The sequence below is a fragment of the Rosa rugosa genome, chromosome 4, assembly GCF_958449725.1.
Source record: "Rosa rugosa chromosome 4, drRosRugo1.1, whole genome shotgun sequence".
In the NCBI taxonomy this organism is placed as follows: Eukaryota; Viridiplantae; Streptophyta; class Magnoliopsida; order Rosales; family Rosaceae; genus Rosa; species Rosa rugosa.
In genome coordinates, this window is record NC_084823.1 from 38,008,950 (window position 1) to 38,081,038 (window position 72,089).

The following is a 72,089-nucleotide window of genomic DNA, read 5'->3' on the forward strand; positions in this document are numbered from 1 at the left end:
AATGTGTCTAAAAATCTGATCGAGGCTAACACAGTTATGCACCATTACTACTTCATAAGAACACTACTGGATGCACTAATTACCTCTGGGATTTGAAGAAACTCGGTGCTTAACCCGTGTTGATCAAGAACTCGAGGAATTAAATGGTGCATAGCTATCTTCAGTTTTTCTTCAGGTGTATACCCAGGCAACTCAATAACTTCCATCCTGTCCAAGAGTGGAGGTGGAATAGGCTGCATCCTATTTGCAGTTGCCACAAAAATCACCTTTGAAAGGTCAAATGGAACATTCAAATAGCTATAGGCCTTGAATTAAGGAATCACTTGAAAACAGTCACATTCAAGAGATAGTGACCGATACTGGTTCTAGCAATAGGATGTTTATAAGTTATAATGCATGCTATTAGTTGTACTACATGCATTTGAATAACAGACCTTATTTTAAACCTAGCTCATGAATGTTCAAAACTTCAAATGGAACAGCTCTACGTGAAGAACCCCACTCTCCAACCCATGCAGGCAGAAGGGAATGACATAGACAGGACTGATTGGAAAGGTCTGTTGGAGATTTTTCATATACTTATCCTAATTCAAATTCAGAATTCAAGTGATACTAAGCCAGACCATCATGTCACAAGTGATATTGATGATCTATAATTATCTCGTTTTTTTTTTTTATGTAGAAGATGATTTTCTCCAAGAGTTGACTTAAGCTTAAAGCACAAGACGCTTATAGGTCAAACTGGAGATTCACAAAATGAGATGGCATTTCAGATTGCTTCAAACTTAGCCTATAGTAAGAATATAATAGCCAGAGAAAAGGATACTGATCATTGAAAGTTTTGTTTTGCTCAGGGTCAAGAACCTCCAATAGAGCCGAAGCCGGATCACCACGCACATCAGAACCGGTCTTGTCAATTTCATCTAGCAGCATGACAGGGTTGCAAACAGATACTCTCTAAAATAAATAAAAATTATTAAGAAAATGTTAGCTACTAATTAATTCCATTACTCTCTGTCTGGTATACAAAATAATTCCGATAAATGTTAGCTGCTATATGCATCCAACATCTTCATGATGGGGAAAAGAATAAAAATACCTTCAATCCATCAATGAGTCTCCCTGGCATGCTTCCAATGTATGTCCTCCTATGCCCTCGAATATCAGCCTCATCCTTGACACCACCAAGGGATATGCGTATAAACTTTCTGCCCAGGGCAGCAGCAATAGATGATGCCAAAGATGTTTTCCCAACACCTGGTGGGCCAACGAAGCACAACACAGGGCCTCTGGCATCTGGTTTGAGCTGCAATGAAAAGTAACTAACATATAAACATCAAACTGGTTTGAGCTGCAATGAAAAGTAACTAACATATAAACATCAAATTTTGAGATACAAGACATTAAAATTTAGAGATACACAAATAGGCACCTTACGAACGGCCAAATATTCAATAATCCGCTGCTTGACCTTGACTAAACCATAGTGATCACTGTCAAGACGTTCTTTTGCAACCCTTAAATCTAACTCAAATTCTTCAGTAGCCTTCTCCCAGGGAAGATCAGCAAGTAGCTCCAGGTAAACACGTGAACTATTATATCCAGGTTGCTGGGGTTGCATCTTTTTAAGCCTCCTGAAACATGAAGAGAATAAAGTAAATAGATGATATTGACTATAGAAATTCAAGTACAATTTGTCTACTTGAACAAAACAATGAAGGCAAGTGGGATAAGAATTGAACTTTACCAAAATTAGCAATTTGACAAATATAATTTACAACTTGCTCATCATGAAGTATTGTTATTGAATTTCTCATCACAAGGGGACAACTAGACCAGGGTCCTGTTAATGAAGCTTTCGCAACTTAACTATCCTTTTCAGTGGAAGTCAAAATCAAGGGGGAAAAAAACACAGAGGAAGAATGGTCTATTTCAGTTTCAGTATCATTTTGATATTCACATTTATCATAATTTGTAGTCAATAACGGCCATAAGCCACTGTCAACTATTCATCAGTCACCAGCAGGACTGGAAAATGAATGTTATTGGGCGGTAAATGTATTCGCAGCACATTGTCTCAATCATGCAACAAGCTTAAAAGAAATCTATAGAGGAGAACATGATTGTATCTCTCTGGTCCCAAAACAAAAACAAAAACAAACAAAAAACAAAAAAAAAAAAAAACAAAATTTTATTACTAGTGACATCTGAATCAGAAAACCAAGATTTTTTTTCTCCTGTGTGGACATGCACAATTCACATGGCATCAGATTTAGAAGTGTAATAATATGTACCAATTGATATCTTCTTTTCTCCGAAGTACGTTGAGAACAAACATTTAGAGAAATCTTAGCACACCAACATTGGCAACTTGTAAACATAAGCTACATAACAAATTTATGCAAACAACAGTGTCATCGTTCTTTTCTCCAATGTCAGACACTTATTTTTTTGGGAACCATAACCATATATTAAAGAAAGCCCAAGCTGATTAAAAATGAGACCACAAAAAGCTTTCTTAGTACTAATAACCATAGCATGACAATCTATGTTGAAAATATATGGTGACCAGAATCACTTTAGGTTCCGCAAGTCAGTAACCCCTAAACCTTGTATTCTAAGAAAATCGCACCTTAACTCCCTCTGTGCATGCTTCCAGATATTTGAAGGCATTCCTGCACTTTGCATCTTTCTTTCTAGGGCGGCTACATCATCTTCATCATCATCATTGTCACCGAGCTCTTCCTTTATAGCTCTCATCTTGAATTTGTTCAATATAGAAGGAAAAGAAGTAGAATAATGATCAGGACTTGTAGCACATAATTGATACAACAGTCCTTTTGGAAGCCCCATCCCTAATTTGTTAGGAATCCAGCTTTGAACTTAAAAAGTGAAAACTTATGAAAGCTAACCTGCTGGCGTAAAAGGAATTCTTTTTGTGATTTTGATAATTGACCCTCAACTTTCTGTGTAATCTTCTCTGCTACATGTATAGACTGTCACAATAAAACCAACATGAATCCTTAGATAATAAAAGAAGTCTAATATTAATGTGCTAAAATCAGGGCCAATGAACCACTTACCTGCAAATGCCTGTCGACTAACTCGGTAGCTTTTGAAAGTCTTACTTTTAGATCAACTGAATCTAACATAGACAGTTGCTCCTCAAAACTTATCTCAAAGCTAGCAACAAATATATCTGCCAACTTATGAACCGGGACAGTCTCTAAAAGAACTTTTGTTCTTCCCCCAGTTTTTTGCTTCTGCGAGCACAAATAAAAATTAAAGTTACTGATTTGAAAATATGAAACTTTCTGTCTGTGGTTTGTAATTCATCGTCAAAGCCACTTTTTGCTAGACCTAAAATCTTGGAGAGACCAAAATGAAAATAAAAGTAAATGTGGAAAGAACAGAACTAAGTACAGAAAAATGCTTATATGATTTTCTTCTCTATTTTGTCTCAGTACAGGTAAGATAATAATACCATAAAGTATTACCTGCTCAAGAACAGAAATAAGCTCAGTAGCAGTTGCTTTGAACTGTCGAGACAATGTGATGAATTCAGGGTCTTGCTCCACATGCTCCATTTCTAAAGATAACAAATACGAAAGATAATCAAGATAATGCAGGATATTCAAACAAGTCAAACAATAAGTCAAAACAAGATAATGCAGGATGTTCAAACCATATGTAGTAAAATCAAGCAACAAACACTAATATCTTGTACCAACAGAGCAAGCAAGAAGCTAACAAGTTACCAGACTTTGTCATTTCAAGAGGAGATATCCGTGCAGTATAATATGTTCCTCTTGTGCTAAGTTCCTGGACGCTGAATCTACATAAACCTTCAAGGACAACTACATATGTAACCCTCCCACTTGGCTTCTCAACTCCTCTTGAGAGATGCAGAGCACGCGCAGCAACTCCCCTAAGAGATTATCCAACAATTTCGTCACAATTAGTCCACAACCACAAATTGAAAAAATTTCCTAACAGAAGACGTGAATATAGATTGATCAAATCAAGAGAATGTAGGTGAGAGGATGAACCACTTTGATGGCCCATTTTAAGTGTTAAAGGCAGTTAAACTGATTGACATAAAGTATAAACACCTTTAGGCTAAATACCACTCAGTACACTACAAAACAGAGTTTTGACTCTCAAGTATACCTGGTATGCCAATGAATATCCTGCTGATTCTTGCCATCCACTCTTTGAGAATCAGATGTGCCAACTTGAACTTTTGAGCTCCGCTCACCAGAATCGCTTCCGATGCCTAAAATTAGAAAGTCCAACACGGAAAAATTTCCTCTCAGGACTGCTATCACATATAGTCAAAAGAGAAAGAAAAAAAACAGCAGCATCTTTGAAAATACTCTATAATAGCAGCATATCACAAGAGAAAACGAAAGGAAATGACCTTGAGACAACATAGGACCCACGGTTGCTGCCTCAGCGGCGTCTCGAACGGGAAGAATGCCGATCAATCCCTTCTCTTCCCTCTGCCATAACTCCTGCTCCACCAGCTTCACACTGCATCAAATAAAAAAATCATCCCATACCTTCATCAATTCCGGCACAAATTCACAATTCCACACTACCTAACCATTAATAACCTAAAAATAAAAAAATAAAAAAAATACATGATCAAACAATGTATTCAGCAGAAGAAGGAAGAAAACTTGAAAATCCACAGCAACAAACTATTTCAACATTTGATCACAGAAATCTAAGCGGAAAACTAAGGACACAATTTCGAGAAAGAATAATATTGATCCATTTGGCCCAAACCAACCCAATTTCCAAAAAGTTGCACGGTCGGAGCTGAGTTCAGACTCCACTGTGCACAAATCTCTCCCACCAAACCAAAAAAAAAAAATTGTTTGGAGAAAGCAAAGCAATCGAGAAGAGTTGTGTGATGAAAGGCGCCGACCTGCTGGGTGAAGTGCACCGAATTCGGATGATAGCTCCCGGCAAGAGAACCTTGTTCTTGAAGGGGAGGATTCCGATGCGACTGGGAAGCTCGACCGATTCCGCCATGCTTGGAAGTGAAGAGTGATTTTAGAGAGAGAGAGAGAGAGAGAGAGAGGGAGGGAGATGGAGGAAGGGAAGGTGGTAAATGCTATGTGTGTGGGTTTGGTTTTATTTGGAGCTGGGAGCAGAGGAGTTGCGTTTCCCGTCAAATTTTCAAAACGGCGACGAGTTGTTTTTATTTATTTTTTTTCTTTTTTCTTTTTTCTTTTTTCTTGTGTCTGCCAAAATACTCTATTTTTTTTTTTTTTTGAGGAAGAATACTCTATTTTGTTGTGATCGGCGATTTAGAAGTGAGAATATCTGGTGGCGAACTGGCGATAGATTCTGTCGTTTTCTATTGGTGATAGAGGAGAAACGTGTTAGTCTGTGCGCGTCTTGCTTTTTACTTCTATTGAAATATGATCTGTGCTTAAACCAACTTTTTCATCATTTACCTTTTTTATTAATCACTTTATAACAAAAACAAAATAATTTCAATCATGAAAAACTGACACTTGATTATGATGGTCGTCCACTCGTCCTCATCTTCTCTCTCAACCCTTGTTTGAAAGATTTCTAACATAATGTTAAAATCCAACATTGTATTGATATTGTTCCAACTTAACTATCCGTTTAAGTGTTGAGTTTTAATCACAAAAATGCATCTGTACAATTAGGTTTGAACCACCCACTTATAAGTTGGGATATTTCCTCTCCAACACATAGCGGGCATGTTTGGCAATTTGGCATCTGACAAGGTTGTGAGGCAGCACCTTGAGGCAAGTGGTGAGGTCTCCTTCAACACTATGTTGGTATTTTAAGCATGTCATGCTCAGTTCTCTCTCGACAAGCAATTGTGAACTATAACTCAATCTAAGTTTTTGTGCATCAAGCTTTCAGGTTGTGACACAGGTTTATGCATTAATGGGCGTTTTCTCTTTCTGCTTTATTTGTTTTTAAGTGGTGGTATCATTGCTTTTGCTATTTTTTTTTTTTTTTTTTTTAAGAGGTTTGGAACCCAGCCTAGTTAGGAGGCTAAGCCTCACACCCGGTTCCATTTATTATATTAATATTAGAAATTTGCATGGGAGGACCTTTGCTTTGGCTATTGGTTTGTTGATCGAATGTGTTTTTATTAGTTTCGAAGGTAAAGCTCCATATGGGAACCAAACGGCAGCCCGGGTCAGCTTCAAGAATGATATGCCTTGCTAATCTCAGTGGGGGCGTGGGGCACTTCAACCATCAGTTCTCCTCAAAAAAAAAAAAAAAACCCCTCAGCTCTCTTTGTTGTTGGAGTAAATGACAGTGATGACTAATTGTTGGACGCAAGAAGCTCAGTTAGGGTTTTCCATGGCATATGGAGCTTGGTAGTTTCTAGGTCGAAATGAAGCGAGAGACCACATGATCTCACGAACAAAGACAAAAGTAGAAACCAAGAGGTACTAGCGTATCTAATCCGACATGCAAATCGATAAACCCGTAGAAATTGACTCTCATTGATAGATTGAATTACAAGGATACAGTGTATATAGTAGAAGGCAACTTGCATACGATAATTACACATAATTGCATGATACACAAGATCTCATCAAATCAATTCTCTACATATATAATTACAAGATGCACAAGATCTGATGAAATCAATTTATGACACGTTTACTTACTTGGAATGGAAAATAATCATGAATCGGAGACAAGTGGAATGGGAGAAGAAAGGAATCGGTATTGATTCCGGAGGAATGATTCCTAAACTCATCTCCCCCCTTCGTAATCGAATTCCTGAGTATTCAGGAATCGATTACTGATAAATAGGTGGGACCTACACCAATTCTCATTCCTTCATGTGTTAGTAAACACAAGAATTCTTTTACCTGGAATCATTCCGATTCACTAAACACAGGGGTATTTTTACTCCGTAATCATTCCATTACATTCCATTCCATTCCAAGTAAGTAAACGTGTCCTTAGAGAATTCTGACTTGACTTGGTGATTCCACAATGCAATAACCTAGAGATCCAACATGCAGAGACTCGAAAACTAGACCAAAAGTCTTTTCTAGGTCGGTGCATTTTTTTCAAAACTTGATGATAGCAATATCAGCACTGGAATCAAGCACAGAAAAACCATTTAAAGTCCACAAGGTGCTGGAGATTGATGTTGAAAACTTACTAGGCCAACCCGCCTTGATGGATTGTAAAAGAGGAGCGAGTAAGATGATAGTCGTTCTAGATGAGCATAGCTCAAATCCTACAAAAACAGCAAGATGGCTTACAAGTCTTGAAGCTAAATTTTACTTTAATAAAGATTCAATCAAATTTGATTAGGAAAATAAATGGAACGAGGAGCTTTTAAACACGAGACTGAGAATTCAATCAAAGATCAATAGTTGACTATTAATTAGGTTGTCTTCAGTTGTGTGACTTAATTGGTTTATTTCTCTTGTTTTGATTTGTTTATAGGAGAAGAAGATTTAAAGATCAAACCAACTTCATTTTTACATTCAACTTATTCCTGGAAAGGTGTCTTTGAACCATGCATCGACTACAATGATATTATTAACATTCGATAATGACAACTCAACTCTTTTGATGTAGCAGGGTATTTAAATACCTGCAAGAAAGGCTATATATAAGCTTTCTTAATCCACAAGTCATCTGTACTAGGGAGGAGGACTTTGGTTTTGGATATTTGGAATTCGAAGACGTGCGTGAAATTTCCTAGTGTTTCTAATATAAACAACACGCATAGAAATGGAAGACAAAAATAATTTTTTTCATGTGGTGATTGAGACACTATTTTAATGGAGATCGAAAAGTTTGATGACTTCATTGATTATCTCTGAAAATGTAATCTAATGAAGCCTTGTGTGAATCAACCAAAAGGGGCAATTGGAATCTCAAAAGGGGTTTGCAAACCTAAGAATTTTTACATTTTTGTTCCAAAAGTATTAATTTATAATTCTAGTTAAATTCAATTTACCTCTTTCAACTTTACGTTTAAAATCATTATGAAGAAAATAATGAATTAAATTAAAGTTGATTATAATTAATCAAACTGGAGAGTACAATAGTATATGTGATCAGATTAGAAGTGCGGGGATTCAGACGATTATGAGTGTAAACTTCAACGAGGTAAAATGAATTTACCTATTTAAAGTATAAACTCAAATATCATATTGCTCTACATGATAATAGATAATAGTACGTATATTAGAATAATAACAACATACATGATAAATAAGACTAATATATCTATACTATTATTAAGAGAAGAGGGTTTGTTAGCCAAAATAGACGTGAAAATACTCAAATACCCTCACACCATAAGTTATATTAAATTAATATTTAATAAATTAGGGATATAAATGTAATTAACAAAATAACAGAAAAGTTAAAAAAAAAAATTCTTCTGCGGATAACTACCCCTACCCACTATCTACATTACCCTTACTTCCCCTACCCACTATTTGCAGATATCTAACACTATTTACAGATATTAATTTTTTAGTGAAAAAAAATTCTTGCACATGCAAAACATGTAACTGCAGACTAGTATTATGAAATTGAAGATAACTCTATGGCCCCGTGAGGTTAGCATTGCAACAACCAACTCCTTCATATCTCTCCGCGTCAAGTCGATTTTTTGTCCCGAGTCTCTCTGAAACGTGATGATGGTTGCAAGTTGTGTTTCTTCTAGGCTCCTATGATAATATTGTCTTCTTGTGGGACTGGTTTTGTTAGTGTTCATCCGCCTCCCTTTATGTCGATGTACTCACTGGCTCACTGGCAGTGACGATATCTCCCTGTGGATGTAGGAGGTGGTAGGTTGCTTTGGCTGTCAGTGGTGGTGGTGGTTAGCGGCTGGTTTAAGCTTTGACTAGGGTTTCTCTTGTGGAGTTAGGTTATTCTGGGTCTTAGTGATCCGGATATTCACTTAGAGCAATAATATTTTGGTGTTATGAGTTGTTTCTCAACCTCCTGTGAACCTCGCACGCATGTGATTGTGTTGAGGTTCCTAACTTTGGATTACAGATTTATTGGTGTTGGCTTTTATGTTTTTAAGATTACTTAGAAAATGATTCTTGCACCCTTAAAGAATTAGTTTTTAGGTGAGAGGAATTATTCTTACATAAAGGGCGATACTATGATCAATTTATTTTTTATTTCTTTTTATACTTTTCTTTTTTTATAGTACTTGTAAACTTTTAAAAGGTGTGATTGCTAATGCCATAGGCCTAACCCAAGGAGTGATACAGGTCGTTGATGATAGATATTCTTTTTTCTTCATCACAAAATTAAATTTTATGACAAATGGACTTTTTCAAAACTAAAAACAAAGAACACTATACAAAACCAAGAATTTGTCCACAGACCACAGCCACCTACCTGTCTCTAATATTTTAAAAAGAGGGTGTTTCTATTCCAATCCAGTAAATTTCTTAATATATCCAGCAATTAAAAGATTGTTCTGTATTTTTCAATTTTGCCCTTGTCATAATACACCCAGCATACACAAACCCACAAACCCACAAGTATAGCAGTTGCTATTGTTTACTGACGACGGCCTGCAACAAAATAAACCACCAAGATTGAGACGGTTCCTATAGCCTCAGAATTGAAAATGGCTTCCATCGATATCTTATCATTCATAGTCTGTTCAGGCTGAAAGAGTCTACTGTTTTATTTGTCATGAAGATGACCTGCAATCTAGTGGAGTCTTTTTGGGAAGCGGCATGACAAGAATAAGTAGAGAAAAACGATGTTCATGCACCAGATATCATAGTTGACCACACAGTCTATCTTCCACGTGCTCCCACCCATCATAATCCCCTTGTTAATTCATGTTCTGGAGGTAGTTGCATAATGGAAAGAATTGTATTGTGATTTACCCCAAGTTATGAGTCCCTAGCTTGGTCTTTGACCAAAGGATTCATTGTTCAGTTGTTTATTTGTGCATGTATTTCTAATTTTCTTGTCGTCTGAATAACTTTTATCCGTGGTAACATAATTTAGATATCATTTTTTATGGTGTCCATATGATCTGGGCAACCTCAAGAGCCTTAGAGATGCTCAGCTTGCTATTGTGTTTGCTAGGTTAAATTAAACAAAGGTTGCTGAGTTTATTTAAATAAAGATAAAACAGAAAAAATAGAATAATATTTAGAATGATAGATGTACATAAATATTTCTTAAATACATTTAGAAAGACTTTAAAAATAAATTGAAATACTTTATTTTTTGGGAGGATACCTACTGCCTAATAGTCGGCCATTGAGAGATCGGCCCCCACCTGATAATCGGATTTGACAGCGTCGTCGATTTCCGCCGGAAATTTTGGACGGTCGGATGTGCAGATAAGGTAAGGTGGTAGGTGGTACGCGGTCGCCAAGTGGTGGTGGGTGGTTCGTGGTTGCATGCGTCACGTCTGGTGGTAAGCTGTGACGTGAAGGCCAAGCTGTCCGCGTAGCCATCTGTGGGGCCCAATGTACGTGGCGTTTCAGAGTTCATACTGACTGGCTGACTGGATTTCGAAGATCTGTCCTTCAGGCCAAACAAAGTGGATAACAGTATCTACTCCCCCACGTGTCAACATCCAATCATAAGAGTGACTTTCTCACTTTCTTCTTTTTTGCCTTTTATTTCTTTGTTTTTTCCAAACCATGAGTTTTTTTTTTTTTTTGAAAAAATGCACGAACAGTGTGTCCGGAGACTCTGAGGACTGTCAAAATGATACCTGAACTTTCAAACGTATCAATGTGATACCTGGACTTATATTTTCTTGTCAACGTAGTACTTACATCAACTTTCCGTCACGACACCGTTAAATTTACCACGTGTGAGGCACGTGAGATACAAAATGAAGGTAAAAAGACTGATTTGCCCTATAACTGACATTTAAATCTGAGGACTGTCAAAATGATACCTGAACTTTCAAACGTATCAATGTGATACCTGGACTTATATTTTCTTGTCAACGTAGTACCTAAATCAACTTTCCGTCACGGCACCGTTAAATTTACCACGTGTGACTGTGTGAGGCACGTGAAGTACAAAATGAATGTAAAAAGACTGATTTGCCCTATAACTGAAATTTTAAATATTTTTTTGGTAAAAACATTTTAAATATTTTTTTTTTTTTGGTAAAAAGACTGATTTACCTTTAATTGTTTTCACCCCTCCACCTCTCGTCTTCTTCCTCTCCCCTCGATCAACCACTCTTTAAAAAGACTGGTTGTCCTCGCCAATTCCTCCCGCAACAACACCTCAGTACTCCTCTATTTCAGGCACACGGCGCTGACGCTGTTGACACCAACGAAAGGATCGGCGGCGCACTTCATCGCCGATTTCAGATCTTTGACAAGCAAGGCTTCGAGAAGACTATGTCCTTCATTTTGGAGGATGAAATTGAAATTGGGATTGAGATTGGGATTGGGATTGGGATTTGGATTTGGATTGGGTTCTCTGGAAACTTCGACGGTACTCAAAGTGGGACTTGAGTTCGAGGAAGGAGGAGGGCGGAGAGATCATCTATATCATTACAGCATTACTTGCTGGTGTTTTTGTTGTAGTTAATAACTTGATATTAATGGATTTTGAATTTGAGTTCGAGTTTTGGTGGAGGTGTGGGTGGTGACGAAAAATGAAATTCAGGGTTTCTGCAACGTCTTCTTGGTTCTTCTTCTTCATTGCCCATTTTACAACAGGTCTGCATTGATGTTGTTGAGGCGATTTCAAAGGAGGAATGGAATTTTGTGTTAATTCGATCAGATACATCTGTGATTGTTTTGGTTGTTTTGCAATCCAAGTCTTCGTGCTTTCTTTGTTGGACTTGGAGGTGTTGAAGAGGCCATCGACCTCGCTGCGGAAGCTGATAAGGCAGCGGGTCTTCTCCTAGATCCAATGCTCGGCCCGCTTCTTCGGTGTGATGACTTGGATTTTCATTATTTAATTTTGGTAATTAATAATGGATCAGTTGTACGAATAATTGTTATTGTACTTTATTCGTAGGTTGTATGTGAAGTGGAATGGTTTTCGTACGTATAATTATTCGAATTTCACAGTTTAGGGGGTCGTGTGAAGTTTGACTTTTTATACGTTGGGATTCTCGGGAAACTTCCTTCACAAAAGTTGTAGAGCGCATCGATACGAGTTCGTGGACATGCGGAATGCGAAAATCAGAGTTTGTATGAGAAAGTTATGGTCATTGGAAGAATTTTCCATTTTGGTATAAATAAGGAATTTCCGAAAATATTTTCATTAATCACATTTCCATTTTCGGAAACCCTTTTTCTCTCTCTTTTCTCTCTCGGTCGACTCCTTCAGAATCAAAGTTTTCCGCCTGACCTGACCCGACTTTTCCGGCGAGCTCCGGCGACGAAACTTCCCAGATCAGTTCGCCTCCTCCATCTGGTCGTCCCTCTGGCATCCTCTAGTGGCGATTCTCACCCACGGCGGCACTAGAAGGCGATGAAGATAGAGGTATTCGAATCCGACCGGAAAACGTAGCTCCGGCGACGGCACGGCTTCAAGTTTCCTTCTTTGGCTTCGTGGGAGCCTTCTGGATCAATCTATGGTGTTTGTTTGGATCGATTTACGTGGAAATAGGTTCAACTCGGATTGAGCAAAAATTCAAAGGTTGTGAGGTAGTTTTCGACCATTTATGCTTGTTTTCTGACTTCGAGCTAGTTATGAAAATTCATAAGCATGCTTAGATGAACAACTTTGATGTTGGGAGTTTTGTGAAATATTGAGTTTTGGCTGGCGGCGATGCGTCACCACCTGTGGTAGCGTTCTGGCGGTATTCCGGCCATGTGAGGGACTGTTTCTGGTATTATATGTCTTCTACTCGTCGATACTAGCGTTTCGATATATAATACGCAAATTTTGGAGTTCGTATGAAATTGTTATGATTTTTACAGTTTCATACCGGTTGATTTATTCGATCCGTGAGGATCTGAGCGTCCGATCGACTTGTGGTTTGACATATCGATCGTGGAAGTATTCCGGAGACTTTGGGAGGTCTCGGATGTGGTTCGCCTCGATTGGCGCCACTTTGGGGATTTTAGTTCAAAACAGGGGTTTCAGACTTAAATCGGTTATGAATTGTTACTAAGTTGAAACCGTATGTGATTAGGTACTTGACGAAGTATCCTTGGACGGTTGTTTTGTGGTTTGGCTGTTTTGTTCTGTATTGAAGACGCAGCGGGGGTTTCAAGGTGAGTAATCTCACAAGGTTCATTTACAAACGGAAATACCTTCATCGTTTTGAGAGTTATTTATTAGGACTAAATACTCGTTACTCCTCATACTTTTGCATGAAAAACAGTTTAGTCCAAAATTTTAAAATGAAACAGTTTAGTCCTTATTCTTTCTAATTCTCACACAACAGATCCTAAAATGACTATTATATCCCTCACTTTTTATTTTTTTATTTTTCTCTCTTTTTATTTTTTCTGCCTCTCTCTCTCTCTCTATATATATATATATACACACACACACACACACACACACACACACATATACACATGTGTGTGTGTGTGTGTGTGTGTGTGTATAGAGAGAGATATACACACACACACACACACACACACACACTATATATATATATATATATAGAGAGAGAGAGAGAGAGAGTGAGGGGTATAATAGTCATTTTAGGACATGTTGTGTGAGAATTAAAAATAATAAGGACTAAACTGTTTAATTTAAAAATTTTGGACTAAACTGTTTTTCATGCAAAAGTATGAGGAGTAACGAGTATTTAATCCTATTTATTAACTGCAAACTATAGTTGGTATTAGTAAGCATTCCTGAGCGGATGACTGCGTATGTATATATATATATATATATATTTACGTGAAATATATATGGGTTGGTGGATTTGTTGACTTATGAAAACAATATACATGAATGATGCTTTTATTGTTTTGTGATATGGCTTTTCGGAAAACAAATGATTGTGGAATTGTTGATTCGATTTGTGTATGAAAACAATAAGCATGATTATACTCATTTATTGTTTTGTGTTATGGTTTTTCGGAAAACAATGATTATGGAAATGTTGATTTCGATTGTTTTGAAAAGCGTTGAGATTGTATAACATTTTGAGTCCTGTGCGACTTCTTTAATGTTTTATTCCAAGGGACTGAAAAGTTAGAGGAATGAAGGTCTATGACCTTGGGCAGAATATCAGGTAATCACGTTTTTGGCCGGACGAGTGGTTACGAATTCAGTTAGAGCTCTAGTCTGTCTGCCACATTTGTGATTCATGGGTTAACGGGGCAAGGTTATATCTAACTCATGAGATTACGTGTTTTTAGGGAACAATGTGTGAGTTGCTTTCTTATTAACGGTTTTTAAGGGGACAAGGTGTAAGTTGTTTTCCTTATTAACGATTTGATAGAAATCAAGTGTGGGTTGCTTTCTATGGTACAATTTGATAGAAATCAAGGAGCAAGTTGCTTTCTATGGTAAGATTGATAGAATTCAAGGTGTGAGTTGTTTTCTATGTTATATTTGATAGAAATCAAAAAGTGAGTTGCTTTCTATGTTACGCTTTGATAGAAACCAAGGAGTGAGTTGTTTTCTATGTTGCGTGTTTTTAAGGAATCAAAGTGTGAGTTGTTTTCCTTATTTCTTGTGTGAGTTATGTTGATTGTTTTTAGTTACTCATACGGGCATGCAAAAGCTTACCGGCTTTGTTGTGTGGCAACCCGATGCACCATTCAAACGGTGTAGGGGTTAATCATGCAGGTCAGGATAACCGTGGCTGAAGTTGGGGTTGCCTACTTGCAGCTAAACGGTAGGAAGCCAATTTTGTGACTTTACCGTTATTTGGACTTCCGTTGTAGTAAGCTCTGAGGAGCATTTACGTTTTATCTTGATGTTGACAATTTAATTCTTAAGCTTATGTAATATATGACTCTGTGGAGCGGATCAATATTGACATAGTAGGTTCAGGGCATCAATATGTATGTAGTTTAAAGGGAAAAAGTTTCCAAGTATTTGATATTGATGACTGAACGATCTTTTTATTTGTGTTAAAAATCAGGGGCGTGACATTCGGGGTGCAGACCTCGTGGTCCTCGCCGCAACTGCTGGTGTTGCCACCAATTAAGGCAGACTTGGGAGTTGAATAGGGTTGAATGATTTTGCAGAAACAAGTTGGACTTGGTTTTGTGTTTTAGAAGTGAAACGAACAAGGGAGAAGTTTTGCTAAAAAAAATTATTTCTCATTCTTTTTTGTTCTTGGAGTTCCTAGATCTTTCATTTCTCTTTCAAAATGGGTTTGTCGAGTTTAAGAAGATGAACAAGAATGAGTTCAAGAACATGAACAATTGAGATTTTTTTTTTTTTTTTTTTTGCCTTTTTGCTGGGTTTGAGAATATGAACATGAAGAAATGTTAGGTTCATACTTATCAGATTGAGATTTTTTTTTTTTTTTGAGACTATATTGGATTGATCTTGGTTAATAGAAAACGCAAAAAAAATTAATCATCTTTTATTTTCAATATAATAAATTATTATGTTTTTATTTTCAATTTTAAATTTATTTATTTAGGATTTGATGGAATGGAAAAGTCTTTTTTGCCCTCATTTTCGGGCTCACATGCGTCAGACGTGAGTCGAACTGACGGAGCCGTAACGGAAAGTTGATGTAGGTACTACGTTGACAAGAAAATATAAGTCCAGGTATCACATTGATACGTTTGAAAGTTCAGGTATCATTTTGACAGTCCTCAGAGTTTCCAGACACTGTTCGTGCATTTTTTCCCTTTAGGATTTGATGGAGTAGAAAAGTTTTTTTTGCCCTCATTTTCGGCCTCACATGCGTCACACATGACTCGAACTGACGGAGCCGTAACAGAAAGTTGATGTAGGTACTACGTTGACAAGAAAATATAAGTCCAGGTATCACATTAATACGTTTGAAAGTTCAGGTATCATTTTGACAGTCCTTAGAGTCTCCAGACACTGTTCGTGCATTTTTCCCTTTTTTTTTTCTTTCTTTTTTGAAGAATAACATGTGTAGTAACAATATACCATGATTCACCATTTCACCTCAAAGGGGTTACGTCATGACTGAACCACTGTATAGAAACCAACAAGAACATAATACCACCATGATATAAGCTCCGACAATTAAAAAACCAGACAATACTGAAGCTAAAAACCGAACAATTCAAGTTATACCCTCAATTGTTTTTAAACTAAAAGAAAAGGACCTTAATTAGAAGAGGTAACCTCCAACTCTTCTATCGACTCCAACACCATTAGAGCATCCACCTTGGCATCCATCCCCACCGTAGAAGTTTTAAATTTCTTCTTAGGTTTCTTAGCATCCAAGTTCAACTTTCAGGAAACCTTGTCCCCTTCAGGCTTGTTCTTGCTATCCAAAGGACGTCAAACTCTAGCTTTCTTTACCGGAGAAACTTTCAAGGTACCTTCCTTTATTGGGAGAGACAATGTCAGCTCAAAATCCAGCTCCACCGGAACTGTTATTACAGTATCAATGCATTTGATCTGCTTACAATAGGACACCAGAGCCATGTAGGCAATCCTCTTTTCCCTAGTACATAGAGCCGCCACCTGGTTTCCTACCTCCACTTATGATGGTGGAGCAGCCACCACCACTGGTTTGCCCTAAATCGATCCAATTGTTCAGCCAGAGCACATGTCGAGTCACCCGGGATTGTGAACATTAGCGGCTTAGGTGTCCTTATAAACATATTCAGAGCCTGAGCCCTAGCCACCAACCTAAACAACTACGTCGTCTTGTGTAATCGAAACAATGACGTAAGTGGTCGATCCATAAATTCTCTACAAACTCTAAGTTTGGAGATCTCAACAAGCTCCAAGCTTGGAGTGAGCACGAACCCCTACAGTTCGGCATAATTAGGTCTCCCCTATGATGAAGAAAGGGGGGTAGGAGAATGGAGTTTGCAAGTCCCCGAGAAAAAGAAGAGAAATTGAATTAAAAACTCTAAAAAAAAAGGGAACTTTTAGAAAAAAAATACTTCGAAATAGGTTGTCGAAAAATTTGACCGGAAAAAGTCGTGGGAAAGTTGACCGGAAACGGTCAACCGGTGCTGACGTGGTGCTGGGGTATGCTGCTGACGTGGCAGTGGCAGTGGATCAGTTGGCCGAGTTGACTTTGGGCTTCTGGCCTTGTTCCTTTCTTCTTCTGGGCTGGGCCTTCCTTTCTTCTCTTCTTCTTTTCTGCCGGTTCAAAGTGCAGCTTGAACTTTTGGCCGGTTCGGAGATTAAATGGCCGGTTGAGGGAAAAGTTTTTCCTGTTCCCAAATTATGGGATTGAGACGTTGCTTCTGGAAAAATTTGGTAGTAATTGGAGGTCTGGAAGGTGGTGAACCGGTGGAATATTTTCTGCGGGTGGTTGGGAACTTCAATATATGCGGCGGTGATTGCTAGGATTTGAATGCTACGATTTTAGGGTTTCAGAGTTAGTGCTTCGTGCTGATAACGTGTTTAAGGAAAACTGAATTGAGAGAGAATTTAATCGTACTTTCATTGATAATAAGGGGCTCTTTATATAGAGGATTACAAGCATAGAGATAGAGTTGTACATTTTTTTTTTTTTGAAAGGAAGACGACAAACTATATTAAGTGAAAATTGAGAATTACATGGAGTGATGCATAAAACATCAAAAGAAAGCAATAAAACATAACGAGATGCACAAACGCATCTGTAGTGAAGAAAAAACAATAAAGCATAATTAGATGCAAAATCGCATCAAGAACAAAAGGGAACCAGGTAACCATGTGACTTGATGCCGTAAGGCATTGCTGCACTGCATATGTCACTGAAGCAGTGTAAATAGGAGAGTAACCGTAACTATAACCGATGATATGACTACCTAGGAGAGGCGATTCGCTCACCAAGAGATCGAAAGCGACCAAGGGTGTCAGAACCTCGGATTTAGGCAGACGAACTCTTAAGAACCAGAACCAATACCAGAACAATATGAGCAGCTGTTTCGGATCCAAGATCCGAAATAGAATACGACCTGGGTCCCAAATGCAGATCCAAATCCGGCCTAAAACCAAGATCAAGTCTGACGGGTCAAACTTGACAAAGGCCAAGGCCCAACATAATCTGATCTGGGCACCCAAGCTGGCTTCAGCCCGACATCCGGCGACCCTTCCATATCTGCAACGCCGGAAAGCTCTCGTCTCGGTGTCAACCACACGACTCTAAGCGCCACCATCCATGGACTGCTGCACCGCCGTCGATCTCTGGCATGAAATCTCTGGTCGCGAACTCCCTCTGGTCCGACTTGGAAACCAGAACCCAGAAAGAAATTCCAACACCCGCGGTCGTTCCAACCTAGCACACCATTCTGATTCCCATCGCCGAAGTCTACGAGACCAGACAAACCTATCAAGCCGGATCGGATCCAGCCTCCAGCCAACGATGAAAGCCTTCTGACGCCATTCCTCGCCCAGCCACCTCGTCGCCATCCCTAAACCCGATTTAAGTCGAGCCCGGCTTGGTCGGAATCTCGACGCCGTCCCAAACCAGAACGGGAACGCAGCCTCTTCCCCACTCTGACGAAAAGCACTACAGGCAGACCGGATCTGGGACAACACTACATCCATGGCTTCTTCCCATTGACACGACACACGATCAGAACGAATCTGATCAGAAGAACTTACCACCGGCCGAGATGCGAACCACGACCCGATACAGGACACGGCGGGAACCGTGCGCACAACAACCGACGCCGAGGACGACATCGGAACAGTACTCCATCGATGATGGAGAAAGGTACAGAGAGGCCGGAGGCGGCGCTCTCCCAACCCTAGCAGAGCGCTAGGTATTTTCATTTGAGATAGAGTTGTACATGGAAACATAATCGTAAATTGATTGGATATCTCCTAAGATTCTATGAGAATATCTCTAATATAAATTCTATTTCAACTAGAGCAAGTAACATCGAGTTTGGGCCAGACAGATATTCTTGATTTACTTGAACACTTCCTTTTTTTAATTAATTTTATTCAGTTTTGTTTTGTAGCTTTGCTGATGTTCTTGAAATTTCCACAAAGCCGACAGCTTTCCTTCTTTCTTTTCCGATTTCACATTGTAAGATTGTCTTTTTGCCCATTTTTTAATCTCACACACTTTTAGGGTACAACTCCCAAGGGTCTAGTGCTTTTCCCAGCAGTGATCAACGCCAAACCAGCCTAGCGGTCTTGGCACGTTTACATATTCCCCACAAGGTTCTGGAAAAAGGCCAGATGCGAAGCATAAATAAATCATAAATGAAGATGACGGGACCATACAATGACCTGACCTCTTTATTACGAGCAGGACATATCTCTAATCAATTTATGATTTATAAATGAAGAAACAAGTACAAAACAATGACATTAACTAACACAAGAAAATCGTTCCATTAATTATCAGCAATATATCTAACTATGTAGACTAACTGACTAAGCAATAATTCATGTAAAATTGTTTAAAAGTCACATAAAAGTCGTCAACTAATGCTCCAAATTTATAGAGATTTGCTCGATTTTGGAAAACTCTTCTATACATTGGTGGTGTAAGTGAATTAACCGATCTAGCAGATTTCAGTCGTTAATATTTATAGGCTACATTTTTTTTAATAATAAAAAAATATACTTGATGTTATCGAGTCGGTCATTCCTGTTAGTGCAAGTGCACATCGGTTCACTAAATACTCTCTTCTCAATTTTGGCTTCTCATTTACCCTTAGCATGGAGCTCAACCCCGATGGAGCTTTTCTTACCTCAATGTCCTCTTTGAGACATGGCTGATGTACTTCATGACATACGGGGCATGGGTCGTTTTTGTTTGGGTTTGGACTTTTGATAATGAGGTTACTTGGATGATAAATTATACTAAACATAAATTTACTATAATCTCTTGTTCTTACGAGGCATTAGTATTATCGAAAGACATAGAGGTGTCAACTAGAACAAAGCTCATTTAAAGTCAGTCCGAGCACTACTTGCAATAGGTTGGATAAATGTTTTCTCTAACGCACTCAGTCCCAGTCATTACATGAACCGACTCTAATATGACATAATTTTACTATAATCTCTTCTTCTTTTGAGGCATTAGTATTATCGAAAGGCGTAGAAGTGTCAACTAGAACAAAGCGCACTTAAAGTCAATCCGAGCACGACTTACAATGAGTTGGATAAATATTTTCTCTAACGCACTCAGTTTCAGCCATTACATGAACCAACTCTAATATGCATGAAACCCGAATGAGTTTTCTTTAAATAGACCAACTCGTTTGACATAGGAATATGAAAGCTCAATTGGGTTTCAACGAAAAAAAGAAGGGAAAAAAAGAAGGGAAAAAAAAGCCAAGTGAGCGTAGTCTTTACTTCATGAGTTAGCTAGCATGTGTTTCCTTTCCCAACTTGGCAAGTGGCAACACCTCAGGTGTCTCTATCAACAATTAACACTATTCATTAACAAGATTGGCAATCACAATAAACAAAGAAACTTACAAAGTCCACAATATCCAATCAAGAGTAGATATTTGTCCCACTAAAATAGGTTGACGATTCATAATTAGGGACGGCGTAGTGTTATAGCCATCGCAATTCTCAATTGATAATGCTTCAGTCGTAGACATCGCAAAAGGAAAACATGACTGATAATCATTCTTTATTTGATCATATGATTCACATAGTTGAAGTCACAATCAACAAGACAAAAGCGACCCCAATCTGATTAAGACGGGAAAATGACTAGTATGGTTATGCTTGTTACCTTATTCGACATCATACCGAAAGAAGATGAAAAAGGAAAAGAGAAAAGCACTCTTGCAAAATATTGTTTGCAAACATGATATTTTTGAATCCAAATAAATTTAGAGATGATATTTTGAATTCAAATAAACTTCAAGCATCTTTAGTAGACTCTATCTTAGCTCATTAGCTATTTTAGAAAGTATGTTTAACTTTTTATTAATTTTAGCATCTGCACCAGACTCAAGTGATTATTTATTTTAACTTTTAGCTATTTCGCTTCTAAATATAGAAATCGAGATAAAACTTTCTATTATTTTGTTAATTCAAAACATTTCTTTTAAGTTGTTGCATGTAAATGTAATTGATAAATGTGTTTAAACTATTTTTTTTTCATTAAAAAAATATATATAATTTCAAAATTAGCTAAAATAGAAGGAATCTATACAAACGTATTGTTAAATTAGAGCATCTTTAGCAATGCTAGCCATTTTTTAGTCAAATTTTAGCTAAAAAGTCATTTTAGCTAGCCACTTTAGAATTACGTCTGCATCAATGCTCTCTATTTTAGCTAGTTTTAAATTTATATCATTTTTTAAATGAATATTAAATAGTTTAAATGTATTTATAAATTACATAAAATAACTTAAAATGAATGTTTTAAATTATAGAGAGCCTTATCCCGCTCTCTATATTTAGGAGCGAGATAACTAAAAGTTATAATAGAGAGCCACTTAGGAGTCTGGTGCAGCTGCTAAAATAGATAAAAAGCTAAACATGCTCTCCAAAATAGCTAATGAGCCACAATAGAGAGTTTGCAGAGCATCTCCAACAGTGATACTTATATTTATAGCTAAAAATAGCTAAAAGTGAAATATAACTAGTTAGCTATTAAGTTATGCTCCAGTAGAATACCTAAATCCCAAGTTAAATTTAGGTTTTAGTTAAATTCTCTCTCATCTCTAGCTAAATATAGCTAGAGAATTTAGCGAAAGTTATATTTAACTTTTGTTTAGGTATGCTGCTGGAGTAGAATTTTAGCCTAAAATTAGCTAAATATTACATTTATTTTGAAATAAGTAGTCTGTTGGAGATGCCCAAAGATACTCTTAGCTAGTCAAAATGACCTTTTAGTTAGTTTAGCGATAATTTAACTAAAAAATTATTGCTAAAAATACTCTTAAACTTCAAGTTACCATATGATTCACCGTTGCAGGCACAATAAAAAGAGTTATCACTTAAATAATTATTATCTACTATAGACTCTAGAACAATGACAAGATATATAGTGATAACTTCGAGTTTGATATTTCTCCCAAAACATTCTACCTAAAAATACTAGTTCTGTAAGGCGAAATAACCACATCTTTTTCCATTGATGTAACATAAGAGGCTGAATTATCCAATAGAAGACAATAAAATCAAACTGCTTGAACTGACACAATTCTAGTAATAAACCTGCCAAATTCACCAAACTTCAAAGCAACGCGGTGTAAACATAATTGAAAATAGCATGGAAACAAGAAACCAACTTAGAGCATTTTTAGCAGACTCTCTATCTTAACTCCTTAACTATTTTGGAGATCATGTTTAGCTTTATATCAATTTTAGCAACTGCATCAGACTCCTAAGTGGCTATCAATTTTAATATTTAGCGATCATGCTCCTACATAGAGAGAGCAAAATGAGGCTCTCTATTATTTTTGTTAATTTAAAACATTTATTTTAATTTATTTTATGTAATTTATAAATGTATTTAAACAATTTTTTCTTCTATTATTTATCTTGGGGCCGTGACCAGTTACCCAATTTTTATCTAAAAATTGTCCACTTGCTCCACTAAGAGTTTTTTAACCTCATTTACCCAATCTAACATCTATTGACTGTATTGCCCTCATATTCTCTCTCTCCCTCTCTCTCTCTCTCTTTCACGAGACGACCCTCAGCCTCTCTCTCTCTCTCTCGACCGAGACTCCCCTCAACCTCTCTCTATCTCTCTCCTCTCTCTCTCTCTCTCTCCTCTCTCTCTCTCTCTCTCAGAAGCCTCGCCGGAATCTGAATCAGACTACCATGGCTTCTTCTTCAATCCATTACGATATTCGCTGCGCCCTTCTTCTTCACTTGGCCACGTCATCTTCATCACCATCATCGTCACCTTCGCTGTCATCGTCGTCGTCCACGATTAGGACTCTCAGTCCCCACCGCATAACCTCGCGCGCCTCCTAGGCACGTCGGGTGCTGTCGTCGATCCGCGTCAGAGCTTTCTCCAATGACCAGTCGAAAGAGGCCGTCAAGCTTCTGGAGAAGCAGTCGACATGCACCGCCGATGAGCTCCACCATCAACCTCGTCCCCAATCCAATTGATTCTGGAGCTTAAAGGTCTGGCCATTTGCACCTGCAATTTCACAGTTCCGGCCGATCCAACAGCAAATCGCCGGTCCCTCCGTCCCCGGTCCATCAGATCCGGTGCCCAGATCACTTTTTTTTTTTTTTTTTTTCGGTATCCTGAGTTTTTTTTTTTTTTTTTTTTTTTTTTTTTTTTTTTGTATCTGTAATGTATTCATTTTGGTTCACTTGAGACAAATAATATGATTATTGGAGGGTAATGATATGGTTATTGAGACAATAATAGGATTATTAGGAGGCAATAATATGAGTATTGGGGGGCAATAATATGATTACTAGGGGGGCAATAATATGATCAATTGTGACCTGTAGTGTATTTATTTTGGTTTTGGGAGTTTATCCAATTCACTTGACGGAAATAATATGAATTTGGGAGGCAATAATATGATTATTGGGAGGCAATAATATAAGTATTGCGGGGCAATAATATGATTACTGGGGGGGCAATAATATGGTTACTAGGTATTATTAGGGGGCAATAATTTCAGACGCCGGAATCCGGACACCAGTCCGGTTGCCGGATTCCGAATTCTGGTGATCGGTCACCGGTCGCCGGATTCCGGTCACAGGAGTCCGCGGCTGCCACTGGTCACCGGAGCTTTGCAAGGTGGAGGATGACTTCTCTCTCTAAGTGAGAAAGAAGTCAAGGGCAAAAAAGTCTCAAAAATTAATAAAAAGAATTAAAAAAGAATTAATTGGGTAAAGGGGAAATAATCCCTTAGAGTGTTTTGGGTAAATGGGGTTTTTAAACTCTTCGTTGTGCAAGTGGGCAATTGTTAAGCTGAAATTGGGTAAATGATCATTTCCCCTATATAATATACATTCAAAATTAGCTAAAATAGAGATAATTAATGCAGAAGTATTTTAAAGGTGGCTAGCCAAAATAGCTTTTTAGTTAGTTTAGCCAAAATTCAACTAAAAGACGACTAGCATTACTAAAAATGCTCTTAAACTTTAAGTTACCATATAATCCACCTTCACAGGTGCAATAAAAAATAGTAATCACTTAAATTATTATTACCTACTATATTCTCTAGAATAGTGACAAGATATAAAGCGAGAACTTAGAGTTTGATGTTTCCCCATGACATTCTACCTAATAAAAAAAAATTACTAGTTCTGTAATGGCGAGACAACCACATCTTTTTCTTTCGATGTAACATAAGAGTCTAAATCTTATCCACGAGAAGCCAGTAAAGTCAAAAAGCTTGAACGGACAATTGCGACAATAAACCTACCAAATTCACCCAACTTCAAAGCAACTCGGTGTAAACATAACTGAAAATAACAACATGAAAACATGGAAGCCATATAAGTAAAGTTACAAAGTCTCTCAACTATTAACACCCCGTACTTCAAAGGTGGCGATGTCAGCCTACTAGATCGTCCGCGTCAGACATTGATTCTGTTTCCGAGTAGATTGTCTCCACATGTCCTAAGCTTGACCCGTGATTGGAATCAGAACCAATGACCGACGCAGACAGCCCGACCTCGGCCACCTTAGAAATACAGGACAATAACAATTCAAAGACCTTGTAGCTATACTAATTACTCATGTCCCTGAATTTAATTTTGCCGTAGAAACAAATGGCTTCGGCCCAGATCTAAGAACCCACTCCTTTTAAGAAACCCCGACCCGGCCCAGACCATCACGACTTATAAAACACACGTCCTCCAGGTCCGAGCCCTTGACCGCCTCATTTAACCTGATCGCTCCTCCGTCTCCGGCGCCTGAAACAAAAACTAAAAATTTTTACGAAAATTAAAATGCCAACAAACACAAACCTCTCTCTCTTTTAATTCAAAAAACAAAACCCAAATTTGGCGCTCTTATGGCAGCAGCCTCTTCTCCCTCCCCAGCCCTAAGCGCCACCACCTCCGACGCCTCTCATGCCGCCACCGCCGCCGTCCCCGCCCCGCCCTTCTCCGCGGCTTTCCGCTCCGAAACTCCGACCAAGACGCTCCGCGGCCTCAACAAGCCCAAGTGCAAGGTCTGCGGCAATGTCGCTCGCTCCAGGTAATTTTTAGTCTCTTTTTCGGTTTCAGATTTGGTAATTTTCTGCTGAGTTAGGTTCGTCGTCTAGGTTTTTATCGCTGGCCGTACGATTTAGCTAGGTCTTTTTCGTGAGGATTTGCGTTTGTTTGGTGTTTAGAGTAATTGATTTGAAGGAATTGAATTCGCTGGGCTGTGATTGATGTTGTGTGTGGTGTTAGAAGTTCTGTAATGATGTGGTCTTGTTTCAAATTTCACTCTGTGAGGGGTATGATTGGAATTCAGTCTATGAGAAAAGGAAGACAGATATAGCAAAAAAGGACTAATTGCTGAGATTTGGAGAATCTGAAGCACATACAGAAACTTTGTGGTTGGCATATGGTAATTTTAGACAAGTGGATGCCTGAATGCCAAGTATGGCTCGTAATTTTAGACATGTGGAGTAGGTGTAAACCCACAGAACTTAGTGCTTTGTAATAGATGGATTGAAAAGGAGGTCCTCTTCTTTAATAGCCTGATATAACTCAAACCAGCTTTGCGGAAGAGCTTGATACTGGGGTGTCCTGCTGACCCTTACAGTACAAGGGGAACCATTTTAGGAGACTCAATTTGTGTCAAGATTGCGGAAGTATCTTGAATTTTGAAAAATCAAAGAGTACAATCTGCATTGAGTTCCCATGAGCGATGACCAATCTATCTCCTTGTTGCTTGTGAAAACTAAGTTGAGAATTTGATAGAGGTGAGGAAGCCGAGATATTGTGGTAAGAAGTATTGGAAGAGCCCATGACCTGTTCTCTCATTTCATCTGGAAAGAGAAAGTTGTGGTAGACTCTGTTCAGTGCTATTTTTGGGCCTAGAATGGTAACTTAATGGCATTAAAACCATTTTCTGGTTCAATTATGATGCTATTGAAACGAGTAGGGGCTTTACATTCTTGAAGCCGATAATTGTGGGAATAACCCCTTCTAAATAAGTAGGGGAGGTGTAGAGATGATAAGCGAGCTACCATTCATTTATAGCTTTGACAACTAGTTAGAGTAAATTGCTTGAAATACAAGATAACTCTGCTTGTTATCTAGACTTCTGTAATACCACTGAAAAATTAAGTTTGGAATTTTATGGTGGGATCATAATGTAGCAGCTGATCCATGCAATGAGAAACTTATCTATGATATGCAAAAAGTGCTTGCAATCCTGAGGAGTAGGATCATGTCTTAATATTTGAATGCGTTGGGTGAGTTTCGCAATAATTATTGGACAAGAGAACCAGATTGCATTCCCTAAACAGAATTGAAGCACAGTGAGAATTGCGATTACTTTTAAAGTGATTGTGAATTCTTTGCGGTCTATCCAAGTCCCTTCCTCCTTTTGTTTTTCATTCTCAGGATTGATCCAAAAGGTCTTAATATGGAACATATAAGTCTTTGTTGGGTTGTGTAGTGGAAATCACTATCAGTTTTGTGATAAAAAGAACATTGAGTGGTATTATTTTAGGGCATTCTTGAGTCAGCTCGAGGCTAGCTACCAATTTCACCCATCTGTTTTTATATCGAATGAAATTCTTGGCATGATTACCTTCCTCTTTGGTTTTGAAGTCTTTGTTCTATTGATATGAATCTAAAATTTTCAATTCTTGGGTTGTTATGGTAATTTGCAGGTCTAGGTTGTTTTGTTTTTGTTGTTGGTAGTTCTTTGCATTACAGTATACTTTGTTTGCTCTTACTTGAGATTAGTTTGAGCCACCTTTAAAGTTTAAAAGTCTTACTATATTAGGTTTGGCAATGATCCAAGCAAGATTATAGAAAGTGAATTACCGAAGTTTGGATCAATGTTGAGACTCCTAGAATGATCTCAGTAAGATTTTAAGGTTTCTTCATTGTTCTTTGGATTGTTTATTTGCAGCCACTGCCTAATTTCATTGGAGCACCATTTGACCCCAAAAATGCACTCTGTGAAACCTTAGATAGTTCATCTTTGCTTTCATCTATGAACTAACAAACAATCAAATTACTACTAGGTAACTGTTCACATCTCTCACTATCGTTGGGTTTCCTTGTTATTTCAATGATGATCCTTCTCCTTTCTGCACCAGTAGTACATAGCCTATAGTTGATCAATTAGGTTTCTTAATGTTATTGAAGATGCTGTCGGAGTTCTATTTTTGCTTTGTGAACACTACTATAGTTTCTACTTCCCTTTACTGATGAAATAATAGTTTGTTTTATATCCTATTATAATTAAATTGTTAATTTTGTTACTCTATGATTAGTTAATGAGCTAATTTGTGTGTGCAGGTGTCCGTTTGAGTCTTGCAAGAGTTGCTGCTCAAGAGCTCAAAATCCATGTCACATTCATGGTATGTTAAATAAGTGTGTATACATGAAAAGGTTTCTGCTTTCAAGTGTCTGGGTATTCTGATGAATGGATAATTTTATTAGTTAGGGTGGGGGAAGATTCTGTCAAGTAATCAAAAACTCAGGAGGATGTAATATTTCTTGCATTTTTGGATGGTTTGCAGTAGTAATGCAAAGAGTCAAATATTACTGCTGGGTAACCTAATCTTTTATAACAACAAGTAAACTAGGTTTGCTCTTCCTGGTTTCCTGGTTTCTGATCGGTCTATGTCAAAAACAAGCAACTTTTGCTGTCAGTGATAATAAGGTGAAACTCACATACATAGTTGATCGTTAGAAGTTTAGATCCCATACATATATGTAGTGTTTCCTTCAAGGAAAAGGGAAGCAGGGGGTAAAACATGGTCTTGACTCTTAAGCAATACCATCCCATGGTATCTCACATGTGAATCACTGGGTATCTGTGACGATGAGGGGAATGTTAAGAGTAGACTCTAGGCAATAATGATGGGGGCTTAGTGTGTGTAGGATACTAAAAAAAAAATTATGGGTAGTTTTGGCAACACGGCATTGCATGCCAATAAATCTTTTCTGGCTACTATCAAATAATGTTGCAGCCTATTATGTAATAGGTTTGGGTTTTACAAGCTAGTAGGAAACAGTATTCTCATATTTCTAAAAAGGGTAATCTGTGCTGTCGAGGACATGATTGGTTATGTAAAATTTGGATCCAAGTTGTTTACTTAGGTGGCACGTCTATACATGAACTATATATCACAATTTCCTTTCCTTTTCTTTTTTTTGGCACTTCTGATCATAATTCTATTATAAACAGTTTAACCTTTTAAAATTCATATAACATGATGATACATTGGTTTAATATCACTTTTGTGTTTCGATAATCGATCTGAACTGAATATATATCACAACTGAATCAACCCTATCTAATTTGCTTGGCATTTTTTGGTTATAAAATATCCCATTTAAAATTTTAAGAAGAAGAAAGAGAAAGGATGAGAAGCTTTGAATTCAAAGGTGAGAGGGCTGCCATAGTGGTTAGGTAAGCATCTATTGAGAGGAGTGATTCTAATCAGGTAATGAGGATGGTGAATGATGCTGCTGACGCCTAATTTTGCAGCAAGATCTTAGATTGATTAGGTAATGGGAAAGAAAGAAGAGGGTCGAGTCTAGAGCAGATTGTTAGAAGTCTGGAGATTATAGTGATCTCGTGTCTGAGGGAGAATTTAGCATTTGCATATATTCTACCTCAAGTTTACCCTCACTTAGCAATGTGCGCGTGCGCGCGTGTCAGCTAGGTTTTGTCAGAGTCTCTTTTGAAAATATTACAATCAAAATTGAAAATCACCATATAAAGGCAACTGAATCATGTCCAGTTCAGTTGGTATGGTAGTCTCATTGGTTTGACTCGTTTAGTTAGAACAATATGCACAGGCCTATTAATGTAAGGAGACTCTTTTATAGGGGGGAAAAGCAGAGAATTGCTTGTTCTATCATCTTTTCAGAGTATGACCCCATTTCCTGCTTCTCCTGACCGACTGTGTTACTATTGCAGTCTTGAAAGCAAATACAACTATTCCAGACAAGGCACCAGCCTCAAGCAGTCCTCAATTTGACCATCAGTCAACTGAGACATCATCCTCCGGGTGAGTTCTAGCAACATCTTTTTTATATTCCTGATAGTTTACTGTCTCAAGAGGTGACATTATAATATAAAGTTTATGTGAGTATGAACTTTTAGAATTCACCGATTTCACTTAGTTTAATCTTCCTATGAAAGGTGACTAGCTAAAGATTTCCACATACTTTTAGCTTGTTCTTGAGTCTAAGATTGATGGTTCTTATTCCCAGACTCCTCTCTGTCTGAACTTCCTATATCAGACTTTTAGCTTGTGCTACAGCTGTCTTACATATATGGTTTTTACTACCCCACATTGTATATGTTTGTTTTCTGAATTCCGAACTCCACCTGTTTCTTCTTACTGCCCTTGGTACTTTATTGAGTTAGGTCTGCCAGGTCTAAGAGCAAGCACTATTTTTGTTCTGGATGGTACATTTATTAGTTTGTTGAATATGTTTCAGGAATTCGCATAGAGTTGCATCACTCCGACAACTTTCGAACAATTTTGCGCAATTCAATAATGTGCATATTACACTTCGCACAAAGAAGCCGCTGACCAGAAAGGCATTTCCTTGGCACTATATTTTTGTTCTTGTACTATTTTTTGGTGAGAATTACTTGTCCTAATGTAGGAATTAATTTCAGGATGCTGTGGCTACTAATGAATGGAGGTTTGCCAAGTTAAAGGAATTTAAGGACAGAAACATTGAAGTGGAAAATGAAGCTTTTGATCGATACATGCAGAACATCAGCTTATTAGGGGAAGTGTTTTCTGTGAACTCTAATGCGGAAGAGTCCATCAGGGATGGATCATCCATATCAAACCATGACAGGACTACTACAGAAGGTGACAATGGGGATATGGTCTCAGGGTTGAAGTTAAAGTTGAGATCAAATCCAATGAGAACCAGTAATTTCAGAAAGAGGATACAGCAAATTGTTGATCAGGGACTAAAGAAGCTTAAAACATGTGAGTCTGCTGATGGAGATAAGGAACCGAGTGACCAAATTGAATTGGATATGGGGCCCAGAAAAGGAGAAAATTGGCGGGCTGCAAGGGCTTCAGCTTTAGGTGATCTCATTGATAAGTTGAACAAAGCCCGAAATGAGGAGGATCTACAGTCTTGCATGGAGATGAAGACTCAACTCTTCAATGAACTGAAATCTATGAGCAGCTCAGAATTGGAAGACACAGAGACCACGAAGAAACAGACTACGAAGAATGACTTGGAAACCAGGAAAGAGTCGCAATATTTATTTCCTCATTTGATTAGTACCAATGAAATTGATCAAGAAACTCTCAGTAGCGTCAATGCGCACTTCTCTTCCCTGGAGCAGATAGAAGGTTTATGATTAAAGATTTAGAGGTGTGATTTTTAGTAGGATGTGGACTTTTAGCCAATTCAGAGGATCATAGTTTTGAGGTAGGTGCCATAACTTAGTGTCCTGTTCTTCTGGTCGAAAAGCAATGATGGGAAACTTGCATTTTCAATTTGAATCCAACCATGGTACCTCATTTTACTTGTAAAATGTAACATGATGTAACCGGCTGTAGTATTTGCCAAAATTCATGAGCAATGTAGGTGGCATGAAGCCATTAACCTTTTGGTAGGCTACTGGCACTTCAAATGCTACATCTAATTTCTCCAACTTGTATGAGTGATGATTCTTATGCTCTACGCACATTACAGACTTCTTTTACAGAACTAGGACTGGTGGTAGCAGTAGCATGCTTAATGCGCCAAGTCTTTTTTCTTTTTAATTTCTGATCAGTAAAAATTGGTTTGTTCGAATAAAGAGTGCTTTGGATCTGCCTGCTCCTTTAGCCTTGCTAAACAACTAGGAGATTGGTATAATATTTTGGTTTAGTCACCGAAGTCTAAACTCCCCAATCTGTATGATCTTTTCATTTAGTGGGAATGAAAAACAGCCTTAAACCAAAGAGAATAGGGTCATTGATTAGTTGAGTACTAGTTCATCAAACCCAGATAACTATTATTATTTTTCAGAGAAGAAAAGAATCATGTTATTCTCTTGAGAGAAAATGTGGACCTCAATATCCAAATGGCTTCTGGGTTCTGACTTTCATCAGTTTTGACTTTCAATAGGCAACTAAATTAAGCTTCCACAATACCACCCAACATTTTTAAAAACGAAAGGACATCCAACTATTTTTAACCTTTCAAGAACACTCCAATTTGGAAGACGTGGTTCTTAATTGCTATCATGTCATCTCTCAGAAACCCACTCTTAATTCTTTAATTGCTTGTGAATATTTGGTAAGCAATACCCAAAATGAAGAATTTTCATCTCAATCTATTGCCAAACCTTTGGGAATTAAAGATCAATCACAGAATGATTACAGCAAAGACATTAGGCCTCTCATAGGTACCTGGCATGGTTAATTTTTTTTTTTTTGGCAATGAATATCATTTCTAATTTTCTAACCAAGTAAACCCTAAACAAGCAATTTACTATTGTAGAAGCTTCCTATTATTAGTTTAGATACTATGAGCAGAATTTTGTGGCCTAACAAACATATCCTTATCTTTTTGTTTGTCTTGGAATCAAAGTCTTTACTTGTTGGTGCCTTCATGAAAAGAATCCCATATGGGTTCTAAAGGCACATACCATTATGACAAAGAAATCCCATCTTCTGAAATTTTCACATAAAGCTTTGTAGGTTTCTGAATGCTCTTGGTGCTTTTCTTGCTTTATTCTTCCTCATATACTTCTCAATTAACCAACAACAACTACTTTCTTGGTGGATATCAAACTTTCTAGCCCATCTTCCCTTGAAACAAGGCTGTCAATGTTTTCAATTTCAATGGCTCTACTCATCTCATCAACATCACCTTTTCAGAGAGGCCCTTTGCATATTTATCAACCCCATCATCATGGCCAGTGCTCTCAAATCTGTTCATCTAAATCATGATTAATTCTTTCTCATTGATCTAGATTCACCCTAGGCTACATTATTAGCCATCTGAAAAAGAATACAAGAATATGTTATAAAAAGAATAAAATGGAGTTGATGAGATGATGCCAAAGGGGATGTTGACAATATAAAGCAGAAACCTCTCAGGTCGTACTTGTATATAAACATATGCATAGAAATAAGGCCTCTGCAAAGTGGGGAAATTTCTACTGATAATCAAAGCAACCCAACTTTTGAACGGGCATGTTTATTTATTTGAAAAAGAAAAATATATCCATCTGAATAGTCAAACTTTTACTTCATGCATCCCTTTCAGTCTGTCTATTACTTAAGACATTGATGTTATTAATTTGAACAAACAAAAACATCTTCATTAACCATATCACTCTTATTCACACATGCTTTCCATCTGGAACCCTTTCTAATACAAATCAAATTTGGTTTTGCTTAATTTAGGCCACAGGGTGAGTAACCATGATTATGTTTTGGTCAAAAAGATTAAAGAAAACTCCAGTTGAGAATCTCTGAGAATCTCACCTGGTAATGCTGATTAACAAGCCATTTAAAAAGAATTAAGCTTGCAATTAATATATATATATATATATATATATATCTTTCTTGTGACTGTCACCATGCTTAAATGAAGAAGGAAGCATCTTTGCTGTAATGTTTGGTATTCCTCCACTTTCTGTAAAGTTCTCCAACTCTTTTATCATGTGTATATGCGCAGCCAAGGATCCTGGCTTCTCGATAATTGCCTATACTGTTAGAGCTTTGTTTTGATGCCATTCCAATGCCACTGGTTTATGGTTTAGACTGCTAGAAATGCTTTCATGTACTATGACAGTATGACCATGTTTGCCTTGTCTAGTCACATAAGAGCACATGGGTTTGTGGTAATATTTTAATTTGCACAAGTTAGTCTGTTGGAGATACATGCGTAACTGGGCCAATTCCTACACTCTCTCTTTATGTTAACTGTGTCCTAAATCAACTTTATCGAAAAAAAAAACTGTGTCCTGAATCAAGATGTCAAATTTGATTCACCCTAACAATGTAGCGAGTACCCTTCCGTTGTTGCATTTAATTTCCGCAAACTTCTGAGAGCTAAACTCTAAATTCATACTCTTAACCTCATTCTATTGCATTTTTAACCATTAAGATGTGAATGTTTTGGACCATGTCGGTATAGCTTGGCCAACTGGTTCCATACACACTTAGAAGATTAGCTAGACACACATTTTATTCACATGTACAAATAATATGACAAACCATTAATTGTTTCTTTGGCATGAAATTGACCTAAACAATGACACTTTTGGCTTAGTTAGGCAAACCAGAGAGGACCTTATCATAGTTAATTCCTAATCAAGAAAAAATGACAATAATATTCAAGATTGGTGCCTGTGCCCTCCCACACATGGCCCTCCTCTACTAGCACTTCAGCTGCAGTTTTTGTCTTTCCCAATCCATTAAGCAAACACATAATCCTATTCTCAAAACAAAAAAAACAAGCAGACACATAATCCAAATCACTGGCTTATCCCTACGTTTAAGAAATATGTAATTGATAGGATTTGGATTGGGTCCAAGAGAGAAGCAGGTGACTAATTGGTTCCAGATCATTAATATGTTAATAGCTACCGTGTTCTGCAAGATATGAGCAGACAAATCCAAGCAAAAAGCTCCAATTAAACCCAAATTTACGTTTAGAAAATGTTATGTTTTGATTGATGGGGGATTGTGATGTTACATAAATCACAACACTAATTATCAAGGTTTAACTGTAATCTATACTTAATACAGATGATGAATTTCAAGTTCAATGGTGGGTTTTCTTTGGGGAGCTTATTTAATTTATTCAGAGCAACCATTGGGGAAATTGATATTGCAAAAGAAGTTCAAACTCTGAAGCACCAAAAACAAGTAGCTAAACTTGTTCAGATTTAGGCGTTTAAGGTATGAATTTAGAGTTTAGCTTACCATGTAAGGTCTTCATCTAACTTACCATGTGCCCTAATACCTTAACCCTAAATTCTGTTAAGGTCTTCCTACTATTATTAATCCTTTTAAGTTCACATATAAGTACAATAGAGCCGAGTAAATTACTGATAAAAAACTTAAGTGAAAACCAAAATAAAAACGAATTTTTACTATTTGGATTCACATACTTACAATTGTTGCTAAAAATGACCAAATCGAAAGAAAGTAGGAAAATAACCAAAACTGTAAATTGGTCAAGGCCTTCCTGCTCTTACATAATGACATTATGGCAATTTCTCTCATCACAATTTGATTTCCATCTCTGTATTATTAAAACAGTCCCCCCTCGCTTTTTCAAGAACATTTTGGAATCGAACTTATTGTTAGGTGTTCAATTCACTATCCATATATAGTAGCCGCCTCAGTGCCAAATGTTAGAGATCTACTTCATGCAAAAAGATTCGATTGACTTTTTGGAAGTCATGCTGTCATATTATCAAATACGAATCCTCATAATTTTTGGTCAGGTTAATTACTCCTACTTGTATAAGTTACGTAAACCCTAGAAAGTTACGTAAAGTTACTCTTTCTTGGTAACTTCCAATTGCAGAGAAAAAATAAACTTCCATTAGCTCCAATTTTCTTGTCGACTCCCAGTAGATGCATGCATGCATGCAACTTTTCTGATCCTAACAAATCTAAAATGGCGTGACATATAGCAATTTGGTTATTATGGATGCATAAAAATTTGATTTTTCCTTTTGGCAATTGGCATGAATGTTATGAATACATACTTTCAACATGATAACAAACTGTAAATACATGCAGCAAAAGTTAAGTTTATTGTTCAAATATAATTTTATCAATAACCTTAATGAGCCTAAGATATTTGAGGAAATTTAAGATATATTTCTTAATGGTAACATGGTAGTAGTGGTCAGCAATAGTCTCAGAAAATTGAGAGAAAAATTAAGAATAAATCTAAGAATTGCAACCAATAGGCATTTATATTATGACAAAATTTCTCAGCAAACTTATATTTAAATTACTATTATCTTTCACCGCTCTAATATGATATGCTAACGGTGATAAATTGATCGATGGCATGCACAACCTAACTTTAGCCTATGACATTTAACTAATATATTTAACATCTCACTGCTCTCCACTGGATTGTGCATCACCATATATATTACTTTCAGCTACATTTTCATACTATTTAAATTTTATTAATTTGGCCTGCTTTAGCTTTCTAATCACATAATGGCGGGCCACGAGCTTGTTGTTTTGGCTGAGATGCCAAATGATAACACAAAGCGGCTTGCTAATAAATTGTATGAAATATCTTGCCCCTGTGAAAGGAGTATGAAACTCCACGATTTGGAGTAAACCGACATGAATTTCTACCTGAAAGTCTTCCACAATATGTGATAAAATTTATTCTCCTCCCATCTCTCTATGGGATTCTTGTAATATTTCAACTAATTTAGTTCCTATAGAAAAAAAAAAAAAAAAAAAGGGAAGGAGGCAATACTTGAAAATTGAAATTAAAGAGACAGAGATATAATTGCAAACTACTAGTTCAATTTTTGGCAATAAATTTAGAGCAAGTTCACCCGTTGAGTCTTTGGATTAGGTTTCTGGGTCATAACATTGTTCATTGATTTTTTATATTTGTATCCATCCGTTGGATCAGGTCTATGAGGCATGACAATCCTGTTCTTTTAATATTCTATTAATTTATTTATTGTAAATAAGAAATATATGATGTAAATAGATAGTAATGATGAATTTTTGGAAGACCTACTGACAAAGTAATGATGATATTGGGTTTTTGTCAATTTACCCTATTTCTAGAGATTTTTTTCCCACTTACCCTATTAAGTTTTTTTAATTCCCCCTTACCCAAAACACTCTAAGGGAGTATTCCCTAATACCCCATAATTTTTTTTTAATACCATTTTACCCTCACCCATGTGTTACTTAGAGAGAGAGAGAGAGAGAAAATGGAAGAGAGAGAAACCATAGAAGACTTCGCCGGAGCCCCATCACCGGCCGCCGGAATCCGTCAAACTTTCCCTGGAATCCAGTCACCTGCCGCCGCCTACCGAACTTTTTTGAAAACCTCGCCGGAGATCCCCAAAGAGGTCGTCAGAGATTTCATAGGTTTTATTGCCCCCCATTGCCCCCCCAATAGACGTCTATTGCCCCCAAATAGAACTTTCGATAGCCGGAATAGGAACTAATCTTCCTGAAATTAGACAAATAAAACTTTGATTAAAGAAAAAAAACGAAGAGATTATATCAATTCAAAACGTCTATTGCCCTCCAATAAATGTCTATTGCCCCCTAATAGACATTCAAAATTTTTTTTTCTTTCCTTCTGTCTCATTACTTAAAAAAAAAAAAAAAAAAAAAAATCTGATTTGGGCACCCAAGTCAACAGCCGACCAAAAATCACCGGATTGAATCACCGCCGGAGCTCGCTGCCGACCTCTCTCACCTCTCCGAGCCTCCAATCCTCGTCGGAGTCACCACCACCAGCGGGATTTTAGATTTGATCGAGCGGCAGCGGGATTCGCCGGAGCTTTCGTTGCCGACGATCTCCTCCGTCACCACCCACGCCTTCGCCACCGGTTGGCTGAGCTCGACCGTCTGTGAACGTCATGGATTGGCCAGTCGATCTGGTACCAGCCATGGCAGAGAGAGAGAGAGAGACAGTTGCTTGTGTTTGAACCCAAAATGAGCATTTTGGCCTGACAAAGAGTGTCTTGAAAAAATTGAGCCAATGTCAGTGGCTCAAGCTATATATTGTCGACAAGTTCGAAATATATTATTTAGAGGCTAAATAAAGCCTACTATGGAAGATTATGCGAGCTGCAAGAAAGGAAATGATGGAAGCATGGAAATGAAAAGTCAACTTTAGCACATTTTCCTACTTCGGCTAGGAGAAACCGAGCTAAACAAGGAAGGAATGGCGGCAGACTAACCAAACGAAATCCAAATGAGCTAAAACTTTCCAGATTAATTCTAGACATCCTAAGGATTATTTCATATGAAGAGTGCCAGAGCTAGTTTTGAGTGGAAAACCTTCAAACAATCAGTCCAATTTTCTGCAGAAGCAAAACTGGAAAACTGGACCTGTAAGGAGTCCAGCAGCGTTTCCGGCCCAACCACATGGAATTAAGCTCTGAAACCTAACAATTCCATTAGTGTTTAAGTGCTTAAACCTAACAATTCCATTAGTGTTTAAGTGCTCAAACCTAACCCATCATGATTTGTTTAAGGCCAACCACTATGTCTTGGTAGCCTATATATAGAGGCTACAACAAGTAACAAGAAACAACACAATTCATCAAAGAATCTCTATGATCATCCAAGCCTCTCTAGAGCAATCCCTCTCAGAGCAACCCCTCTCTTTCTCTTACCAGTGATCACATTCCAGTCCTAGTCTTCTCAGGAGCCGACTGTCAGTGCCACCAAACCCTCTGTCAAAGTGCTTCGGTCCTAGTCTCCTCGGGAGCCGACTGTAGTACAGCGACCACAACAGTTCTCTCTACTTCCCGGTGATTTCGCTCTGCTCAACCTACAACGTTGAGTATCGACTTGGTGACACAAGACAAAGTCTTCCAGCACGAGGCACAGAAGACCCCCACGACGAGGTTGATGCTCTCCTCGTCTACAGTCGCTCAAAAGAAGTCAGGTTAAGGGACACCCCCGAAGACCGCACCCGAACGGTGCTGGCACGCCCGCGCAGAAAAGAGACTGTTGACTAGCCGCAACAAAACTGGAGCCAAACAACTTGATTTGGTACGATCGGATTCGAGCTCCAGTTCCAGAGCTGCCATGAGAGAGAGAGAGAGAGAGAGAGAGAGAGAGAGAGAGAGAGAGAGAGAGAGAGAGGAGAATGATGAGTGGCACATGTTAGTTTTTTAATTAGGTCGAGGGTAGTATCGTAATTTTATTTTAAATCGGGTTAGTGGGAATAAAAAAATTTTGTTGGGGTAAGTGGAAATGATTTTTGCTTATTTTGGTGCTTTGGGTCAAGGACCCTTAGATATTTTAGGTGAAATAAAAAGGAACCGATTGGAATAGTTTTTGTAACTCGTTGGGTGTGGAATGTAAAACAGATGGTAGAAATTTATAGCAAATTATTTACTATTTTTTTTAATTTTTTAAATTATTTTCTTACCGTTGGTTCAATTACTTTCAAAGAATGAAATTCTGGCCGTCCAACTTGAAAATGACAATCAAAATCAAGGGCCATGATGCAGTGACTGTTTCAAATTTCAAGGTCGCCAACGGCTGTTAAATACGTGGGCAAGCTGCATTTTAGTTGCTACGCAACAAAAATACGGGAGGACCGTGTGGCCTCTTTCTTCCTTCTGCTAATGTCAGCATTAATTTGTTATTATGGGCTAGGCTGGTGTCTGAGTCTCCTTCTGAGTCGGCATATTGACTCGGGTTGAGACCTAGGTAAGTAGGTACGACCCAGGCATGCCTCCATTTCATAAGAAAGTGGAAACCCATTTTCTCTTCTTTTCTCCTTTCTAGGTTAAATCCGACTTGGTGATCGACTAGCCTATGTAGTGGACTTGCTCTTATTGCTTCACTATATAATGATTTCAAAACTTGTTATTTTCTTTAATAAACAGTTTTGCAAACTAGTCCTTTGTCTTTCGCATGAGAATTAAACAAGATCATTTAATCGAATTCAATAGGATTTTGTATGTATATCTTAGAGCATTTTTAGCAGACTCTATTTTAGCTCCTTAGCTATTTTAGAAAGCATGTTTAGTTTTTTTATCTATTTTAACAGCTGCACCAAACTCCTAAATAGTTATCCATTATAAATTTTGGCTATCTTGCTCCTAAATATAGAGAGTGGGATCAGACTCACTATAATTTAAAACATTTGTTTTGAGTTATTTTATGTAATTTATAAATATTTTAAACTATTTAATCTTCATTCAAAAAATAATATAAATTAAAAACTAGCTAAAATAAAAAACACTGATGCTGCAGACATATTTTAAAAGTGGTTAACCAAAATAATTTTTTAAGTACTTTAGCTAAAATTTAACTAAAATATAACTAGCATTGCATATTGAAATAGTTTAAGCAAATAGCCTCTCTATTTTTTATTAATTAAGAAAAATGGCCTAAACCCAACATTAGTACAAAGGTCCTTCAATCAAGCCAAAACCCTCGGGAGAAAAGAAAGAATCATTGTACAACAAGAAAGATCGAAAAAAGATAACCCATTTACTTGCTTCATGATTCCGTCCATCCAAACACACAATAAGACCAAGCTAATTAAGCTAAGTTAGAAATTATCTATTGCATTTTGTATGTAGCTAGTGAGTGTCTGTGTCAGAGCCAGTAGTGTAACTTTGCAAAACTGTTTCTGTTGTACTCTTTCTTTCTCTCTGTCTTTTTAGTACTTTTCACATGCAACTTCCCGAAGAAAAATAAACGCCAAGATGCATGATGGTCTTTGTTCCGTAGGTACCAATTTTCATGAGTGATTATTGTTTGTTTGCAAGCTTTGTTGGATTCTAACAAGAAAAAAGGCTGACTATGAAAGCAAGAATCATATATGAGAGAGAGAGAGAGAGAGATCATGTTTTCTTGGTTTATATATGTTAGTAGGGTTGCATTGTGTGTGTCTGACGCGTGAACGTTATTAATGCACTGCGTTTTTCTAGAGCAAAGCAAAGCAAAGAGAGAGAAAGAGAGAGCAGAGAGAATCGATCCGGTTTTATTTATTATTCAGAGAGAAACAATACCCATATTTATGCACGTCTCTGAATTCATATATGATTCTTGGCCATGCATTAATCATTATTGTTACTATCATGAAGGTTTTGCTGATGTTTTGATGACACATTACTGTTCGTTCCAAGAGGCAGTTGGGAATGCAAATCCATGACAGAGAGAAAGAAAGAGTAAACTCATAGAAGAAAACCCCAACCGATACCTTCAGTATGTTCTTGGTTTGATAACTCATAAGAATCTTAAGAGGTTGATATAAGTTAATCAAGTATTTAATGGCTGAGACCTAACATGATTGAAATTCATGAAACAGTGGAAGCTAATATGAACATAAAGAAAAGTTTTGCAACTTTGCAACCTTTTTCTTTATGAATATGAGACTCATGTGGATCTGACTCTCACTCCATTAAGAAAAAAAATGATAAGAAAATATTGAGAAGATATTGTTTATATAAAGTAATATGAGTATTACACTAGTTGAGAAGATATTGTTTATATAAAGTAATATGAGTATCACACCTAAAATCGATCAGTTGAAAATTAGTGAAAATGTTTGAACTCATATATATCTTGTATTTCCCCAATATGAAACACTTTATATTTTGAATGGTATGCAACTATGCATTACAGAATTCTCACACATATTTTGTATTGATCATTTCTAAACACTATATTTTTTAGATGAAATGACATTTTAATTTTGCCATACAGAAATATATGAGAGAAAAGCATACATTGTATTTTGATCTTTCCAGACACACACACACATATATATATATATATAAAGCATACATTGTATAGACCAATAATGCAAAGAAATTATGGTTGCCCATTGACAAGTATATATGTTGAATAAAAGATGTTCATTTATTTTTCTGCTTTCCCTTGTTCTTGTTTTGTTTCTCAAGCTAATATTAATTATATGTTGCCTTTAACCTAATGGAATATTATGACAGTTAACTAATTTTCACAACTTACTTGAGAACAAATAAATGATAGAAAAGTTGAAAAAGAAGGATTCCAAACAAATTTACTTGATGTAAAAATAAAGTTTGTGCACCATTCACATGACAAACAGATTTACATTTAGAACCTACTGCTGTTTTTCATGATTCACCCTAATACCTATTGAGCTCGTAAGTTTATGGACAATTCCAAAAGAAGATAATAAATTCGATCGATATCTTCACTTAGTTGGATGTGTTGTTTTTGTTATTGAGTTGAAAAATACAAAATAGCAGATGGGTCATCTGAATATATTGGAAATTAGGGTCTGAAAGGGACAAGACATCTGTCTCACTCTCCCCCCTTATGACAGAAGATGTAGCATATAAAGAGCTAAAAAGGGGGAAGCAAGCTAGTTGAAGTAATTATATTCGATTGGCACCTTTGAAAGGAAAGAGAGGGCTTCTCTTGTTTGCATCTAAGGTCAAATATACACATATACATGGTGCCAACTTAACACTTCCCATTAATCCAAAAATGCCAACCCATGACCTTATATATTCCCCTCATCATCAATCCTCGCCTAATTCCCACCCATTTCCAATGGTCCCCTTGAAAATGAATATTTGTTAATTTTGATATGGGAAAAAGAAAGAGTAGATATACATAGATCAAGCCACAAACATCAATTGTGATTAGCTATAGCTAGTATGGTATACAAAACTATAAGTTTGCTTCTTAGTGTGGACAAGGGTTAGCTAATTCAATTCAAAGGGGAGGTGGTGATCATGGGTCATGGGTCTTGCCTCGTGCTCTGGCATAGTGGTTAGAAAATGAAAAGGTTGCTATAAACCATCAATAGCCAATGACCTTGTATATAAATTTTGGTTGGTTTTGCATCGTAGTCTTGTTAGCTCATCATGATCATGATCATTATCACCACCGCTTTATAATTTATATTACACACCAAATCGATCGCTTTCTTCATAGTTTATACGTGTTGCTCAAGTCGTAAATTCTTGTTGTATACAAATATATCCATCACAAAAATTAATTGTTTGCTTGCCAAATCCAAGAACCCATTTTCAAAATGGGAAAGCAATTAAATCCAGATTAACCGATAACATCTAGCTGTTCATGCATAATTAGTTAATTACTTATATGTTTCTTTAATAAATCAAATTGTTGGGTTTGGCAGACAATGAATACCAAACTACCCATGATCTGAATTTTAACAAAGAATAATTATAATTTTCTGAGATTAATTAAATTGATTGACATTCTAATCGAAGATAACGTTTCAATATGTATGACTTCGATCAAAAGATTTTTGCAGAGATTTGAGAAACTATATATCATGTTCTTATAATTTCTCATACGTATCATATATATGTCACATCAACTAAAAGTAAGCCGATGATTATCATCTATATATGGACTTTTATATTCTTCTTATTTTCTTACTGTTTTCTGGTTTTCTTGCGTATTTGCTTCTGTAAGCACAGTTGAAGAACAGAGAAATAAAATGTTCAAATTAATGGTAGCCGCACCACCCCAATGACATATGGGAATAAATCATCCTGTCTCCATCTCGTGAATGCTTTTGTAAGCATTCTTGCTTATATATATATTCCCTGTTGATGAATTTGTTTTAACATTTTTTCCCTGTTGATAATAGGTATCATGATTTTTGAGCGCGTACAGACGTATATGCATTTGTTCAAGATAGGAGATTAACACATATATACACCTAATCTGTTAGAGAAAAAAAATGAGCAGCAAAAGTTTAAAGGAAAGTGTGTAAAGTAAGCGGAAGGTTTATCTGCATATGATCTGAAAATCGATAGGGTAAATGCAGAAACAGTGAACTGCTTAGTCATGCAGGATAGTGTTAATTCTTTTTAGGTCATACTGATTAATTAAGCATTCAATAATAGTAATACACAGGCATGCATGCAGAAGCATCAGCCTGCAGGTTCTTAAAGTAAACTAAATTCATAGAGATCGGGAAAGATCGATCCTTCTTCTGCGCGCTGTTCATATCAAACCAGTACTCAGCGATCTCGATCACCGGCCTGAATAATTAACCTACACACTTTTAAAACTCATCCCTCACCTCTGTCAAGTCTCTCCTAGCTAGCTATAGCTACAGCTTGCCCATCTCTTTTCTGTGGTGGAAGAGATCGATACGAGAGGTGCATGACGAGGTGCTGATCACATCAGTCACTACTTGACTCGATCTGTAAATAAACAGCAGCATGTACGAACTAAGTTTGAGTAATGGGACTTAATTAACCTACCTTAATTTTTACCTTGCTGGCCCTCAGAATACTATATCAACGATCCTAAATAAACCAGAGGTAGCAACGTACCTAGCCTTGAATTGGTAAATGCCAGCAACCCATCGGTGAATGAATTGGCCCTCCTGTGAATATATGTGGTCCGATGCCCCAATTACTTCAAGACTCATTCAAGTGGCAAATTAGGTCAGGGGTACTACACTACGTACTATCTTTCTTGTTTTACATCACCTATATATATTAAATTTCTCTCTGTGTTTTATCAACGATATGGATGGTGCGTCATGTGACTCGTCATCAACTACACAGGTAGACTTCTCGAGGTCATTATATAAATTAATTTGGTGCGAATATATTCCCACTTCTTACTAAGTAGATCGATGAGTTTTTGTAAGAAGTGGGGGAGGGTTAGAATGGCATGATAAGGGAATGAATTAGAAATCAACTTAATAAGAACTACCATATCACGAGGTCAACTTGTAGAGCAGTTTAATTGGAATTATTAGTGGAAAAAATGGTAGGCACCTTTTTCTTGAATGAAAATTGATAAGTGGTCGAGTATTCTTTAGTCTAGATCTATCTAAGATATTTTCAAACATATGCTTTCAAGTCAAAAAACTTGTAGTTAGGCTAAAATGAACATTGAGATCAAGATTGAAGATGACAATTGTTCTAAAAGTGGTGTTAAATTTAAAGGTCGTAATTAGAAGTTCAATCTTTTTATATATCACATTGAAATTTTAAAACAAATATCGAATATGTGTAATCACTAGTAAATTTTATTTTGCCAATATAAGAATGAAATTTAATTACATTATCCAAATTTTTCGCATTGGCCACTCTATTTGTAGGTTACTTATATTTGGATTAGTAATCTTGTTTTTTGCAAACCTAAGGAAAAGCTCAAAAAGAATATCATTCATGTATCTTCTATCCAAATTATGCAAAAAAAACACCATGTACTTTACCCCAACTCCACAAGGATGATATGAAATTCTTACCGCAAGAATGCAAAGTAATTATGCTGCCTCCACCAAACTGGGCCAATCAAAATAATAACTGGTACAGGCCGGGTAAGAGAATCATAATTTTGGTCCCAGGATGAAGATGATGATGCACCCTTAATTAGTATAGTGTGTCAGATTAGGCAGCAAAAACACAGTGACTCCCTTCGATTGGTAAAAAGCTTGCCCCTTACATTTACATTATATATGGAAATCTGCGAAGACTGTGAGCTGAGCTGAGAGCTATCAGCTATACACACAAAATTTCATAAACACAGGTCGTACAGAGCTGCATGATGTGATAGGTCTGGTATCATCATATTGTGATACCTTGCCTCTGATCCGTTGGATTAGGGGACCACTGATTTTTTTTCTTTTTTTTTCTGTATTTATGACTTTTTGTTCTTGACCAAAACTCCTCTCGTTCATAATGGCATTGGCGTGCAACTTGAGCGTTTTGTTCTTCAATTATTTCTTCTTCTCTTTTTTGCAATTTAATTGACAGAAAGATTGTTCTTAATTAAGATTCAATTGTGAACATCTTGGGTCAGGATTTAGACTGTATTATGACACTTGATGAATTTGCATTAGAAGAAATAATTGAAAAACTATACCATAAATACTTCACATTATGGATTATGGAAAACCTAATCTATATGTATGATCTCTTAGTGTTGCCAGTTTTTTTTTAACCTAGATTCAGATTTTTTTTTTTTTTTTTTCAAAAGTATCTCCAATCTTCCGCTTTTAGGGCCATTTTCTCTATATTTTGTTTATTTAGAAAATGCCAAATTAAAACCCATTTCAAAATTCAAACCAACAAACTACTTTCTATTTTGCATTATGTCAAAGCAAAGAGAGAACTTCATTAAGAAACTTGAGAAATATTACAAGGAAAGGGCTACCAAAACCCTAATGAGAACTATATTTGAAAGGGTGCGGCTATTGCCACCCTACAATTTTATTTGTTCACCAAACTTGCTCATTACACTCTATATTTTAATTTCAATTACTAAATTTACTTATTTAACCCATTTTTCTTTCCATAAATATCCTTATAAGATATATTCAATCAAAAAAGATTTTTTTTAAACTTAAATTAATTTATACCAATAAAAAACTAAAATATATTAAAGTTTCCTAATAAAATCATAATCAGATTTACTTCCATTTTTTTTTTCTTTCGATTTAGATGTTCGTCTGTTTCAATTCATGTCAAAATATTAGTAAGTTAATAACTATGAGCAATGAAGAAGAGATTGATTTTTTTTTTTCCGTATTTAAAATTTTTCACTTTCAGTGTTCACAAAGGGTACTGCAAAGATTTTGATGAAGTTAACACTATTGGTTTTGTGAATTGAATAACAAATTAACAATGAGATTAATGTTATTCAATGAGAAATTAAGTAGTATTTGTATTTAATATTGGTTATGTATTTATTTTTTCTTACATATTTGGATTTTAGAAAATTAGTGTACTTATTAGTCATTTTACACTTGGGTAGTATAGTCTTTCAATAATTCAAATCATTGTAGGGTGAATTAAAAAAATAATAGGGTGGCAATAGCCGCACCCTATTCGAAAATGGCATATGAAATAAGGTTAAGGGCACCTCAAAGACAACATCATTAAAAAGAGATTGAGCATAACAGGCAAATTATTCACTTTCATATTTCCTTAACGATTAGATATGAAAACTTAAAATTTTCATATTTCATTCATGAATGACATTTTGAAAACTACGTACAATTGATATTTTGAATCAAAATGACCAATTTAAATTCAAATTACTTATAACAAAAAGATTTAAATAAATAAATCAAGCAACTCACACTAAAGATCAATGTGGAAATGTTATATATGACGGGGGAGGATTCAGTGCACCGACGTCATTTACACCGTCGGTGCATAGAATAATTTCCATATACATGACACTATTTAATATCCCTCTCCCATATATGTTTTCGAGAGAAGCAGAACTGTTTGCATGGGGGCCATGGGGTCATGTGTATAGATAGCTCATAAGTTGTGCCCACAATCAATAAGGAGCTAGAGGGTTGGGTTTGGCAGTAGTGTTAGAGCTAGCTAGATTTGATTCTCTCCTTTGCAGCAAATGCTAAAAGACCCACCACCACCCCACTCCATTCTCTTGTTTTTTGCTCTCTTCCCCCCTTTCCATTCCATCGATCACTTCCTTTTCAATTATCTTTTACCCTCTGCTAGCTGCTACTTCTTGTGACTCGCCATTATCAACTTCACCAGAAAACACTGCCTCCAAGTTAGTACTGCTAAGTCGACAGACCCCCTCATGAATTATAATACCACCACCACCAACACCAACACCACCAAACCCTCTCCCACCGACATATTCTGATATTCATGAATATTTCTTTACCTGCCTTTGAGGTATTTTGAGGGTGAAAAGGAAAAAAAACGCGCTAGAAAGCTGCATAGAAAATATCGAAGTGTTTTGTTATATTGATTGTTGGGTAGCATTATTCATGGACGGCACCATGTGCTTTGTAGTACTAGATGCCAATGGCAATGCCATGAAAGAAAGGAAGAAAGGAAACACAGCATAGAAAGTGGGTCAAAAAATATGACACTCCTCTCCATTTGCACAAATAATTGTACAAAGGAAAGAAGAGCATTGGTTGAAATGGAAGACTTTGTTGTTGTTGTTGTTCAAATCATCAATTATACAATATTTATCTCAATATATACAGCATTATAAGATCTACCCTCATCATGGTTGCTTGCTACTTTCAATCACAAATCAATCCTAATCACATATATTGAATAAGATTTGAATCCAAAAGTAACCATGAAATTGAATTAATTTGTTTAAATAGCATGCATGATAAAGATGGTAGATTCATTTCAATTACTATATAACACTATGTTCGATGAAATCACAATGTATGAAAGTTAAATGCAAGTATTGCTTAATTAATTATCAAAGAATACAACAATTAATTTTAGAGAATAGGTACTTACGTTTCGATTTTAAAATGAGTATGTGATCACTAGCTCATTACCAAATCCACTCCTGAAGTTCTTTTCTCTAATCTAGATCAACCAAGAAGCTAGCTAGCTAGAAGACTACAAATGGACTATAATGTGCTTGTCCACTAAATACAAAAGGGAAATAGTCTTAGCTGGTGATGCTTGGTTTGATTTAGGTAATTGTACACTCAGTTTCTCCTTTACCAAATGTCCATCAGTACTAATCCCTCCAATACCTAGCTGCTTTATTATCTTACTTTATGTTAATGAAAGATGGAATAAAATATATAGAATGGTTGGAAGCACAAGTTCCATATTTGGTTCCACTATTTCCAACTAAATCAACAATTTTTAAGTGGAAGTGTACATTAGTGAAAAATAATAAAGAGGTTCTTGCGTTAGACAAGATATGAACACATGCATGTGTTGCAGGCCTGAAAATTAATAAACAATAATGATCTTTAAGGACTTTGGCCTATTAAACAAGATTTTTTAGAACACCTGTGGGTTGTGATTAGGGAGATATGGGTACGAGTGTTTTTGGGTGTGTGATAAAAGCTAACTACAAGGGTAGTGGGTAGACTGTAGTAGAGGAGTGGTGGAAGCTTTGCGAGCGATCAATCAGAATTAAATTATGGTGCTATATATATATATATATCTGTAAACAAAAAAAGGCCAATAGAAAATTTTAAGTGATGGAAAAACCCTAGAAAGTGAAAAAGGAGTTGTGGCCTTGTGGGTTTGTGGGTCAAAGAAAATAGATGGGGAATAGTTGGATTAAGATTAAAGAAATGCACCCAAGTAAAGTTGTTGTTGTTATTGTTGTTGGTGTGTCTTCAACACAAGGAAAAATGCGCATGATTTCATGACACACATCTTTGGAAATGATGATGATGACTATTCGATCCGCATTACTACAAATTCATCAATCTTAATCCCATAAGATAACCTTGAGATAAAAACAAAGAACAAAGATAATATTGATCAACTACTTAAATTTGAGTATAGGTATTAGGTTGTGCCTTTCATTGGATTGGTTTTACCTCTTTCATGAGGATAAGAACTATGAAAGGTTTGTATAAAAGCACGTACACATGAAAGAATCCAAAAGTTAAATTGGTCATCACTTGCGTCGTCAAGCTAGATTTTGTTTATTTGGTACGTATGTATTTCCCACTTACACATTTTTAATTTTTTACAGCTTCATATTTCTATTATTTACGTCTATACTGAAATGAATTCAAATATAAGAGGGAAGTCTATATATATATATATATATTGGTTACAAGAGAAGTCTATATTTGAAACTATATCGGAAATTCGATTGCTTATATGGATAATAAAATTGTATTTCGTTCACTACATCCATATCCTTGTAATTTTTTTTTGTCACATGAAACATATATAAGTTTATCATGAAACAAATTCAAAAATAGAAGTTAAATACTCAATATCATAATTTAATTAGGTCATATAATATCATTTTCAATTTTCTTTTTTCCGGATTGTTTACTAATTTACTTATTTCATTAATTTTTAAGATAGCAAAACAAAAAGTGTATAATACAGAATAAGGGGTGAGCTTCTAATGATGACCTTATAATAAGGAATAAGGACTAAGTGAAGACTTTTGAATGAACGGTTGGATGAGTGTTTTCAACTTTAGTTGATATTTTAAAATTTTAACACGTATATCATCCAACCGTTCATTCAAAAGTCATCACTTATTAGATCCTCATTAGAAGCTCTCTTACGGAACAAGTTCTTTATTAAATTCTACTAAAATAAAGCAGAAACAATGATTTGAAGTAACATTCTGGTTATAATAATTTTTTACTTTGAAATTATTTTCATTCTTGACGGAGCAGGAGAATGGTATTTGGTCCAACTGATCGACTAGCTAGAGGCAATAAATGGGTTTCCAGCACATCCTCGAGAACTCATGACTTTGCTTTTCATGGCCCCAAGCACAAGTTCAATCACTAATTGGTTCAAATATCATAATATATAGTAGACAATCACATTTGTAGACAAGCACATTCAAGCTGTACACACAAGAAGAATAGCTCAGCATTCAAAGCTTCCACAAAGTACTTGATAAAAGTAAAACAACAACACCCGGTTGACTTGCCGTTTGTGTTTGTGACTTTGTGTTTGTGAATTGACTCGATGAATCAATTGTTCACACCAATGGCAATTAATCATATACATGCAAAAATAAAATTTTTTTTCTGATTTTTTTATTACACAAAATTAGTTATATGTGTGAGTTGAACTCAAAACTTTGCGATTAATATGTAAAATTTATGTCGTGACATTAAAAAACCGTAACCTCTTGGGTAATTGAGTCTGATGCATTAAACCTGGACTCACTGTTGTTTGTGACAATTCTTAGGTTCATCCCTGAAGTGAATGAGCATATTCACCATCTCTTGCGATCGATTAACTCATAATAACTTTATACTTTTCTAATCCAACCATTCATGTTGTATAATGTAATACAAAGATTAGCTCTGTAAAAAATCAATCAAATTGAAGACCTTTTAGTTATTCATTTCTATGAAATATATGGACGGTTCATCATAATAGTAGTAAGTGTTGTTAAAACCATCCATTTATTTGATTCAATTTGATAATTAAACGATTTCCGATTTGATTGTTTTTTTACAGAAATGATCTTTAAATGCTAATTTAAGATATGGACAGTTGGATTATAAATTTATTAAGTAAAAGTATGTTAATCGATAATGAGGGTGAATATGCTCGTTCACCCTAAGAGTGAACCTAAAAATTGTCCTGTTGTTTGCTTATTACATGCATTTTTCTTCTTCTATATAATTTCAGTGACAGAGGTATTGTCACATATATAGTAGTACAAAATGTAACAGACACCAAAGTATTCTAGGGGGGATCGATCAACGTACGTACCAACCACCTGCTACTAAAACTAGGGATAAGGTCAATCAATTCAAAATGCTAATCTAGCTAGCTGTTGTTGAGCAGTAGTGTTTGATCCGATCTTGCATTCTTAAACTTTGATTAGTTTGGTTCCACATATTTCCACCGAGTTCCTCCAAATTAATGACAAAAATATCATGCTTAATTGGACTTTAGAATTGGAAATCTTCAAAGACTACGTACCCATGTGAATCCTGCTTTCTGTTTTTTTTAATAGCTAATTTTATCTTAAATCATTTCGAAATTTGACAAAATGGTGGTGTTGGAGTTTAATACTAATATAGTTGATCCATGTACATGTTTGATTATGCTTTTGCATTAGCAAACCGAGTAAAACGGCAGGTTCTGATTTGATTATATAGTAGTGCCAAGCCGTGTGAAACGGACAAGTTGATTGATTTTCTTGATTTTCAAACTCATGAACCAGTACGTCGAAATCCTCTCTCTCTCGTCTCTAACTAGTTTAGGGTAAGTTCTGGGTCTTACTGACTTTACTGATGTCTTCTGTGCTCATATGATCTATACACTGTATGTCTGTATCTGTCTTTACGTTTATGATGCGGATTTAGGGTTTATATGAAATTATGAAGTATCTTTCCTGTCAATTTTTTTTCTTTTCATTATGTACTATACACACTACCGTGATTATTATCGTTCATTTTCAATAGCAAATGAATTCTTGTTGCCTCGTTTCATTGGATAATAGTTGGATAATGGCATAATGACTTTCGGTCTCGAGTTTATCTAATGAATAGTCTTTGTTAATAACCCTATACAATAAGACTAAGGATTTCATTGAATAAGCTAACGCCTTTTTAAGATTTATGTAGACATATATAAGTCAGAATTGTAGTGGTACTCTACCGATGGAACGACGACGAGCTGAAGTAATTCATGCCACAGTTTTCATATATTTACTGAACGTACATGCATCTCTGTACCAGGTAAATTTTACTCACCAAAAGCGACTGTTACGTGAGTTTTACTCTAGTTAAAGACGTGATCTACAACGTGAACGACCATTACTAATAATACAGATAGTTAAATGAGTAGGAAAGCTAAGTTGAGAGGTAGAAGAAAACGATGAGTTCGATCATATTGCCGTGCAGGGCTGTAATACCATCAAAAATCACAGAAACATAGACTTGTATAATACATACAGATCAGATCAGAGCTCATATGTAGCCGACCCCTTTTCGTGGGACCTTGAAAAAACAAAGACAAATTGCGTGATGCCATTCCAAAGCACTCTCTTTCACAATTCACATTTCCTAGCTGCCTTCCCTCTCCTTCCTTCATTCCTTCCTTCCCTTTCGTTCTTTTCATTTTTTGGTGGCTTCTACCTTTCTTTATCACCACCTCCATTAATTAAAGTTAGAAATCATTCTTGGTTTTGGGGAAGATCACCAATACCAACTTATAACTTTTCTTGTGAGGTTCACTCAAACAAAGCTATTTTGTTTTGAAATTTTGTATTGCCATTTGCTCCTTCCGCATTGCCCTACTAGTTATTAGGCAATTAAGTTAGCTAGGGAAGGCTTAGTTTTCCATGTCTACAAATGCAGTACCAAAATATCCTTGTGTAATAATGGTACAATTTTACTCTCCTCCATTAACTTTTCTACTCACAATTAAATTATGAACAATTCTTAGGTTCACCCTTAGGGTGAATTAGCATATTCACCCCATTGTCGATTAATATACTTTTATTTAATAAATTTATAATCCAACGGTCCATATATTAAATTAGCCTTTAATATCTGTAAAAAATCAATCGAATCGGAAATCGTTTAATTATCTAATTGAATCAAACAAATGGATGGTTCTAACAACACTCACTACTATTATGATGAACAGTCCATGTATTTCATAGAAATGAATAACTAAAAGATCTTCAATATGATTGATTTTTTACCGAGCTAATCTTTGTATTACGTTATACAACATGAATGGTTGGATTATAAATTTATTAAGTAAAAGTATGCTAATCAACAATGGGAGTCATGAATATGCTAGTTCACTCTAGGGGTGAACCTAAGAATTGTCCTTAAATTACATAAGCTACCAAAGAAAAAAAGAAGAAGAAGAAGAAAAGATAAATAAGTAATAATATTACTAATTTTGGCTATGGATTGAACAAAACCAAGCCTGTAAAATTGAACTCCTTATTTCCTTAGTTACATAAAGTTGAAATGATTTGGAAAACTTGAATTGTACGTACTCCAAATTTATCCATTAATTTTTGGTTTTTTTTTTTTTTATCCAAATGTTTTGAACCTAGCTTGACCATGTTATGCTACCAAAGGCCATTGCCGGTTTTCCACTGCATCACAATACGTAATTCATATGTCTTCTTTTCATCATACTGATTTGATTATTCTTATGAGTTATGACATTGGAAATTTATATTGCTTTAAATAAGTTACTTTTTTCGTAACAAAAGGACTAAAGGAAATTGGAACAAATCACCATAGAAGGAGGGCAAAGTAGGAAAGAGACAAGTACTTCAATGACCATTACAAGCATTAACTTGGTTACCTCCTTTTTTTTTTTTTTTTCAGAGAATGTGGTTACCCCTTTCATCTGATTCTCAAAACTATTTACTAACATTTTCTTCTTGTTTATTAAAATAGTTAATTGACGGTCCATGTGATGCATGGAAAATGATTATTATAATAATAATATTATTATTTTTTTTCTAAATGAAGATTGGATGTTAATTTCCACAAATACAAGTTATTAATCAACTCAATTTTTGTTATTTTTTTATTACATCAACAACTCAAAATACATAACAACTAGTTTTTCATGAGTTGGGAGACCAATATTGTTAGACCAAATGGTATTGCGCAATTTTTTTTGTTATTTAACATCATACAAGTATGGGAGTATGTCATTAATGTCAGGTTGCAAACTTTTAGGGTTAGCTCAGTTAAATGTACTGAAAAAAAAGGTTAAGATTTCAATTTCTTCCGATAAAAGATTATCGATTTGCTGCATAGACTCCATTATCTAAAATTTGGAAAAGAAAAAAATATACTGATAAATAAGATAAATGAAATCAAAATTGAGGGTTTAAGTTGAAGAATTGTATAGATTAACATGCATAGATGACCTACTTTCACTCATATGCATCTCCTATGTACAAATCTAGTTCGAAACTCTGATGCAAGTTCTGTCATGGATTAAAGTACAGTAACAATTTTTTTTTTGTCATAATTAAAACAGTTAAAAGTCAATTCTAATTAGATTGTTATCGAATGTTAAAATCTCGTCACATGTGTACAAGTAATCCACAAAATTTGGATCTAGCTGGCTACTAATTCATTCCCTCACATAATTAAGTCCTTATTGGTGCAATATTCAACGATTTGATGTGTACATGGTTTGGTATAAACATAGATATAGGAGTGTTTTTGGCATTTAATTTGTAGCTAGTGATATGGTAAATGGGATTCATTTTTCCCACATAATTTGGATCTTACTTGTAAAATAAGAAAAGAGCTTGCATGGGTTTTGATGACTACTATCATGAAGGTTCGTCTATCCTTTTTCTAGAAAATATTTGATCTTTAAAGAATTTTGCAAATAATTTAAGTGATAATCGTGAATCTAAGATAATAATTATAGATAATCGTTACAACAACGCCAAAACCAGTACAGATTAGGGAATGGTTCAACTTCTTCTTTTACTTTGTCCTTAATTAACGGTAAAATTAAAGGGTCACTTTTGTCATTTGGTATTTATAGTCATATTCATATATGCATGAAAATCTTTGATTAAGAGTTTTGTGAATGGAAAAAAGAGAAAACCAACCACCATGCAATTTGGTCGGAGTTATAATTGTGTAGTGTGATTTTTCTTTATTTTCTAAGATAAGAAAGGGGGCCAAACAAACTCATAGCTGTTTAAGGGTTTGAATCTTCGCAGCCAAGTAAAAGTCTAGTTTAATTTTTCTTCATGGACGAAAAGATTTTTACTAAAATTGAACAAAACCCAAAAGGAATAAATTTACCAACAATCTTGTTTTTGTTTTTTTTTTTTTTTTTAAAAATTTATACAAGAAAAAACAATAAAAAAGAAAGAAAGAAAGAGGGAGCTGGCGAGAGATGCATGGACCATATAAAAACAATTCCAGCGGCAGCGGTAGCGGCAGAGACACCTGCACGCCCAACAATAACAACTACATCTACATCACTGTTTCACAAGCATCTTCAAGCCCTCTTCTCTTTCTTATTTATTATTTTTCTTTTTCTTTTTTCAAAATTTATGTGAAAAATCTAAGACCCTATTGTTGAATAGGGAATGGGTTAGTGTTTTTAAAAAAAGAAGGAAAAAAAAAAAAATTCATGGGGGTGGTGTAAATTAATGGGGCGATGTTGGTGTTGGAAATAACAAGCACGAGACTCCCTCTCAAGAAAAGCCAAACCCCACGCGAAGAAGAAGAGGGAAGCCAAAGGAAAAGAAAGAAAGAAGCAGAATATAAGGGTGTCTCTCTCTTGGACTGATTCGTTTTCAATCGCATCTATCTCTTCCTCCAAGCTCTCTCTACTTTCTCTCTCCATCTCTATATTAACAAAGCAGAGCAAACAAGGGAAGGAAGGCAGGCAAGGAAAGTAGGTGAAAACAAAGTGCCAAAGTAAATAGGAGAGAGGGATCGATATATAAGAAGAAGCCATCAGGTAGCAATAATAATAAGGGAATGGTGCTGATTCTGAAGAAGGTGCTGCTAATTCTGATGGTTGTGGTGGTGGTGCCCTCTCCATTCACATAATTGATCATTTTCCTTTCTCTCTGATTCCTTCTTCTCTTTCTTTCTCTCTCTGAAAAGTATCTATCATCTCTCTGTTCTTATTTTGTTCTTGTTATTTTATTTTCTCTTGCTCTGTATCTTTCTCATTGAATAGTCCGCCTTTGCCTTGGTTTTGTGACTTGTTGAGGGGCATCTTTCATCATGCTTGTTATGTGCTAGCAGCGTTTATTGTTCTTTCACCCTCCACATTGCTCCCTTCTCTTCTTAATAACTTCCTCTGCCTCTCTTCACCAATTTCCAATATTTTATTCACAACTCTCCCCTCTCTTCTATATCGTCAACAATCTACAATCTGCAATGGCAGTTCAAGCTCAGTACCCTTCCAATATTCTATTCCTAAACAGGTTTGAATTCTGCCTTCACCTTCCTTAGTTTTCAATCTGCATATCTGGTCTGATGATTCTAATCCCGGTTCAATTTTCATTGATTCTGCAGAAACGCACAAGAACCGCATGATTATTCATTACAAGCGCAACAAGGATTGTACCTTGATCAATCCCACATGCTATTCAACAATGGTGTAGGAGGTAATTGACTTGCAATTCATTCCATCTTGATAACCCAATTCATGTTTTAGGCCATCAAAACCGATTCAATCAATAAAGGACTGGTTTTTGAATTGGGTTTGTTTGATCACAACAGGGAATAGTACTAATCAGCGCAAGAGAGGAAGAGAAACTTCAGTTGGCACTGATATCACACCTTCAATGATTCCCTTCTCTTTGCAACAGTCCCAACCTCCTCAACTCATCGACCTCTCTCAGCTCCACAATCACAATCACAATCACAATCACAACCACAACCACCATCCCAATGTCGTCTCCACCGGCCTCCGATTATCTTTTGGAGACCAACAACAACATCAGCAACAATTGCAACAGCATCATCACAATCAACAACAACAACAACAACAGGATTGTCACTCTTCTTCATCTCTGTTCTCTGTTTTGGCAGAGGACTTTGCCTCCCAAATCAAACAACAGAGGAACGAATTAGACCAGTTCCTTCAAGCCCAGGTAATAATCTTCACTCTTCTCAATTGGGTTTGTAAAAATTTCAAATCTTCTCAAATGGGTTTTTCGATTTTTTTTTTTAACTGGGCCAGAATGATTGAGTTTTTTCTGGGTTTGTAATTTTCTAGGCGGAACGACTACAGCGCACATTAGCAGAGAAGCGGCAGACACACTACCGTGCGCTACTGGGCGCAGCTGAGGAGTCTATTTCCCGTAAATTGAGAGAGAAGGATGCAGAGGTCCAAAAGGCCACGCGCAGGAACGCCGAGTTAGAGGCACGCGCCGCCCAGCTCAGCGTTGAGGCGCAGATATGGCAGGCCAAGGCGCGTGCGCAGGAGGCCACAGCCGCGTCCCTCCAGGTCCAAGTCCAACAGGCCAAGGCCATGATGAGCGCCGGGTTCCAAGTGGCGGGTGCGCAGGATAGCAGGAGAGTCGACGATGGGCTAACATGCGCCGAAAACCAGGCGGAGGATGCCGAGTCAGGGTACATTGACCCGGAACGCGCCACCGGGTCGGGTCCTAGTTGTAAAGCGTGTCGGAAAGGAGTGGCGTCGGTGGTGCTGTTGCCGTGTCGGCACCTATGCCTCTGTACAGAGTGTGACCAAATGGTTCAGTCCTGCCCATTGTGCCTCACCTTGAGAAATTCGAGTGTGGAAGTCTTCCTTTGCTAGGGCCCAAGCCCAGAGCTAGGAGCCCAGGCCCAATGGTATTATAAAATTCAAACTGGACCAAAAAAAAAATGAAAAAAGAAGAAAGGAAACCAAATAATATTTGGGTACAATAAATTTTTATTTTTATTTTTCCATGGTTTCTTTTTGGTTCCCCTCTCTTGAAGTGAATTTACCAAGAGGTAATGTATATGGCCACATGGGTAAGTGGCATTGGTTTTTTCTTTTTCTTTTGTGAAATTCTATTCACATATAAATTCTTTTATTTGACCTAAATTCTTTGCCATTGTCTCTCTTTTTCCTTGCATACATTTTATGTTTTGTGTTTACCATGTTATGGTTGCAATATATAAAAGCAACATTGGTCCATAGTTTCATTCATATGTCATTTTGTGTGATGTACAAATTTGCTTGCTCCCACTATACTACATTTCACTAAATGTACTGGTGTACTAATGTAAGGTGTCGAAGTGTCAACCAATACCGAGTCACCAACAACAATTTTGTGATTTGGGTTTCATGCAAGTTTCCTGCTGCAAGTCACAAGCTGATCAAAAGGACAAAGTGAGGAGTTCAAAATTTATCAAAAGGACAAAATGAGGAGTTCAAATTTGAAAATAGGTCTAGGGATACATCAATTAACTTGAGCAAGAAGGTAAGTTTTGTACTGTTCAAGAGTATTAGTCTTTCAATGCTGTTCTTTCCTTCAACTATTATTGTATTTATTTTCCTTTATAATTAGAAAGAAAAGGAAACAGTTTCCTTATTAAGTTAGTATCTAGAAGCTATACAACTTTTCATTTAGCTAAATTTTAATTATCACCGAATACGAATGGGACAGTGTGGGAAGTGAACTCCATTTCCTTTATCATTCATTTTCTAGAGTTTTAAAACCGATACAACAAAATGGTGATATTAAATTTTTGTAAGTACTTGATACCGAGAGGAGTTGCGTAAAGTTAAGAAAACGTTACTTAAATTGAGAAAAATAGATGACCTACCGGGTAATTTTTCCTGTTCTAATAAAGTTTATGACTTCCTTATCATCAAAAATTATTTTTTTTAAAACAGTTTTAATACTTTATTTTTGAAATGAAATATTATTGAAAGTCAAACTCAAACATGATGTTAACCAAATTTCTAACTCACACGCTTGCGTTTGACATGCCTCTTAACCTTTGTGACCAAGAAAAAATGCCTCCACCTCCACCATCGACGTGATTTAACAAATACATGAAAGCTGCCTTCAATTTGCTGAGAATGGCCATCACATATTCCACGACTGCTATTTATAAAAGATCTTCAGCTCACAGTAAAATGCTATAAAATTATAGTGACTAGGAATACTTTTCTTGATCATTATACATGGTGCTTGCTTTTTTGGGATGACCACTTGAAATGGTGCTCAAGCTGGTCTACTTTTGACTTTAGTTGGAGGATTTGAATTCATCGATAGGAAAAAGAATACATGGAAGAAAATTTTAATAAATATACGGACTAATATAGTTTTGAGTTCGCTTCATGACGCATCATTATGGTCACAGTGTGGTGTTTCTTTTCGGACATGCATTAGAGGAACCGTATGGGATGGTCACATTCATTGTTGAATGCGGCTTCCATCTTTTTTGTATCACTAATGAGGAGGACAAGAGGCGCATCTTTATATGGTGGATCGTGGACGTACGCTCATACGCCTCTTGTCATAGGGGAACTAGAAAAGTTTACCGAAATCTAAACTTTGAGATGAAGTAATTTAATCATAAGATCTCCCCAATGCTATCAATGTGCCCCTTAATCGCTAACTATCTTTGTCTAAATAGTGGCTATGCTAAAGCCAAAATGATTTGGGAGAAACTGCCAGGCCTAATTTACGACATGTAGATTACCACAAAAAAAAAAAAAAAAAAAAAAAAATCCTTGCTAGATAGGCCTGTTAACATGCTATGCAGCACAATATTGGCCCAGTACAAACATTTAGAAACAGTTTATTACATTTTTTGGGTAATTAATGAAGCAGAACACAATCCCAATTTTCTCTAAATACATTCAATTATTATGCAAAGCCACAAACCACACATCATACCCACAACTTTATTTGTACTCGATATCGTCTCAACATAACCTACGAATTTTGAGTTCAATCTGCTCTAGATCTTCTGGCATACGCACGTATGTTCTGGTATTTGAACAGATATGTTTGCATTGATGCAATAACATGGATAGTAATATAGTATAAATATCTGCTCATCTTTACATGGGTGAGACGTGAGAGTATAAGTACGCACAGCCTCCACCATTAGTCCATTATTGTTGTAGCTGCTTCATTCTAGTTGAAGCAAATTTTCAGGTGTATAAACAATAGTACGTGTCTGGCCGGAAAGTGAAACAACAGACGACCCACTGACTACGTTAGATCGATACTAATTCTTTCTCTAAATTAATGTTCACATATTAATCTGGATTGATTGCTTAATACTAATTGAAGTTTCATGGGAAGAATATGTGAGGGAGTATGCAAACTTAACAAAAAGCTTGGTCAAATTAAAGGTGATCCAGAATGTCATACAACAAGCGCAATCTTCAATCTTATATCGCATGCTTGCAAACTATTTGACTAAATTGGCCGGTTGACCTTTCTCAAGTTCTTCATAAGGAATTTGAAAAACGAAAATATAGATTAATTATATAGCCGTACGTCACTCTAGTTTAATTATATATATATATATATATATATATATATATATATATATATATATATATATATATATATATAACACTTGACTAAAATTATATTGCTTGCAAGATATTCGATGAGATTAACTAGTTGATCTTTCTCAAGTTCTTCATAAGGAATTTGAAAAATTAAAATGACAGATTCAGGGGCGGAACAGTGTTGAGGCCCGCGGGGGTCCGGACCGAAAAGTAGATCAATATGGCTGTAAAAAGCATATGAAACGTTTAAAACCACATCATTTTCAGCCTACTCACAATGAACTTCATAAACATTGGCCCGCATGACTCTAATAGAAAAAGAAAGATAGCAAACTTACCTGGTTGGTTATTTTCTTGAATGATATTATCATATTATGAATAAATTATATTTGGTCTTCGATACGGGTTGAATGAAAAATTTATTGATTTGAAGATGAAAAGAGTATAGTTATGATGTTTCCAATAATAATAGTATCTTACACAAACAAAAATAAGGAAAATACTAAAGTCGATGTCATATGTTAAACTTACCTTTTACGTACGTCTTGACCCCCTAACAATAAATCCTAGTTCCGTCCCAGAACAGATTATATAGTGGTCGCTCTCATTTACTTTAAAGTCAAGTTTTATAAGCTAGAAATAATTGATGATATTTTATTAAATTGTGAATCAAAACTATATTGTTATAGCTTTTGAAATATGTATATAACTCCATCAAAACTGTGGCTGCTGCATGCCTTTTGGATTGTGATCACGTGGCCATCACACTATCTACACTGTCAACAAGGATACTTACCTCAACATGAATCATGGGATCGTGAAGCTTATTCTGCTAGTCGCAGTATCAGTTTGTTTAATTAATTTAGGGGACAAAATAGCTGCTGCTAGATTATCTTCGAGTTTGTTCAACTTATTATATCAAGAGCTGTCTTGTTTTAATCACAGGACAAATTACAATATTCATTGCACTTGAGCCAATGACGCTGATCGATCTAGTTTTTGATTCAATTAATTTACTAAACGCATTTCAATATCCTGCTCTACTTATTCTCTGATAACGGAAAGTCTCTTTAGACCAAAACGTGCCATACTGGGGAGGCATTTTACGTTTAGGTCTGCGTGATTCTTCCTCTATCTCAGTTTGACCAAATTGGGGAGATTAATCGACCAGATATCAAAGCATCTTTAATATACTTTTAACTTCCATTCAAACCCTAACACCCTAGGTTTAGGCCTTTTGCTTTTTCTTCTGTTGTAATTCGGGAATAATTTTAGGGTTGCATGTTGATGTTATAATCATTCCTAAATGAAGATTAATAGAACTTAATATGGAAAAGGGAGGTACGTAAGGCTGATTGCTTGAGCACAGCACCTAAAACTAGCTAAAGGCCAGTCCACCAAACGAACTGTTACAAATAAAGACATTACCTTGGCTGCAAGCAATTTCCTTTTTCCTTTGCTTTCTTTATCCATTGTGATCAATGGCATGGGAGGTGGGAGACAGTCGTATCGTCATGTCTTCTTGTAGTTAGCTACTGATCACAAACTTCATGATCCTTCGAACTTTCTTGTTTATTAGGCATTGGTGATCTTTTTGGGAATACGTCTGTGTACATTGAACTCATGAATGAAGCAATTAAACACACATTGAGATACTTTCTAAACTTTCAAGGATATACATGAAGCTAAAACTAATTTGGCTACCACCGTGCTATGACCGCGTATTCTCTTGTTGAGGGTAACAAATGCATTATCACAAAAAAAAGGAGATAATTTCGAAATAGAAAGTTAATTCTAATGGCTCACACAATTTCTTATAGAAATTCATTTCTATAACGTAGAAGTACTGAAAACATCCACACATAATTATGATTTATGATTGATGAGAAATGAGAATCTTTATCTTTCCTTGCATTCTCATGCATATTTGAGCTTATTATTGAAGCAAATCATTCTTGATTAAGAGGATTTGAGCTTATTATTGAAGCAAATCATTCTTGATTAAGAGGATATGGGGTATAAATTATAGATATCTACTCATTTCATCGGTTTTTCTTGTTCGTTATCTACTTCTATCTTGTTCTTAGTCCTGCCCCCTCGTGGGCTTAATGAAGTTTAATTTTCACCAAAGAAAAACCCTATGACCATAGAACAGATTATGTACGTTCACGTATTCAATTACAGGAAGCAAGAACATCCTAATTAAGCTTTAAGTTAAGAAAACGCGTACATCTGTCTAGGGCATATGAATCCAACTATCCAAATGAAGATAATCGGACTGATAAAAGCAATCTTATATAGAAGGGGCCCTTGATATATATGTCTATATGATGTACAATTAAATCACAGGTTGAGAATACGTAAGAAGAAATGAATCAGCTGCAGCATAAACTTTGGTGCCGATCCATTCAATTATTATTACAAACATGCACGTTCCTTGGTACAAATGTCTTGGCATCTTATTTGATCTATTCTGTAAGGTCGACATTTCATTTTTTCAGCAAAAGATATTTTCATCCCAAAACCATAAGGAAACAATGATTGATGAATGATGATATTTGGTTTGAGACACACTAATGACTGATGTATGTATTTTTCTCTAACATTAGCATCGGAAGATATATCTAATTAATATATATAAAATTACAAGAACAACTTCTTCATACATTATTGAAAAAGATGGATAACCCTAGCAGATCAATCATGACATGACGGATCGTTCATTGTTCAGTATGCGCAACTTGAGAAATTCTACAATGTGTTAACGTATGACATGCATACAATTGTCCTAAAGTAATAAAATGAGTCCTCAAAATAGTAATATTAATCCTCAAAGTGGTAACATGAGTTCTTAAAGTGATAAATTTTATTAGTTACCACATGAGTACTCAAGTAGTAAAATGAGTCATCAAAGTGGTAAAAATAATTGATGTATGAAAAATATTAACATACTATAGCTTTACCCGCACAACTTCATCTAATTAAACATAAAAGAAAAAATGACAAGCACCATCGTGCGATATGGACAGAGACGGTGGTTATTTGATCAGCAATTGTAGCTTCTTAGCTTATTGAATATGTCTCTCACCAACTTCTGTAAACCGTTCTGATCGAGGAGGTCAAGTAACATGCAAGTGTGTATTTTTTTTTTTTTTTTAATACTAAACACTAGCAGCTTACTAGTTAAGCACCTCAGATCCCAACTGACGTCTCATTGAGACAATGCAGTGAGCATCTTGCATCGGTATTCTTATACCGAAGATGCATGCGAGGCCATCTTAGACACATTAGAGAAAAAATAAAAATAAAAAGTTTTAGCCCTTAATTATCTAGTGTTGTTCGATGTTAATGAAGCCAATGTGCCCCGAGCAGAAATACAATACACTTTCGTTAAATATAGCTCTCGTGATGTGGTGATCACAAATTCACAACTCCTTGATGGTCATTTAATAAGCAGGGATAGGATGACCTGACCATTAACATTTCTTTAGAATGAACACAAATAACAGGTTTTATTTATTTATTTTTCCTTTCTAAAACAAGCTATCTTATACAATGAAGCAAGTCCATCTGCATCTCTACTGATATGAAAAGGTCTATATCACAAATTTTGCAAAACCATATCATAACCATAAATCCCTTGATAAATCTACTACTTCATACATGTAATATATATGAGATGTATAGCTATTTTAAATATGGTACTAATTTTGATTTTTTTGAGATTCTTAACAGATCAGAATGGTAATCAATTTCTTGAATAACTTATTTTGAGAAATTTCCCTACCAGGTTGAACGAAATGTTCAAAATTGAGCATTGCTCTTTGCCCTGTTTCATTGTTTGATTCAGGTTTGAGCATTGCTTTTCCCTTGTAGTTTTTCTAGGCTTTCTCAGTCCTTCCCCTTCGGGGGTTTTATGAAGTTTATTTTTCACCAAAAAAAAAAAGTACTAAATTGCAGTAAACCAATCATAAGTCTTTGAAAGTGCTTGAGTTATACTTTTCTTAAATTTGGGTTAAGTTTTCAACCCCTCTAAAGTCTAAACATACTATTAGAGCAAGTCCACCCGTTGAGGTTGACAAATCAATACTGTTCATTGTTTTTTGCCTTTCATTTCCACCATCTAGGTTGGCTAGTCAGATACTGTTCACAAAAGGTCACCAAATGTCAGTTGGCAGGTCAAGAAATTGACCCAGAAAATTACCCAGAGTGACATTTTGTGAACAATATCTGACCAGCCAACCTAGATGGTAGAAATGAAAAGCAAAAAGTAGTGAACAATATTGACCTGCCAACCTCAACGGGTGGACTTGCTCTTACCTTCATGAGTCATTTAGAGAATGCCTCAAGCATCTTTGCTCGTTTAAGACTTTGTTCACATGCATGCAACTTGACCAGATAAATGAAACCACCGCAAATGGTTTAATTGAGCGCCACATATTTATACTATCCATGTGAATTGCTTTTTTCTAATTTAACGACGCTCATCAATTTGTCCCAATAGTTTTTTACATGTGTAGGGCCATAAAATGAGGTGAATTATTGTAATGCTAAATCAAGTAGACCAGCTAAATCATTGTCATTACATTGACCGACACACTTTTTATTATTTTGTCGATAATAACAGATATATTAAATTGTCGATAAAAACAGTATAATTATATATATATATATATAACTTTGTTCAGGTGTGGATATCCGCACCTAAGAAAAAAGATACGGATTTCCAGTTTTGACCCACTTTTCGATTATATTTTCACATCTTAACTGTTCAGTTTTTAGGTCATAATGTATAGATCACCTCTGCAAAATTTCAGCCAAATTGGTGATCGTTAAGGCATCAAAAACTGCAATTTACACGAACGAACCGAATCTGCCGAACCGGAACCGTTCGTGTACATTGTTGTAAATTGCAGTTTTGGATGCCTTAACGATCACCAATTTGGCTGAAATTTTGCAGAGGTGATCTATACATTAGGACCTAAAAACTGAACGGTTAAGATGTGAAAATATAATCGAAAAGTGGGTCAAAACCTAAAATCCGTACCTAAGAAAAATTGCGGACGTCCGTAGTGGAGAAGCGCTATATATATATATATCAGATCCTATCCAGAGCGAGGCTTCGCTCTGAAATTAAAGTGTGAGGTTGGAGTTTATGGTCACTTTTCGGTCGCATATCCACATCTCGACCGTTCAGTTTTTAGGTACTAATGTATAGATCATCTCTGCAAAATTTCAATTAAATTGATGATCTTTAAGGCATTGATGACTGCCTTAAAACTAGTATGGTTCAGGTTTGACAGATTCAGTTCGTCCATTGGATATATATTTACAGATCTTATCCAGAGTGAGGTTAGGGTTTATGGTCACTTTTCGGTTGCATATCTGTATCTCAACCGTTCAGTTTTTAGGTACTAATGTATAGATCATCTCTGCAAAATTTCAGCCAAATTGATGATCTTTAAGTTATCTAACTCGCTTAAACCAATGCACGAACTGAATCTGTCCAACTTGAACCATACTAGCTTTAAGGCAGTTATCAATGCCTTAACGACCATTAATTTGGCTGAAATTGTGCAGAGATGATTTATACATTAGTACCTAAAAACTGAATGGTTGAGATGTAGATATGTGACCGAAAAGTGACCCTAAACCCTAACCTCGCTCTAAAGCTAACTGGCTTTTAGATCAATTTTTCGGTCACATATCGGCATCTCCACCTTTCAGTTTTTAGGTCTCTACGAGTAGATCACTTATGCAAATTTTCAACCAAATTGATGATCGTTTGTGTACCGAACTAGATTAAATCGATGGACGAATCGAATATGTTCAATCTGAACCCTTCGTGTTGATAATTAGTAAATCATGATCATGAATTCCCAAATGATGATCAATTTGGCTGAAAATTTGCAGAAGTGATCTACTCATAGGGACCTAAAAATTGAACAGGAAAAATGTTGATATGTGACAAAAAAGTTAGTCTAAAAGCCAGTTAGTTTCGTATTAATAAGCTAACCAGTTAGCTCTAAAGCGATCCTCATACAATATATATGATATATAGCAAGTTAAATTTAACACCTTATCATGTTCCAATAAGGTAACTCGAATTTAGGGCCGGTGCATTGCAAATTGTAATCATGTTATACATAGAGGCCATCATGCTACACTGACTAAATAAAAGAATTTATCTTTTTGCTAGCTATGGTTGATTGAATGAGCATATACCCTTAAACCTTTAGTGAGGGATTTTTTTTTTTGATCATTTTAGGGGATCGCTTATTAGGCCAATTTTTCAATCACATATTAGGATATCGACAGTTCAATTCTTAGGTCTATATGAGTAGATCTGCAAATTTTTAGCTAAATTAATGACATTTAAGGTATCGAACTAGATTAAATCAATAGACGAGCCAAATTTGTTCAACTGAAACGTTCATGCTTATAAGTGTAAATAACAGTTATGAATGTCTTAACAATCATTAATTTTGCCTGAAAATTTGCATAAGTGATCTACTCATATAGACCTAAAAACTAAACGGTCGAGATCCCAATATGTGATCGAAAAGTTGGTCTAATAAAGGATCCCTTAAAATTGCCAAAAAATGGATCCCTCAATATATAGGGAGAGCTTCTAATGAGGACTAGTTGAAGACTTTATTGTGAGACCCACTTTTCAATCACATTTTCACAAATTAACCATTAGATGTTTAGATATTCATGTGTAGATCATTTATGCAATTTTTCAACAAAATTGAAAATCATTAAGGCTTTCATAATAGTGATTTATCAGTTATGAACATGAACGATTCATGTTTGACAGATTTTTTTCGTCCATTGATTTGATCTAGTTCGGTACCTTAATGATTAGCAATTTGGACAAAAATTTTCAAAAATAATCTACTCGTGCATACATAAACATCTAAATGTTGATTTTTCGTAATGTAATCAAAAAGTTGGTTTCCCAAACCGTTGATTAGTAAGTCCTCATTAAAGTGATCCTCATTTGAAGGACTCTCTATATATATAGTGAGGGATCCCTTTTTTAGTCATTTTAAGGGATCCTTTATGGGACTTAATTTTTGATCACATATCGGCATCTCGACTTTTCAATTCTTAGGACTAGATGAATAGATCACTTCTGCAAATTTTCATCCAAATTGATGACCGTTAAGGCATTCATTATCATGATTTATTAGTTATGAACATGAACGGTTCATGTTTGACAGATTTTTGTTTGTCCATTGATTTGATCTAGTTCGGTACCTTAACGTTTAGCAATTTGGAGTAGTTCCGTACCTTACGATTAGCAATTTGGAAGAAAATTTTCAGAAGTGATCTAGTGATCTACTCATGCATACATAAACATCTAACGATTGATTTACAGTAATATAATCGAAAAGTATGTCTCCCAAATCGTTAATTAGAAAATTCTTAACTAATTCTCATTAGAAAGGCGTCTCCCCCCCCCCCCCCCCCAAACACACACACACGCCAGATACTGTTACAGTGTTACAAATAATGGCATTAATTGTGTATGGAAATGTGATCAATGGGAAATGAAAGATGGTCGTATCCTTATAGAAAATTCCATACCTCATAAGTAAGATTTGGTTAATGAGATAAAAGATATAGTCGGGTAAATTGCACAAGAGTAGAGAGATTTGAAGCTCTAGAGCATTGTAAAATATCCCGTATCATCATATCTTCTTGTACTAATCTCAAATTTCATGGTAACTCAATCTATTAAACTTTCTTTATGCATGCATTGGTGATCTAATTGGGAAGTTAGTGAGTTGGTCAGTCTACTAATTAATTGGAACTCAATATGATGAACACATCCAAGAAAATAATCGAAGTGATAAAAGCGTTATTGTACATAGAACTATAGAAGGGGACCCTTGATATGATGCACCATTGGACCGATCACAGCTTCACAATACAAAGAAATTAATTAGCTGCTGCATAAAATTTGGTAATCCATTGTTTTCAGAACCTGCACGTTCTTTGGTACAAATGTTTTGGCATCTTCGTCTACCTAATTGTTAGGTCGACATTTCCTTTTTTCTTGTAATGATATTTTCATCGATCCCACAATAATAAGGAAACAGTGAGTGATGACATTTCCTTTTAGACACTAATGCAGCATGTAAATAAATGTAGTACTGTGCGCGCGAGTCATAACAAACAGTGACAAACATTGGCTGCAGCAAGCTCTTTCTCTTTGGAAGGATCAATTTCTTGATTCCTAATGGTCCTACTCATCCAATTCCTACAAGAGTTTACGAAAGTAAATGGAATAACCCTGGATGATCGAGAATCATTCTCAGTTGTTCAATTCCCCTCTTCTGATGAAGCATATCAATACTGGAGCTGAATCAGCTGATCTAACTGATAAACATAATATTTGACCACAAAAAAAAAAAAAAAATGATGAACATGCATATATAGTATACATTTATTTATGGGGTATACATATAGATCTCTAAAATAGTCCAATTAATGGAATTGTATCATTTCATAATTTGTTTCTGGTTATCTACTTGCATCAAAACCCCAGTATTTATGTACGTATTTGATCAATTACAGATTACAGATTTACAGGAAGCAATTAACACACTGAAGAAAGCATCTACTTCTGTCTAGGCAAACAAAACCAATTACTCGAAGATAATCGAATTGATGATAAAAGCAATATTGCATGGAACTGAGGGGGCCCTTGTTCGATATGATGAGCAATATATTCATCGATCTGCTGCTGCATTATCACTTTTGGTTCTATATCGATCACTATTATCACAATACTACTGCTGCACATTATTTGGTACAAATGTTTTGGCATCTCTTCAAATTTGTTAGGTGAACATTTCCTTTCTCTTGCAGTGATACTTGTTCTCTGAAAATGATCGATAATGAAAAACACTGATGGATCTACATTTCCTTTCAAACATTAATACACTATGCTGCATGAAATGATAATTCTTTTCTTTTCTTTCTAATATTAGTGCATTATCTTTAATATGATATCTCACAAGAACACTGACGGAACATTACTGAGACAGATCCATTACTCGCTACTCGCTAGCACATCAATCAACTATCCATCACAGCCGGATCATTCAATTTTCAGTATAGACATATATATATGCCTATACGTTAGACTCTAATATATTGAAAAAGAAAAATGTGGTCGAGTTTCGTTATGGAGTCATGGATCATCACCAATTAATTTTTATCAGAGGCTGACGTATTACGCAGGATGTTAAGCAGGAAGCACCCAGAACCCATCATGCCATCACATCTTAAATCTAAGTAGACTCTTCGTATAAGATGGAGTCATATATGGATGAGTGTGTTATTCTAATTTGTAACTTGGTTTGTACATGATAGAACCCTTGCAGGTTTTCACTTTTTCTATTGTTTTGTTATCAAAAGTGAAAACTTACTGTTTTCATACTCTACTGTTGGGCAAGTTATATAAACAGACCACCCAACCTCAATATTACCAGAATGTTCTTAATACTTTGTCCAATGGGCTGATTGAAGCAATACCCTAATGGCCTAATTTGACTATGTGACCTCTACCCACTTGTGACTTCTTGTTTGTAAGGTCTACTGGACGTCTGGACCACTGGTGGGATCGATGGAGCATCTAATTCTTCACAAGTCTGGCGTGCAACTAACTCTATTTCTGGGTCTTTGGGGGGACCCTATATAATGTTGAATCTTAAGGACTCTGCAACTTTGAAGGTTGGGACTATCAGATGATTCTGACATGCACACCCAATAATAATTCCATTAATTTCCAGTTGGTGAATCTGTGGTCAGCTCCCTCTTAAATTCATTCATCCACTAAATGTGATAATCCAACGGTCCAACCCTCAGTTAGTTGTAGCTGTAGTTGTCTTATTTCGAGTGTTTAGCAAGGGTCACAATCCTTACAGCACTCGCATGGCAGGATCAGCTATTGGAGAATGCCCCTTGTGAAAGAAAATAGACATTTTTATACATTGAATTTGTTTGTTTTTATGGGTGGTAAGTTTACGGGACAGGGACAGATATTAATTTTGAAGACGTGATTGTGATGAATTTGTGATTGATCTACCGAAAATGAGTGAATGTTTAATTAGTCTTTCAAAGTTAGTCCAAATTTGACAAAGAATTAAAAAAGGTTGTGGAAATAAATGAAGATTACGATGTTAGGACTTGATTCCTCTACTATGACACAAATCTTTTGCTTGTTATAATTTTTGATTTTCTTGCTTTATTTATAGATCATGCATTTGCGAAGATATTTGATCGATCAATTTTTTAAGTTTTACTTCGTCAGGTCTAACAACAAATCGAAAAGAAATAATGTATTAACTTGAACATAGCCAGAGAATGAGACTGTATTAACAAAATCTTCAAACACCAAATTGTTCATATCAACTCTAGTCTTAAAAAAAATGGCCAACTCATTTGTTATAGAAATTTGGTCTATAATGTAGTGTCCCATTATTTTATATAATATGTCTGGACAATACAAATTTGATAATGCTTTATCCTCCCAATGAAAACTGTTTAAAAGAACCATGACTTGAATTTGAAAGCAATTAACACATTAATTCTTCAAAAACCATTTATCAATATATTTGAGCAAAGTTGAGAATTTATTTGAAATTTGTTTTGGGAGTTGGGTGGGTCTGTGGGTGTAGTGATCAAATTATTGGGTGCAGTTAGAAGACTCCTTCAAAATCCAGATACTTGGTTCCTGGAGCTACTTTACATCTTGGTAAACAGAACCATGATGTATACACTCCTACGAAGAATTATTTTTCAAGTTTGTGGCTATTTTACAGCTTTGCAAGGCATGCTAGAAGGGTTTGTTTAGATTTTACATATCTTACCCAGCTTTTTTTTTTGAAAGATATCTGACCCGTCTTTATATAAATAGAGTTGGAATCTCCCCTACCTATATATTGGCTACCACGTGTCGTAGCCTAGTAGGATCTCATTGATTATAATCGATTTGGCAATGAACGCTTTTCTCTGCCCGATGGGGTTAGAAGCCAGGTTGATTATTAATATATAGCTACTCGATCTTTTATTGGATCTCGTATCCACAAGATACTGAAGAAGCATTGGATAGGAGGTTAACAAGATTTGGGAGTCAATTTTTCTTTTAGCTTATGATATGGGTGCTAGAAGTTTCTAAACATCTCGATACATAATTACATATTTAAGTTTTTTTTAATTAATAAAGGATTAGGCAAGAAAAAAACATATGTGTTTTTTCGTCCAAACACACACTTGTCACCCAAAAGAAAATTTTTCCCTTTATATATGACATGTTGTTTTATAACATGACAAATTAATGGTACAAGATGAATCTTTTTTGGAGGCTGCTGATTTACCGCTATGATCCGACATTGTTTTCAGCTTTGTCAATCATGATTAATGTCGATTTAAGTAATAAAGGTTATAGTCGCCACCCTCTCTCTCAAAAAACCTAGGGTTAAGGTTTCGATTTCTTTGCTTCCTATCAACTAGATGAGCTCTGTTGATGTTATGGCTGCTAGGCTAGCCTCCTCCCTTACCATCGCTAAAGGTAAGAGACAGATCGATCTGCATCCAACACAGGGCCAGCGATTGAGACAATCGAATGTTTTCTTGGTGGGGAAGCTCCTCACAGCCCGTAATTACAAAAGTAAGTCTTTCATGGGGATGTTTCACAACGCATGGAGGATCAATAGATCGCTGCAGGTGGAGTAGCTGAGGGGCTGAGGGTGCTCTTCACTTTGCCGGACCCTGCAAATATGGTTCGGATCTGGCGCAACGCATCGTGAGGCTACAACCATGCTCCGGTGGCTCTCGCCTGCTATGATGGCATCATACCGGTGGAGAAGGTCCCTCTGGTCACGACGTTATATTGGATCACTCCTCAAGGTATTTCGTCGGCTTTCCGGTCAGAACGAGTCATGACAATGATCAGTTATACATTGGGGGACTTTCAAGAGATTAACAAGAATGCCAAGAGGAGGCTGGGAAGCTTCGGATTCGAGTTGAGACACCGCTAAACAAGCCATTGCCGTTTAAACTCTGGTATTGGGTGGAAGATGAGGTCGAGTTCTTGTGCAGATTCAAGTATGATAAGCTTTTCGGTCGTTGTTCAAACTAGGGGCTCGTGACTCATGTTGGATTGCCGTGTTCGGGACCGGCATTGAACGATGATGATGAGAAGGCTGAGCGAACTGTTCTGGGTTCCCAGCCTATGGTTCCGGTGGCGCAGACTGGTATGCTGCCATTGCATGATATCACGATGGTGTCGTGTTCTAGTACCGCTAGTGGCAGCAGTGTTACGGTGGCTATGACGGCTAGGGTTTCAACTCCATGCCCAAGTCTTGTGTTTCAGACTCCACTTCCAGGTCAGCTTCCTGAACCACCTCTGAGCTCTATGTTTCCAAAGCAGAAGAGGCATGTGGTGGTGCGAGCTTTGCAGGAGACGGCAATGACTTCAAAAAGGATTACCAGCAAGCGTCGAGGCAGGGAGGATGGCTTGACTGTGTCTCCAAAGAAGCTGAAGCTGAGTTTAGCTGTGGGTAAGCGGAATCTCAACTTGGATCCGGAAAACCTTGGCCTGGTTTCGGTTGTGCAGGAGGAGGCTAATTCTGGCCATGTGAAGAGGAAAAGGGGAAGACTCGTTGGCAGCAAAAACAAGATGCCTTATGGTGACAAGCAGCAGACTTCCAAGTATGGGGAGGGTAATGAGAAGAAAAGGTCTCCCGAGAAAGGCAATATGGCAAAGCAGTCTATGGGTAAAAGCTCCAGCTCGAAA

At 36.2% G+C, this 72,089-nt stretch overlaps 3 protein-coding genes and 1 long non-coding RNA gene across 4 annotated transcripts in view; 2 read left to right on the forward strand and 2 right to left on the reverse strand.

The window, feature by feature from the left end:
- The window catches only part of LOC133741943 (lon protease homolog 2, peroxisomal), a 9,372-nt gene extending 4,164 nt beyond the window's left edge, over positions 1-5,208 (reverse strand). Inside the window, exons 1-12 of the mRNA XM_062169652.1 lie at positions 4,934-5,208; positions 4,421-4,533; positions 4,171-4,276; positions 3,759-3,928; positions 3,498-3,589; positions 3,084-3,263; positions 2,913-2,996; positions 2,633-2,760; positions 1,433-1,634; positions 1,100-1,306; positions 827-957; positions 84-297 (exon numbers count right to left, since the gene is read on the reverse strand). Coding sequence (XP_062025636.1) covers positions 84-297; positions 827-957; positions 1,100-1,306; positions 1,433-1,634; positions 2,633-2,760; positions 2,913-2,996; positions 3,084-3,263; positions 3,498-3,589; positions 3,759-3,928; positions 4,171-4,276; positions 4,421-4,533; positions 4,934-5,040 — 1,734 coding nt within the window. The 5' untranslated portion in view covers positions 5,041-5,208. The remainder of the gene's footprint in view (positions 1-83; positions 298-826; positions 958-1,099; positions 1,307-1,432; positions 1,635-2,632; positions 2,761-2,912; positions 2,997-3,083; positions 3,264-3,497; positions 3,590-3,758; positions 3,929-4,170; positions 4,277-4,420; positions 4,534-4,933) is intronic.
- A 19,523-nt stretch (positions 5,209-24,731) lies between these two features.
- LOC133706899 (uncharacterized) lies at positions 24,732-30,899 on the forward strand. The gene is made up of 5 exons (XM_062132443.1): positions 24,732-25,189; positions 27,460-27,521; positions 29,093-29,183; positions 29,620-29,722; positions 29,804-30,899. The coding sequence occupies exons 1-5, from the start codon at positions 25,005-25,007 to the stop codon at positions 30,509-30,511; spliced, it is 1,149 nt and encodes a 382-aa protein (XP_061988427.1). The 5' UTR covers positions 24,732-25,004; the 3' UTR covers positions 30,512-30,899.
- An 11,786-nt stretch (positions 30,900-42,685) lies between these two features.
- LOC133742389 (uncharacterized) lies at positions 42,686-43,370 on the reverse strand. The gene is made up of 2 exons (XR_009862538.1): positions 43,172-43,370; positions 42,686-43,039 (listed from the first exon to the last, which is right to left on the reverse strand). It is a non-coding gene; the product is annotated as an uncharacterized LOC133742389 (long non-coding RNA).
- An 11,043-nt stretch (positions 43,371-54,413) lies between these two features.
- On the forward strand, positions 54,414-56,839 carry LOC133743510 (E3 ubiquitin-protein ligase BOI-like). Its single transcript, XM_062171469.1, has 4 exons — positions 54,414-55,226; positions 55,318-55,409; positions 55,525-55,898; positions 56,024-56,839. Exons 1-4 carry the CDS (start codon positions 55,180-55,182, stop codon positions 56,564-56,566), a joined length of 1,056 nt encoding a protein of 351 aa, XP_062027453.1. The 5' UTR covers positions 54,414-55,179; the 3' UTR covers positions 56,567-56,839.
- The last annotated feature ends 15,250 nt before the right edge of the window (positions 56,840-72,089 follow it).

What these genes read in the sequence shown, in the direction of transcription:
- LOC133706899 (XM_062132443.1), top strand. Translation starts at nt 25,005, where the DNA reads ATGGCAGCAGCCTCTTCTCCCTCCCCAGCCCTAAGCGCCACCACCTCC. An exon ending in GGCAATGTCGCTCGCTCCAG is followed by an intron (nt 25,190 to 27,459) that starts GTAATTTTTAGT and finishes TTGTGTGTGCAG; the next exon opens with GTGTCCGTTTGAGTCTTGCA. An exon ending in AAATCCATGTCACATTCATG is followed by an intron (nt 27,522 to 29,092) that starts GTATGTTAAATA and finishes TTACTATTGCAG; the next exon opens with TCTTGAAAGCAAATACAACT.
- LOC133743510 (XM_062171469.1), top strand. Translation starts at nt 55,180, where the DNA reads ATGGCAGTTCAAGCTCAGTACCCTTCCAATATTCTATTCCTAAACAG. An exon ending in AATATTCTATTCCTAAACAG is followed by an intron (nt 55,227 to 55,317) that starts GTTTGAATTCTG and finishes TTGATTCTGCAG; the next exon opens with AAACGCACAAGAACCGCATG. An exon ending in ACCAGTTCCTTCAAGCCCAG is followed by an intron (nt 55,899 to 56,023) that starts GTAATAATCTTC and finishes GTAATTTTCTAG; the next exon opens with GCGGAACGACTACAGCGCAC.